This window comes from Herpailurus yagouaroundi, unplaced genomic scaffold, assembly GCF_014898765.1.
Source record: "Herpailurus yagouaroundi ecotype Mexico unplaced genomic scaffold, PumYag 162, whole genome shotgun sequence".
In the NCBI taxonomy this organism is placed as follows: domain Eukaryota; kingdom Metazoa; phylum Chordata; class Mammalia; order Carnivora; family Felidae; genus Herpailurus; species Herpailurus yagouaroundi.
The window spans coordinates 66,257,373-66,316,376 of NW_024412403.1; the positions used below are offsets into that span (position 1 = coordinate 66,257,373).

Consider the following 59,004-nt stretch of genomic DNA (forward strand, 5'->3'; position numbering starts at 1 on the left):
CTCCGGGCCCCAGGCAGAGAGAAGCCCCGAGCAGGGAGGCCAAGGGGCTAATTCAGAGCCTCTCAGAGGCAGCAGGGTTTGGGGCAAGGAGGAAAATGGGTGAACTTTAAAAGAGGGCTGATGGGGCGCCTGGGTGGCGCAGTCGGTTAAGCGTCCGACTTCAGCCAGGTCACGATCTCGCGGTCCGGGAGTTCGAGCCCCGCGTCAGGCTCTGGGCGGATGGCTCGGAGCCTGGAGCCTGTTTCCGATTCTGTGTCTCCCTCTCTCTCTGCCCCTCCCCCGTTCATGCTCTGTCTCTCTCTGTCCCAAAAAAATAAATAAAAAAAACGTTGAAAAAAGAAAAAAAAAAATTAAAAAAAAAAAAAGAAAAAAAAATAAAAAAATAAAAAATAAAAAAATAAAAGAGGGCTGAAACAGCTCAGTCTGAGTTGGGGCCAACACTGAGTGCTTCTTCCAGACCATCTCCCGAGTCTTTCCTGCTGCTGAGCCCTGGTTTATCCTGAAGAACAACAGCAACAAGGGTTATTGTTTGTCGAGCATTGACTGTGTTCTGGGTTAGTACAACCTGATTATTTAAATGCACGGCTCATGCATTTCTCATGACAACTCTATTTTTCCTCATTTTACATGTGAGGAAACTGAAGTTTAGAGAAAAGGCCAGCCACATATCTGAGTTCACATGGCCCAAAGTGGCAGAGTTGGGATTCAAAGCCAGATCTGTCTGAACCCAGAGTTACCTTACAGCCACAAGTCCTGGGGCTCCCACTCAGCTCCCAGAATGCCCTCTTTCCCCTCCTACAAAGCCTGCTGGGAGGAGCTATCTTTCAGCCAATTCAGCTCCCTGAGGTGACATTTTGAAGTGCCTAATCCTGTCCCTGGAATAAGTGTTTACTTCTTTAAGCTACACTCTTCCCCAAATCTGTGTAGGTGGCTTACAAAGATGCACAGAGGACACCAGGCACATAGTAAGTGCTCAGAAAAGGTTGGTTTGGTCTGGGTCTGCTCCAGGGTGAGGTTGGTGGGTGAGATCATTTGGAGAAGCAACCAGTCTGCAGAGGGCAGGAGCAGACCTGCATTGGGGAGAAACGGGACTTCAGTCCCTTGGGCCCTCTCACTTGCTGCACCCAATTCCTGGGTGCTATCAGGTGTGGCTGCAGCCAAGAATCCTGCTCTCCCACCTGCTACATAGAAGGGGCGGCCAGGAGCCCCATGGATTCTATGCCATGGATGAATCTTGGTATCATAAAATTGGGTTCAAGGCTCCTCATTTGCTAACAGCTATTTGACAAAATTGTAATTTACCTGTGCTTGTAAAATGTTAATAAAATGTTGATCTATGAATGCCCTGTTTTTATAAGCTCAGTCCAATCATGAAAGTAGGAGCATCTAGGGTGGAATGAGGAATGTTTTCTAAAGGGGAGAATTATAAGTACTTGGAAAAACTTTCCTGAAGAAAGTTCTCTCGTGTATGTACAGCCTGACCTATTGTTCTGAATGTCTCCCCTCAATATGCATTCATCAGGGATATTTTTTCTTTTGTCTTTAGTGGAAAAGGCTACTATCCGACCAGCTAAAAGCATGGACTCATTGTGCTCAGTGCCTGTGGAAGGTGAGATCTCACAACTACCTTTGGAACTGGGGATTACTACTGGGAGACAGGAGCTCCCACACCAGACTTGCTTTCATGAGCTACCTGCCTGCTCATCTCATCGCAATCATGCACATCCCCTAGTCCCAAATTTGCCCTGAACCCTGAACCCAAGGGGTTCACACAGCCGCTGCATTAATCCCTGCCATTACACTACAGGTCTTGGCCTAAAGGGCCATCCGGTTCCTCCAGCCTTCCTCTAACCATAGCTGGAGATGGCAGCCATTTTACACTCAAATCTCAACCAGGTAGAAGGGCAACTCCTGAGAATCAAGACAGACGAGTCTTCCCCCTTGGGCATAAAGAAGAGCCGAACACTGGTTTTTACCTCATGGTTTAGTTCCTGTGTACTTATGTGTCTTGAATTTATGTGCTCCCATAGGCTGTCAGGTCATGATTTTGAGTTGGTAGATTCATTCATTCACTTATCAGTAAACAGTGATGGGCACCAGCCTGGCACGTAGCTGGTCATCCTTTGGTGGAGTAGATGTGTGGAGGGTTGCATGCAAGGTGACACCCCACCAAAGTGGCATCTCACCACATTGGGCTTAAGGGGCTGACCTCCCTGCACCTCTTGCTCCTGTTTTGTTTTTTTTTCTTAAGCAGCCAACAACCCCTGCTACAAGTTGCGAGGCACAGGGCTTCCCCCGTTTATCCCATGACTTTCCAATTCCTTTAATACAAAACATTTTGCTCTTTGATAAATGAAACAATGCAGAAAGTCTTTAGAACAACCTTTTAAAAATAACTGTAAACGTGTAAAATAGTGAACTTTTTTTTATGTTTATTTTTGAGAGAGATAGAGGACAAGCAGGGGAAAAGCAGAGAGAGAGAGAGGGGGAGACACAGACTCTGAAGCAGTCTCCAGGCTCTGAGCTGTAAGCACAGAGCCCAGAGTGGGGCTTGAACCCACAAACTGGGAGATTATGACCTGAGCCAAAGTCAGATGCTTAACCGACTGAGCCACCCAGGCGCCCCGACAGTGAACTCTTTTTAAGCTGACGCGATCCTTTTAGCATTGTCTCACCTTTCTAGTCATCCGTTTGCTTTGGTTTGGAAAACTTTTGAGGCAGTTCTTGCCCTGTGCCACAGAATTTAATATTTCAAAATGTAGGTCCTCATTTGGATGGGCATTGGGCAGGTATCTGCCCCTCTGAGTCTCGCTTTCCTCATGTGTTAAAGGAGGTCATTACACGTCCCGTACAGAACAGTCAAACCTCACGTTACATAAGATGTCCAGCACAGCCCTTAGCCTGCTGGGAATCATTTTATCTTGCGGTTTATTTCCCATACAGATTTTTCTCTTCTTTACTTTCACTTTTAAGTCGGTTGGGAACTTGCTCCTCACAACTGGGCTTTCTAACTTTTCATTAATTTACATTTCTAGTTTCTCATCCCCTGAATCAGCAGGAGGAAGCCTGGGAAAAGGGAGAAAGGTCTAGCTGAGAACAACAGCATTTGTCTCCTTGCTGGGAAATCAAACCCCTGTTTGGGTCCATCTGCCAGAGGAGGCTTAAAACAATACATTTTCGAGTTTTAAAATAAAACAAAATTCTGTTGGTTTGCCCTTTTTGTCTTCTCCTTCCTTTTGAGAAAACATCATTCTGCCATCTCCCATCTGTCTTTTTTCTTTTTCAAGATCTACATTTACTGCTTGGTGGATGACTGTTCTGTTTAGCAACCTTAGCAGTGGCCGTCTTGGAGAAACTGCTCTACCTGCAAAGTTTAAAACAGATGCATCTGATGACAGCAAATGTCCTGTCAGGGCATCGTGCCAACATTCTGTGCACATGAGAGGAAGCTTACTCTCTTGTCAACCAAATGTATCCACCTGTCTTTATTAGGAGGGCTAGGCCCTTACTAGAAGACGATGCCTTTCCAATATTCAGGTGTTGTATACCTTCCCTTACTGGAAGGCTGTGTAGTCGTATGTCTGCCCCAGCTGCTGACCGTGTGTCTGTTTGCTTTTTCACCAGGGAAAGAAACCAAAGGAAATTTTAATCGAACAGTCACCACTGGTGGATTTTTCATTCCAGCGGCAAAATTGCATTCGACCAGCCCTGGCAGCTCCTGTGACCTCAGCAAGCAGGAGGGCGAGTGGGGCCAGGAGGGGATGCCGGCAGGGGCAGAGGGGGGCTTTGACGTGAGCAGTGACCGAAGCCAACTCGAGAGTGCTCAGGCCCGGCCCCCACCTGAGCAGCTGAAGGTGTTCCGGCCCATCGAGGATCCCGAGAGCGAGCAAACAGCCCCGAAGATGCTGGGTATGTTCTACACATCAAACGACAACCCCAGCAAATCTGTCTTCACCAGCAGTCTCTTCCAGATGGAGCCCTCACCCCGTCACCAGCGCAAGGCCCTGAACATCTCTGAGCCCTTCGCCGTGTCCGTGCCGCTCCGTGTGTCGGCTGTCATCAGCACTAACAGCACCCCGTGCAGAACACCCCCAAAAGAGCTCCAGTCACTTTCCAGCCTGGAAGAGTTTTCTTTCCAGGGCTCAGAGAGTGGAGGTTGGCCTGAAGACGACAAGCCACTGGGCGCTGAGACTTCTACAGGTAAAGCAGGGGAGAAAGGGTTTCTTTTCATTGCAAGAGGTAAAAAGCCAGTCTTAATCTTGCTTGAACAGAGTTTGCAAGACAATATGGTGAAGTGGTTAAGACCATGGGCTGTGGAGCCAGATTGCCCAAGTGCAAGTCCAGAATCAGCCATTTCACTGTATGGTCTTTAGCAGCTCAGCTGTATGCCTCAACTTCTTGATCTGTAAAAAGGGAATGATGTTCATAATCCTATCTTCTTCATACATTTGCTGTGAATATTAAGTTAGTTAATACATGTAAGGCTCTCAGAACAGTGTCTAATACATAGTAAATACTCAGTAAATAATGCCTATTATTTTATTCACTCACATAGTGAGAAGGTAGGGGGAGAAGCTCAAAGAATGGAATTCTAGCTCAAAAGCTAGAATTAGGGATTCAATTCTTCTCATCCCTCATTTCTACCTCATATCTGCAGAGAACATGGCTAGCAATCCTAGCGATGAGAAAGAACATCTTGCTCCCAATTTCCATATGTCAAATGTGGGGAAGACTCTGATTGGTCCTGCTTGGGTCACATGCTCAACCGTGGACCAGTTATGGTTGCCAAGCAATTAGGGTCCTGTAATTGGCTAAGGGTGAGTCTCTGAACCATATTTGGAGTGAGGACGGGGTTCTATGATGAACAGCTAACTGTGAGCCACATAAAATGGAAGTAGGGAGAACCTCAAAGGAGAGGATGACTGACAGACAAACCAACCAATGCTCCTTGTGGATTAAGAATGTTTTTATTATTGAGGTGCCTGGATAGCTCAGTAGGTTGATTGTCCAACTCTTGATTTCAGCTCGGGTTATGATCCCAGGGTCATGGGATTGAGCCCCACATCAGGCTCTGAGTTGGCAGCACAGAACCTGCTTGGGATTCTCTTTCTCCCCCTCTCTCTGCCCCTTCCCCACTTGTTCTCTCTCTCTCTCTCTCAAAATAAATAAATCAACATCTTTAAAAAGAATATTTTCATTATTAATATTAGCTAACCTTTTTTGAACAACTGTTATGGTATCAGGCACTGTCCTAAGTGTTCTACATGCATTATCTTCATTCTCCTCACAACAACTCTGTGAGGTAGAGGTAGTTACTATTATCCCCATTTGCTTAGAGAGGAATCAGTTAACTTGCCAAATGAGCCATAGCACGGAAACGGAAAAACCAGGATTTTAATCCAGGTTTTAAAACACTCCACCATGCTCCTTCACATGTTTATAATGGACTGTGGAGTTACAAAAATTGTTAAAACATGTTCCCTTGACCCAGCAGGCTCATGAACTAGGGAGAGAAATTAAACTGTACCGAAATGCCGCACAGGTCAGCCTGTAGAAGTAGCAGGAGACCCTCCTTGGGCTTTTTGAATGAGGGAGGGCTTAGGTCCCTGAAACGTAATGAAAGATGTGTTCAGGAAGGATTTCAAGGGCATCAGGAAGAGACAGTCCACTCAAGAGAATTCCAGGAAGGCTTCCCAGAAGAGGTGACATTTGGGCTGGGTCTTCTAACCTAACCTAAATGGTTAGGCTTTCTCCACCCAGAAAAGATGGGGAGGATATTCTGGGCTGAGAGGCAGCTGAATATTGTGGGAAGTGTGTAGGTTTTGGACTTCAACTGGGCCAATTCGCATCCTAGCTTCAGCACTTTTTGGCAGTGTGACAGTGGACAATGGTTGATATCTCTGAGCCAGGGGTGATTGGTATCTCAAGGGCTGGGGTGAAGTCTCAATGGGAGAATGTTCATAGAATGCTTATTCACAGTCTGGCTCACAGAAGATCTTCAGTAAATTCGTCCTTTTCTCCTCCCATTCCCTTCAGGACATGGGGCACGAGATGAGCGGAAGCTCAGGTGCATCAAGTGATGCCTTGTTTGGGGAATGCTCCGGGTGGTGGGTTCGTGTGGATGGAGCAGGGTGAGGGTTAGAAGAGGAAGTGAAGCCTTTGAAGAGAAAGTGTTTCCAAAGGCTTTTGTGTGATTGGTTACTGTCCTGGGTATTTAGTCTTTATCCTGCACTGTGAAAACAGCCTTATACAATGAGATAGGACCTTCTTCATGCAAGTAGCAGAGGTCAGACTTGGGGTCTGCCTCCCTCTCCACTCCCTCTGGTCTGTTTAAGACCAGGGCTTAGGGGCACCTGGGTGGCTCAGTCGGTTAAGCGTCCGACTTCGGCTCAGGTCGTGATCTCGCAGTCCGTGGGTTCGAGCCCCGCGTCGGGCTCTGTGCTGACTGCTCAGAGCCTGGAGCCTGTTTCGGATTCTGTGTCTCCCTCTCTCTCTGACCCTCCCCCGTTCATGCTCTGTCTCTCTCTGTCTCAAAGATAAATAAACGTCAAAAAAAAAAAAATTAAAAAAAAAAAAAAAAAGACCAGGGCTTAACCATTTCATTTTAGATATATCCAGATTGATGTGCGGAAAACCCCTGGGAAGGGTCACACAGGAAGCTGTCAATCATAATCATAATACATCTTTGTAGCTTTGTGTAAATAATAGATTTCTATGCCCCGGGCAACTGCTTGACTTGTCAGGGTCCGAATTTATTTATCTGTGAAGTGAAAGCTTAGATTAGAACAGGGTTTCTCAACCTTGGCATTATTGACATTGTGGGCTGGGCAATTCTTTGTTGGGGGTGGGGCTGTTTCATGCTTTGTAGGATACTTAGTATCCTTGGCTTCTACTCACGAGATGCCAGTAGCCACCTCCTCCCCACCTACTTGTGGCAACTAGAACTGTCCACAGACGCTGCCAAATGTCTCCTGGGGAGGGGAAGAGCAAATGGTTCCTAGTCGCGAGCCCCTGGACTAGATGATCTCCAAGGCCCCTCCCATCTCTGACAGTCTGTGACTTTGGGAACTGAAGGCAGGACGTGGCTAGAAGGAAAGGGTAAAGAATGTGAGGGGCAGCAGGCTGGGAGAATTTTCTCCATACTTGGGAAGGAGGACTAGCCCAGGACGGTGACTGTGCTGGGAACAGCCTCTTTTCAAATGAACTCTTCAACAGGTAACTCTCATCCTCATTGCAGCTTCTGTACCTAAGAAGGCGGCTCTCGAGGATGCCAAGCCAGGACCGGAAGCAGTGAGGACAGAGGAATGCAGCAAAGGCCTCTCCCTGGAGCCAGGCTCCCAACTGGAGGAAAAGAAGGCTCCAGAAATCTCCCTGGGTTCTCAACATCCAAGTGAATTAGAGAAGAGGCTAGATCCAGAGAAGGTGGTGGAGGAGGGTCGTGAGGCTGACCAGGGGAAGCCCAGCACTCTGCAGGAGAGCCCCCGGGCCAGAGCCGAAGCCATGTTTCTCCACGAGATGGTAAGGTGGACTCACTGCCTGATCCGGCCAGTAAGAGTCCTCTTTATCCCAAGGGTTCTCGGACTAGCTGAAAGCAGTTTGTTTTTATTTTTTTAGAACCAGTTTCTGGCAAAGGGACTTTAGGAGACAGTCTTCTAATCAGGTCTGGGAGTCTTTTTCAGTGGACTTTTCAGAAGGCCTGTGATGATGGGAAGGAACCATCCAGCTCAGATTCCCTAGGACAGGCTCAACTCTAAATATTTCTGATCTGAGGTCACCGTAAACCAGTGACACGTCCTTGGAATATAATGACATTCGATCCCAGAAGCAGCACAAAATCAGTCCCAAATATGATGACCATTATGGGGTCCAGCTTTCCTTCCAGACATCCTGGATGGACGGTTGCCTGTGCACGTTTGTAAAGTCTTCTGAAAGATTTCCAGGATTCGCTCCTTTCCCCCATGGCTTCTCGAGAAGTTAGAACATGATGCCAGGGCTTATTACACCTCATGTACTTTTTAGAGGTGAAATTTTTCCAAGGTTTTATGGGATGTCCTTTTATAAAATGAAGGTGTGAGGAGGTTTTCCAGGGCATCCAGGGAGGAGTCCTGCACTGAGGAGGCAGCTCTGTGACCTGGACGTGTATGTCAAAGGAGAAAGGAAGTTCTTTGCCTTTTAACTTGTTTCCGGGGATTTGGTTTCCAGGACATGCACAAAAGGACGATGTGCTGGGAGTTAGGGCAGTGCAGGAGTGCTATAGTGGCCTCAAGAGGGCTGAGAAAAGGTTCCTGATGGATGTGTTTGCCACTGTAGAAGGAGAAGGATATGGACATTCTTACAGGGATTGAATTCTGGGAATAGCACTGCTTTCAGAAGCAGATAAAATTAGTTCTGGAAGGGGAACCAGGCTGGATTCAGGGGAACAGGTAAAGGCATCAGTCCATTCCTCAGTTTAAAAATGTATTTAAGGGGCGCCTGGGTGGCTTAATCGGTTAAGTGTCCAACTTCAGCTCAGGTCATGATCTCTCGGCTTAGCTCGTGAGTTCGAGACCCACATCGTGCTCTCCACTGTCAGCGCAGACCCTTTTGGATCCTCAGTCTCCCTCTCTCTCTGCCCCTCCCCCACTAGCTTGTGTGTGTTCGCTCCCCTCTCTCTCTCTTCCTCTCTCTCTCAAAAATAAACATTAAAGAAAAACAATAATAGGGGTGCCTGGGTGGCTCAGTCGGTTAAGCATGATCATGAGGTCATGATCTCAAGGTTGTGAGTTTGAGCCCCGTGTCTGGCTCTTGGTTAACAGCATGGAGCCTGGAGCCTGCTTCAGATTCTGTGTCTCCCTCTCTCTCTGCCCCTCTGCTCACACTCTGTCTCTCTCTCTCAAAAATAAATAAACGTGAAAACAAATTTTAAACAAACCAATAAATAAATAAAGTGTATGTAAACACCTACTTTGGGCCAGGCACTCCTCTGAGCATGGAGATGACTGCAGTGTGCAAGACAGTCACAGTCCCTGCCTTCTTCGAGCTGACAGCTTAGTGGGTGAAAGGTCATTAAACGCATGCTTTCTAGGATGATGTGGAATTACAGCATGCTGTGAGAGTGTATAACAGGAGGACCTAACCTAGTCAGAGGGAGGAGGGGAGTCACAATGGTCAGGGAAGACTTCTCTGAAAAATAGACATTTAGACTGAGAACTTAGCTAGACTAAAGGGGCAGGGTACAGAATAGTAAGGGAGAGCTTTCTAGGCAGAAAGAGTAAGATGTGCCATGAATCTCAGGTGGGAAAGAGCATGAAACATTCAAGAAACAGGAACAAGACCAGAGAACAGGATTGGGGCCAGAGAAAGAGGCCCAGAGGGAAGCAGGGGCCAGTCAGACAGGGCTGCTTGGAAGGGATTTGGAGATTAAGGAGCAGTGGGAAATCTGATCTGTGCAGAATTTTATACTTTAAAGGTCCCTCTATTTTGTGAGGAGAATGGCTTGGACGAGGCCGGAGAGGAGGCAGGGATGCCAGTTAGAAGGCTAGTATGTGACAGACCAGGTGAGAAAAGATGGGGGCTTAGACAAGGTTGGGGGCAACAGAGATAGAAATGGAAGGCTTCAAGAGTTATTTAGAAGCTAGAGTGGCACTCACTTCAGCAGCAAACATACTAAAATTGGAGTGGTACAGAGACGATTAGCATGGTCTCTGTGAAGGATGATATGCAAGTTCATGAAGCTTCCATATTTGGGGGGGGGGGGGGCGGTTCCTGGCTGGCTCAGTCAGTAAGGCCTGCAACTCTTAATCTCAGTGTCATGAGTTCATGCTCTGCATTGGGCATGGAGCCTACTTAAAATAAACTAGAATAAAATAAAGTAAAATAAAACAAAATAGCAACATCTAAAATAATATTTTTATTTTAATAATTTTAACTATCACACAATTTTAATAATTTTAATTATCACATAAAGAAAGACGCTAAAATGAACAGGACTTGGTGAGGGATTGGGTAAGAGTGAGGAAGAAGGAAGAATCAAGACACCTCATAGATTTCTGATCTGAGCAGAAAGATGCACCATGGTCCACTTACTGATGTGGTAGAGAGGGGTGGAGGGGAGTTTACATGCTCATTTATTTATCTAAATTTATTGATTTCTTAGTAAGAGATCAATAAATGGAGGTGCTGAGAAGAGTAAAGAGAGGCTGCCCCTGCCCTGAAGGTGAAATAGAAATAGATACAAATGAATGCAATACAGTAGAATCAGATCCTAAAAATATCCCTGCCTTTTGACCAAGTAATCCTATTTCTGGAGAATTCTCTGAAGGAAATAACTCAGATAGAAATAACTCAAAAGAAAACCTCTTATTGAGCAACTACTCACAGTATACCAGACTCTGGCCTTGAGGAATCAAAGACGAATGGACACAATTCTTGACCTCCAAGAGCTCATAGTCCATTCATTGGGAAAGATAAGATAAGCATCAAATTAATTGTAACATGAAACACATGATCAGAGCCGGATGAGAAGTGATGTCAGGTTGGCAGGAGGTCAGGTTTCTCATAAAGGCCTGAACCCCCACAGGATGGATATGCCTTCTAGAACTGCTTCTCCCTGGGACAGAATTAGACCTTGAGAGAAGAACTGAAGGCCACTGAAATTTGTTTCCCAGGCCCCGACCAGGCCTCCCTTCATCCCTTTCCTGTCTACAGTTTGGGGCTTTGTGTAGGGTAAGGGAGGAGTCAGACAAAGAGAAACTAGACTTGAGGGGAGACAAGGGCAGCAAACAAGATGGAGGAGAAGGCACCCCTTCAGATCAACAGTGGTTATCTGTGGGTAGTAGGAATATAAGATTCTGCTGTTTTTGTATTCTCCTTTATTTTAATATGTGTTAAAAAATTTTTTTCCACGTGAAATACATATTTCTTTGGTAATAAAATAAAATCTGTATTTATTTATTTGGAAAGCAGATGTCAGGGCAAGACTTAACATTTACATTCCACTGGGAGAATCTGTTTCTTGTGTGCCATCTGGTAAACCTGAGGTTAAATGAGACCAGGGGTTGGTTTGTTTTATAAGTCAACAGTGCACAGGGATTAAGTGTTTCTGTTCTGGTGTAGACACAGCTGGATTTTAGTCCCAGGCTGCTGCTCTGTGATTTCGGTAAATTGTTTAATCTGTTTGAACATAGGTCTCCTCACCTCTACAATGGGAGTAGTTATAGTAGTGTTTACCTCTTAGAGTTGTTGGGACAATTAAACAAGAAAATGCAGTTAAAATGTGTTACCGCACATCATAAGCACTGAGTAAACATCCATGGTTATTAATGCAGTGTCCTTTACTTGCTGGGATAGTGCAGCCTGGCACCTCGCCAATCCCTTTACTCTCCCTGAGAAACAGTTGCAGTTGTCGGTGCCGAGAGTCCTTGGCTCTAAAATAATCCGTTTCTTGGTGTTTTTCAGGATGAAGATGATCTGGCCAACACCCTGATCTGGCCCGAGATTCAACAGGAGCTGAAAATCATTGAATCTGAGGAGGAGCTCTCACTGCCACCACCTGCTCCAAAGATCTGCCCGGTTCAGCCAATCCTGGAGTCCAGTCCAGGGCCTCTCGCTTCCCCAGAGCCTCCTGGGAGCTTGTCCTGTGGCCCAACTGCTGTCTCCACCCCTGTGGAGGAGCGGACTAGGGATCCAACCAATCAGAGCACACAGGGGACTTCCACGGCAGCCAATAGAGAAAAGCCAGAGACTATGAACAGCCTCCACCCATCTGAGCCAGAGAAGGGCCAGCGCCCAGATCCCACCAGCCTGGCTCCTCTGGAAATCGCACCGTTTGAGGCGGCTTCTCCACAAGCAAGGGTGGACCAGGGAGGCCCAGGGAATCTGTCTCCTCTGCTCCCGCCTGCCGCGCCCCCTCCAACTCCTCTGGAAGAGGCGCCTCGAGATCAGCTATCAAAGGGCAGCCCTGAGAGAGAAGACTCGTCTAGGAATTTGCAGACAAATCCATATATAGACCAGCTGAAGTCCAAAGGCAGCCCTGGGACCCCCAGACTTTGTCAGGGGGAGGAGGTCTCTCTAGGGGAAAGAGAACATCAAAATTCAGAGAATGCTGCTCCTGAGGGAAAAGGCTCTGGTCTTCGAAGCCCAACAAGAGAGGTTGAGATCTCCCCACAAGGAGAGGGGGATGTAGCCCATTCGGTGCAGGAGCCCTCAGACTGTGATGAAGACGAAACTGTGACAGACATTGCCCAGCATGGCCTGGAGATGGTGGAACCCTGGGAGGAGCCCCAGTGGGTAACGAGTCCCCTTCACTCTCCCACCCTGAAAGATGTGCAAGAGGCCCAGGTGCAGGGCGCCCAGGGCCACCGATTGGAGAAGAGGCTTCCCCACAGGCCCAGCCTTCGCCAGAGCCATTCTCTGGATAGCAAAACCACCTCTGTCAAGAGCCAGTGGACTCTTGAGACTCCCTCCTCCAGCAGCTGTGCTAACCTTGAGGCAGAGAGGAATTCCGACCCTCTGCAATCCCTGGCATCCAGGAGAGAGATTACTGAATGGGATGAGAAAACCCTAAGGTCCTTCAGAGAGTTCTCTGGCCCAAAAGGGACAGAGGCTGTTCCCAGCCAAAAGGGACCAAGTGGTTTGCAGCCCAAACCAGCAGAAATCAGCCCTGTCAGCCTGGCAGAGGGAAAGGAACTGGGGGCACACCAAGGGCACAACAACCCTCAGATTGAGCAAGGTAGTGTTCCTGGGCCAGACAATAGCAAGGAAAATTCACCTAGTGTGCAGGACAGTACCTTGCCTGGAGAGCATCCCCCAAAGTTACAGCTGAGAGGCACTGACTGTGGACCCCCCAAAGGGAAACACAGGCCTTCTTCCCTCAATTTGGACTCTGCCATTCCCATCACTGACCTCTTCCGGTTTGAGAATGTGGCCTCATTTGGTTCACCTGGAATGCAGCAATCTGATCCAGCAGACAGGAAAGTCACATGGATGTCATCATCTCACTGTAAAGTAGACCCATGGAGCATTTACTCCCAGGACCCTCAGGACTTGGACATTGTTGCTCAGGCCCTGACAGGCCGCCGTAACTCGGCTCCTGTGAGTGTGTCAGCTGTGAGAACCTCCTTCATGGTCAAAATGTGCCAGGCCAGGGCAGTCCCAGTCATCCCACCCAAGATTCAGTATACACAGATCCCACAGCCCCTGCCCTCTCAGAGCTCAGGCGACAGTGGGGCTCAGCCTCTGGAAAGGGGCCAAGAGGAACCCAGCTCAACTGCTGAGACCAATCAGAAATCTGCCAAAGATGATTCTGTCTCTTCCTCAGAAAGCCCAAAAGAAGAGAAATCAAAGCAAGATACAGGAACCACTGCATCCTTGCCAATGGATACCACTACATCCCACATGTGTGAGGGACCCATCCTTCCTCCAGAGCCAGTCTTGGCTAACCTGCTCTCCACCCAGGATGCAACAGTGCAATGCAGAAAACGCACATCAGAGACAGAGCCATCTGGAGACAACCTTCTTTCTTCAAAAATAGAGCGACCATCAGGGGGTTCTAAGCCTTTCCACAGGTCAAGACCGGGAAGACCTCAGAGCCTAATCTTATTCAGTCCCCCTTTCCCCATTATGGACCACCCTCCCCCTTCATCCACAGTGACAGATTCCAAGGTTCTTCTGTCCCCCATCAGAAGTCCCACCCAGACAGTTTCCCCTGGCCTTCTTTGTGGGGATTTGGCAGAAAACACGTGGGTCACACCAGAAGGGGTTACACTTAGGAATAAAATGACCATCCCTAAGAATGGCCAAAGACTAGAGACCTCAACCAGCTGTTTTTACCAGCCCCAGCGGAGATCAGTGATTCTGGATGGAAGAAATGGGAGGCAAATAGAATGACATCAGTTCACTGGTGTCTGAAAAAAATGTCATGATTCATCATCTGGAAGTTATTACAGGGCCAACTTGCCATTATTCCAGGCGTAGGTTGTCCAAATTTGGGCTTATTTTGGCCTCTTCTCTTTCTTCAGACTTTTGACCATTTATCAATTAGTTCGTTTGCCAGAAAAGAGGTCAAGGGAAGGACCAAGAGATGAAATTTAGATAAATCCATAACGGCAGGTGGGAAAAGATCAGGTAACAGAACAGGGTGAAATCCTTGCCTCCAATGAGATTTCGGTTTGTTTGTGAGTTGCATTTCTCCCACATTGTCATTATCTATTACCGTTGAGAGTTGGCTAAAATAACGTCTTTTGAAAGAAAGAGAAATCCTTTGCCTGTGTTGGAAAATGTTGCTGTTGAGGTTTGAAGGCCTCCTTTTTACATCATGCTCTTTAGTGCTCTTTAAAGCATGTGTTCTTTTAGACCAGCTTTCTGATAAGCTTTGTAAAAGTGTACACTCCAGAATGGAAGAAGATTTGGAAGTGCAAACTAACACCTAAAGATCCAACTGGGTGACTTTCCCTGGAATCTCTGCAGACCTGTCCAAGATGGCTCCATATATCAGCGTTGAAAATCAGAATCTATACACAAGAGCAAATTCTGAGACTGGAAAAATCTAAGAAAACTTATTGGCTGTGGCTTTTGCTAACTTGGGACTCTACCATTATCCTGACCTCTGATTTACAAATCCAGTAGCTGGGCAAGGTGGGGGCTGAGCTGAGCTGAGGGTTACCTCAATGAAATGTGCTGAATCTTCACTTGAGTATGCAATAGTGAAGTGATCTGTTTTCTTTCCAAATCAGAGTCCAAGAACAGGATATCATCATAGAGAAAAACCTCACGCATGGGCAGAACCATACTCTAAACTTAATATGTTTAAATTGGTTGGGCATTAGAGAAAACACCTCTAGCTCAGCTTCCCTCTCCCCCACACTAGGCTGGGAGTACAGGAAAGGATAAGTGGGGAACCCTGGCAGGGTGACCATCACTACCACTTGGTGAGAGCTGCCCTTCTGAATATGCATATTTCATTTTAGCCAGTGGGTGCCTCCCCCTCTCCCTCTCCTTCCATTACTCAGAGCATATTTGAGTATCTTTCTCCTTTCCATAATCCGCCTCATCCATCACCCACCCCAGCACTCCAGCTTGCCCTTCTTCTGTCTATATGCAGGCAGAAGCAATAAACCAATCTGATCTTATTTCAGTTTTTTAGAACTTCCAATGGTTCTTTCCTTTTTGATTGGTGAGAGGAAGGAGAACTAATATAACCTGCTGGCAGATTTTTGGTGCTTCCCCCAAAAAGGGCTTCACAGGAGCCCTTCTCAAGGCAAAAGCCATTGGAGTATCAGCAGTTTCAAACCTAAGACAACGATCTTATTTGAGAAACAAATTAAAATAGACCTGTTTCTAGCCCTATCCACGACTTCTCAGGGTCAAGTCTGGCTGAACTCTGTCCACAAGCTCAGTCATTGCAGAACTTTCTCTAGGGGCTAGCCAGTACCTCTGGGCAGGCCTCACAACCCTTGCTGCTGCTGGGGTAGGTAGGGGCTGAATTAAAGTTACCTCGTCCAGTGAGAAATTGGAAGCTGATGCCCTGCAACAGATACATATTCCCCTCTCCTTTCTTCCCTGATAAACCTTACAGTTTTAAAATCTTGTCCTATACCTCTTAAGCCAGTGTCTGTAGTGGGGTAACTGGCAGGCCAGCTGATGAGTTCTACTTTCAGAGGGCGCTGAGGTGAGTGAGGAGGGGAGCAGTTAATAGGCGTTTCGGGGTCTTGCATTCTCATTAGGTGAGCAAGACACTGGACCAACAGCTGAGGAGATGTCAACCCATTAAAAAAACAAAGTCCTAGGGTATAGCATTTTTCCTCCTTGGCAAGCAAGGTGAAGAAATATAGTGGTGACAGATGAGAAAGGCCATGTTCAGGAGAGTTGAAAAGTACATTCCTGCCTTATCAGAAAATGTGGGCAGATAGGCTTTATCCCAATCGCAGTGCACTATGTTTTGATAAAGACCATGTTCCAGTTACAATGTGAGAGAGGAAGGGAACTGGACTTTGCCTCACCATCAGAACTCTGAGCCAAGTAATGAAATATTTAAACTGTTTTACGATTATTTTGAATTTTTGTTTGTAACACTTAGAGGATATATTTTTATTTGGGAATAGACTCAGAAGCCACTAAGTACATATTAATGAGTGGGTTCTGCTCGGGGCACCTAGGCACATTTCTTAAATGGCTGCCATGCTCCTTAGACAGACTCTGACACCTTTTGTCTGTAGCATCATCTTCAGGAGTTTGGATATGTGGATGCCACCATGAGACACGATGACAACTGTCCGGAGATATTCTGTATTCTCAGCTTCCCTAGCCAGTGAATCCAGAAGGCTGTGGAAGCTGACTCACCCTCTCAATCAGTGTCCCGCTGCGAAAATGTGGACTTCTTCTTCACTATAGCCCAGCCTGTCAGCTGTCACAAACGCGTCCATAAACTTCCCGGGGACTAGGGCTAGCCTGGCGCTGAGGAAATTCCATTTCATGGCAGAGAACTCAGATTTTCCCCCCTGAAATTGTTCCCCCAAATGCCCTGAGATGACCTATTTGGTCATTTGTTTGGGACTGGAAAATGACCCCCTTGAGAATGGCCGGCTGGAAATCAAATTGCCCACTTCCGCCCAGGGGAGGGACAGAACAAGGGCTTGTGCTTTCGGGAGGATCTACAGGGTGCTCTGCAAAGGGCTGAAAAATCAAATCGGCAAAGTGCTCCTTCAAATCAACTACCAGTCCTCAAAATGGGGGTGGCTGGATTTAAATGTTGAAATGAAATGCACGCATCTCCTAATGTTTTCTTTCAGTGTTAGCAGTTGCTTGAGAGGATAATCTGTATTGATTGGCAAAATGGCCCTCTCAGGCCAGCTATTTTTTTCTTTTCTTTTTTGCCAAAATGGACCAGACAGAGGGAAATTTGATTTTTATTCTTTGCTTTAGATGGAATGTGAGGAGACCTGACCAAGAACTCCATTAAAGACAGCTTAATCTAAGCCATAAAATTCAAAATATTGACCGACTCAAAATGCGGGATTCTGGGGAATTTAAAAACGTAATAAACGTCATCATCCTCAACAGTATTTATCAAGAGCTTAGTAATATTGCACTGGGTGCCTTAGAACTTAAATCCTTGAAGAGTCTACTGAAAAAGGGGAGAGGCATGGTAGCAAATGAAATAGTCCATAAACAAATAGGCACAAGATTTAGAACCATTAAGTTATCAAATGACAGCTGAAAGGGAAACATGTAGCAACTAGCATCCTTTAATAGGATTGTTAATAGTGTTCGAGTTACCTACTGACTTTAATCAAACACAATTGCAAATCCAGCAGAAGGTACTAGGGAGACAGGCGTTGAGAATTTTGCTTTGTTTAAAAAATGAGACAGCGGTAATCAAGAACAAATAGTTCTGAAGTTGTGTGTAGTCTTAATTGGTTTGGTTGTGAAGGCCTGCTGGATCTCTGCTAATGAGCCAGGTAATAGCATGCCATGCTCCTGAGAGGGGGCTTTAGAGACTTCCATCACCACAAAATGTATTAACTCCTGTTGATGATGAAGTCATAGGTCCAAGATAAGCTGCTCCTTTCATGCCTAATGTTCAGCGCATGATAATCACATTTGACTAAAATTGGGTGGTTTATTTATCTACACGGGTCTTGAAGGGGCAGTAGGGAGCATAAGATTCATTTGTCTGGAATTGGAGTGGGAGAGGTTCGGGACAGGACCACATTCTACCACCGGCTTGTCCTATCTGATGACAAAATTAATCTTGGGGTTAAGTGTTGTCAGGAGTATGATTTTAGGCACTTCCAGCAGGAAGGTCAGCTGAAAATATGGAATGACAAAGAACGTGTCCTCCTTTGTCATCACCTTCCAAGCATGGAGAGGCATAGGAGATAGAAAAAGGGTGATTGCCTGAGATCAGTGTCAGTCTAGATAGTGTAAAACTGGGGGCCACCACAGACGAACTGGCACACAGATCATTTAGCAGCCTTGAGGTTCATGAGCAATGCAAAATCACTTCTCTGTGAGGTTGAAGGAGGATGTAGCTAAATATAAGAAACCCACGAAGTAGGTAGCTGTGTGTTTTACTGGATGGATCACAATGCTTTGCAATAACAATGCCATAGTAATTCCTGGCTTATAATTCTGCAAGATAAAGCACTTTTTCAAAGGCATCTGTTAGAAATCTACATGGATTCAGCTGTTTGTTGAGCTCGACAAGTGTTTCCAAAGATATAGTCAAATTGTTTCTATTGATTAAAAAAGTATAAATATTAAACCTATCCATAGAGACATTTAAGTGTAATTAAAACAGATGTTATGCTTTAAAAATGTATTCTAATAAATGATATAAAGGATAATGCTTATGATGGCACTGTGAACTAGAGAAAGACCTGGGCTCATCAAAATCAATAATAGGAAAAGTAGATTATATGCATCAGGCTCATTGTTCTGGTTCGATGTTGGCTTTCTTTCTTCAAGGTTTGGTTTCACAGCTGGAGTCCTGATGATTTGCTTGAGTAAATTTTTCTTGTTTTTGTTATTTTACCTCTTAATATTGTCAAATATTTGCAACTTCTCTCTCTTACTGTTGTAATCATACATGTTACCAAAGATACCCATTATAAATCAATGGATATTGTCATGAAAATTAAGAAGAAAAAAAGCTATTGCTTCTCAAAAGTCCACAGCTTACCAAGTTATGTGAATCCGTCTGCACAGATGTGAACTCAATTTTTCTATTACTTGAATCAGTCAATTGGAGGGGACTGCTCTTTCATTTGAATGATTATGTTAATGGTGCTCTTAGGGAAAGAAGCAAAATCCTGGCATATATTATCACAACAAAGGGGGAGAAAGGCACTCAGTGGGTCTAAATCACAGGCCCTTAGGAAAAAAAAAAAAATCACACAACTAAGGCTTACAATTTGGCAATGAAAAACACCACTGCCAAGGGGACAAAAATACTAGCCTTCTAAATAAAAATATTTAGCACTTCACACTACTCAGGTCTGCTCCTGTCATCCCTCATTACTACCCTAAATGCCTTTTCATCTTCCCTATTCCCAGATCCACACTTGCTCTGTTTCTCTTTCCTGGATCCGTGCCCACTGCCCCCCAAATGGCAGCACACAGTTGCCCTCACTCTTAATCTTTCCTCCAGCCTCTGGAGTCTTCTCTCATCACAGCCCTGGTATCTTCCCTCAATGTTGCCTCCACTTCCTGGATTTCAATAAAACTTGACTCTCCTCTGAGGACGCTCCTGTCCCTGAACAGTTAAGGCTACACATTTCTCCCTTGTTACACAAACTAGGTGTTCTCTAGTTTCCCACTTCTGCTTTTGCACCATTGCTCCTGCCCATCTTCTACAAAAATCTATTACCAAAATTCATGGAATCCAGCTATTTTAACTTTTATCATACTTTGTGGCTACAATGTAGTCAATGTCCCAGATCTCCCAGCCTTTGGCACCGAGCTCCCTCTTTCCACCATTGTTCTGGATGATTTCAGTGTTCCTGAGGAAAACCCGCCCCGCACTCTTGGCACAGTTGCTCACAGCTTTTACTTCTCTTTAGTTTGGGCCATTTGCCTCCAGGGTTTCACATTATGCTGTTTCACAACCCACAACTCTGTGATCCTAAACTCTCATATTCCATTCTCAGAATTTCTCCTATCCTTGCTCCTTTATCCCTTCTACTTGCTCAAGATTACTAACGCCTGGCTTACGCCTACTCTGAGAGACAGTACTCCCAACCAGACTTCATTCTTCCTTCCCTAGCCTTTCCAGACCTCAAGGAATAGCATCTCAACTACTCCCGCCAGCACTACTAACTCCCTTGACCACTAGTACTTCAGCCATACCTGCTTTGCAAACCTCCAAACTAGGACCAGGACTCTTACCACCCATCTTCTCCACTCTTTTACTTATTGTTGAATTAGACCAGAGAAAAATTTAAAACCGTGGCAGGAGAGCCTTTGAAAATGTATGGTTTACCACCTCATCAGTACCCTCATTCCAGAAACTCACAAAAGATATTTCACTATTCTAAGCCCCCTCCTAGGTTGATCCACCCCCCACCCCCCCAATTTGCCCCTTACTTCACAAGTTTATGCTGTCAGATGTTTCTTCAATACCCCTGCCCCCCACCAGCACCTTCTCATCCATATATGTATGTACCTGAACTTCCTTCCAGCTCACAGGAATTGCTATTCCTCTTCCCAAGGGCTCCCAAGAACACCTTCTAATTCACAACTTCTTCATTCCAATTCACTGCTCTGGACCAACTGCAACCTGACCTCCACCCCCATTGCTCCATTAAAATTTCTCTCGGCTAAAGTCACCAATGAACCAATAATCACATCAACAGTCAATTCTGTCTCTTGACTTCCTTCTTCTCTCATATTTGATACTGTTGATCATTTCTTCCTTGAAACACTAGTTCACCTTGTCTCTTAGACCTCCATTTCCTTAGTCTGGTTCACTTGAAAGCTTCCTCTTCCTCTCTGCTCTAAAATGTTTTTATTCACCAGAATTGTCCTTCCCTTTCACCCCACTGTTTCTATCACCCACACAACTTTGACACCTCACCCCACCCCCTCTCACCTTCTCTTACATGAACTTTTTAAATGGTTGGCTAACTGATCTCCCCACTTTGTCTCACTGACATCTGTCCATTCTCCAGATTGTACATACTGCTGCCAAAGTTGTCTAAGGATGGTGGATCTCATCGAAATCACCTTGAGTGTGTTAAAACAGATTTCTGGGCTCTATCCAGAGTTTCTGACTTAGTAGGTTTTGGGTAGGGCTCAGAATTTTCCATTTCTAAGCAGTTCCTAGTTAGGTGATGCTGCTGCTGCAGACCCAGAGATTACATTTTGAGAACTCTCTGGGTCCTAACTCCTAAGTTTAAAATCTTCCATTAGCTGCTTTCAGTTCCTAGACTTCTAAGAATTACTTCAAGTGCTTGTGAAAGGGGCACATTTTTGGGCTTCACTCTTGATTCCGACTTAGATCTGATGTAGTATCCAAGGATCACACCTTTGAGAACCTGTGACCTATGTGGAATTCAAGTCTTTCTATAATCTATCCTTTGCCTATCTCGCTAGCATTATTGAACTGGTTATTTAAAAACTAGTCCAAGTCCATGGCATGCTGGGTGGCTCAGTTGGTTAAGCTTCCAACTTTGGCTCGGGTCATGATCTCACGGTTCGTGAGTTCGAGCCCCGCATTGGGCTCTGTACTGACAGTGCGGAGCCTGCTTGGGATCTCTCCTTCTCTCTCTCTCTCTTCCTCTCTGCCCCTCCGACTCATGCTTTCTCTCTTTCAAAATACATAAAAACTTTTTTAAAAACCCACTAAACTAGCCCAAGTCCGTGCCTTGGATTTTTGTATGTCCTGTTCGTACCACATGAACCTTCTTTCCCTCATCTAAGTGGTCAACTCCCAGTCCTTTAAAATGCTCCTTATGTGTTACTGTTGCAGTGAAGTCTTCATGACACTGCAGCTTTCAAGCAAAGTTGATAAATCTCTTTTCTGCATCACCTCTGTACCTTTCTGAACACCTTTGTGTTATAATTACTTATCTGTCTTCTATTAATGAACGCTCAACATCACTATCTCTGGCACCCAGCAGTGTCTGATATGTAATAATTGTTCAGTAAATAGAAATGGGGGAGGGTTGGTGGTGATGACTGATAGGGAGGGGAAAGAAGCTTAAGGAATATAACACGGAATCAGAGTAAATAGGATATTGAGGAATATTCCCATCATGCTCATGCCTATGAACTGCTTTCCTCTACTTACCCACCTTAAACCACCCAAACTGGCCAAGCATCTTTCTCCTTTTCCTGTATCCAAAGTTCACCCAACTGATCTTTTGCTATGCCATTTTTTTCCACTTAATTTCCCAGTATATAAACAGTCACCAAAAGGCAATTCTTTACGGAGTATGCATCTCCTAATCACCAAGCAAAGATGATGTACTTTCTTTCACATGACACATAAGTAAAGGGATACACAGGGAACTACATCTGAATGTGGCACCTACAAAGGACAGCTGAAATATGTAGGAGCATGTTGCACTGGAGGCTTTTATCTCCCTGATGCTGTCATATCTGCAAGGGGGAGGGGGGCACTTTGAAATTTCATTAGCCCAAACTTAATTTTTTTTCTAATTCTTTTTTTTGAATGTTTGTTTATTTTTGACAGAGACAGAGAGACAGAGACAGAGCATGAGCGGAGGAGGGGCAGAGAGAGGGTGAGACAGAATCCGAAGCAGGCTACAGGCTCCAAGCTGTCAGCACAGAGCCCTATGCGGGGCTCGAACTCACGAGCTGTGAGATCATGACCTGAGCCGAAGTCAGACACTCAACCGACTGAGCCACCCTGGCGCCCCAGCCCAAACTAATTTTTATTTCTTACATTCACTCATTTGTTTAGCCAGCCTGGCATCTGGTCCTCCTGATTTAGGACTCATTTAGGATATGGCCAAGACAGGTCAAACCAGAAGGGGCAGGCAGGAGTGTAGGGGATCAGCTTAGGAGAGCCAGTCTGTTCTCTTTAATCAGATCTAATCTATCTGAGCTGATAGAACCAAGTTGGAGCCATTTTGATGTGCCAAGACCACCCATTTTGCTCTGAGCTGTCAAGTAATCTCTTCAAAATGTTTATGGGTCAAAAGAAACCCTATCTAAGGAAAGAATATTGAGATGGCCTCCCTCCACTCCAAGAACCACCTTATTTAGGTTGAGCCACTTTACAAAAGCAGCCAATACATTGTGGTTACCTGCTATTTTTCCAATATACCAAAATTGTTCCCACCTCAGGCCACTGTCTTTGGTATTACTGAAGGCTCCCCAAATTATTTAGATGGCTCAGTCTTGCTTCTTTGCTCTGCTCTTTGCTCAGAAATCATCTTCTCAAAGACGTCTTCTAGCAATGCCACTCCTGGCACTATTTCTTTGCCCTGATTTATTTTCTCTTTACCTATTACTACCAGGAGACAATACACATGAATTTATTTACGGCACATTTTGCACCTCCATATTGTAAGTTCTATGAGGGTAGGAACTTTGCATTTCTTTTTCACTGTTATTTTCCCAGTGCCTAATATTGTGCCTGGTGGTCAATATGTATTTGTTGAATAGCTGCATGGACTTAGACTGCCAAATAATGTATCTTAAAAACAACAAAAAGTATACATGTCAAAATATTTAAGGGGAAAATGGTTAAACTTAGCAGTCACCTTGGATAGCTGTATATAGACACGTACTCCTCATAATGCTGCCTTTGCTGAAAACCTGTTGGGAACTCTTCTGCAAGAATTGTTTTCAGAGCCAGTTTATGAATTACATGATTGGTCTTTTTACTTCATAGGTCATATTGTGTTTCACCAAAAACTTCACAGTGTAAAAAAGCCAAAGCACAGAAAACATATGAGAATACATTTCAGGCTCTCAAGACAAGGCCTCAGAAGTTTAGATGACTAGTGACATCAATTGACTAAGTAGTTCACCTCTTGAGAATATGGACATGGACCAAAAAAGGTTAATGCTCACAAACATAGAGGTTCTGGAATTTGAAATTAAAAACACATTTTAGGCATAGATCAACTTATCTGAGGACAAAGAGGTAACTTCTTCTATTTCACTTCTGCTTATAACTCCAAACATGCTGTGGGCTGCTGTCCAGACTGCATCCAAGATTGTTTAGCTGAGAACTTGCCCATTCTTCCAGTTACTTGGTATCTCCAGCCTGCCTATATGCCAGCCCACATGGCTTTACACTCATCTTCTCCCACTGGTCCAGCCATACACCATCTCCTTCATGATATGGTCTTTCGTTCTAAAGACTGTCTTAAAAAATATTATTGCAAATAGCTAATAATAAAAGGAAAACCTAAGAGGCAAAAGAAGTGAAAGAACAGGGAAAATGACCGCAAAATCCTGAGTTTCAGGATAGTAGCTTATCTGTAAGTATTTTTAAATGTCATTGAACAGAACAAAATGCTGAGTTCCTATCTCAGAAATGCTTCCTCCCAGTAGGCAACAAAGAGAACCCCACCCAGGACTATAACCCAATCTTTATTCCATGTACTCCAATACAGTTAGCCAGCAAAGAGAAAGAGACTGGGTGCTGTCAGGAGACTCCACTGACTTCCCTTTCTGTAGCAGTCGGGCCAACCGAGGATTAAAGATAATTCGGACTGGAAGCAGCGTAGACACACCAAAGGTATGGTGTCAAGTGATATATGAGATGTGTTCATAAATGAATGAGTTATTCCAGAGCCACACAAACAAATCAATCTCTTTACTGCAGAGGCACACCTCTCGTCCTGTGTATTATTCAAATGTACTAACACATGAAAGATCACATCACCTTGTTTATGGATACATTTAATATCCCTTACCCTTCCCACCTTTCAAAACATAATAGTATACAAAATATAAAATATCTTAAATATTTATAAAAATCGCAAGAAAAAAATAGAACGTATGAAAATATTTTTATCTGAGTTCTCCCTCATTGTTGAGAGGCAGCTTAATTTGCCTTGAGTTCATAACTGTTGAGTGGGTAGGAGTATGCCCTGCCTAATACTATTCTGTCCCGGAGAAGCTTAAATAAAACATAGTAGTTGCAGAAGAGGATGAGAGCCATGGAAAGTGTGTGGTTCCACTTCTCTGACCGCAGCAAGGAATAGAGCTGGTAGAAGACGACACTGCCCTCAATAAGGATAAGCAGATTTAACAGCCTTAATGGACGATGAAATAGGAACTGTAAAGACATTAAAAAACAAAACGTTATTTCACAGAAAAATACTGTAGTCTTCTCACATTTTCTCCTAAGATAATTTCATATTTACAGGTTCCTATGTGCAATAATATATAGATCTGCTTACTGAACATCAACCAGGCTATTTCTTGCTGTAGAGACCCAAACCTTTCCCATTTTGCTCAAGGAATAATGAAATAAATTTTATTTCAATGCCATGAGACATGAAAAAGGATTATACCCAAAAGAACTCTGCCTCTAAACATTTTTCTTAAATTATATCTTGGGTATATATTCTATTTGAGATAATCCAAAGTATATTTATCTAAGACAGGGGCTGGATAAAGGACCGAATGGGAAATATTTTAGACTTTGCAAGTCAAGAGGCAAAAATCGAAGATATTATATCGGTGTTTACAACCGTTTAAGATGTAAACCATTTAAAAATGTAAAAATCATTGTTAGTTGTGGGCTGGTCTGAGACATAAACACCTACGCTAGACAAGTCTGGGGAGAGGGGAGGTCTTACAAGCTGAAATATCAATACAATAATTTCTTAATTTTCCCTTAAACTGTGTACCCACCATCATCACTGACTCAAATCCTCTACACCATATATTTCTGCTGGACTTTTTTTTCTGGATATTGAGAAATAGGGTGCACATACAGGACGATGAGGAAAGAAGGAAAATTCAGTCAGAATTAGAGTTTGGCTAAAAATAGGGCTGCTGTATTCACTTCTACCAAATTTTTTATTTTTTTTTTTATTTTTTTATTTTAATTTTTTTTAACGTTTATTTACTTTGAGACAGAGAGAGACAGAGCATGAACGGGGGAGGGTCAGAGAGAGAGGGAGACACAGAATCCGAAACAGGCTCCAGGCTCTGAGCAGTCAGCACAGAACCCAACGCAGGGCTCGAACTCACAGACCGCGAGATCGTGACCTGAGCCGAAGTTGGACGCCTAACCGACTGAGCCACCCAGGCGCCCCTCTACGAAATTTTTTAAGTGGCTAAATCCTGGTTTACTAATAAAAATGCATTATGAATAGAAAGATAGAGGTCATAGGGTGCAAACTGTAGCAATGGTGGTATATCATATCTAAATAAACTAATTTGGACCTCAAGGCACAAATCTGAGAATAAAGCCTAATTATCATGAAAGGTAGCCAGGTTCTTAGGGTCCTTCTTTGGGAGAAAGAAACTGTTTACCCTGGGTTCTAGTATATGATATTTAGTAATAGAATGTACAAAAATGGCTCTAAAAGGACCCAGGCAATTGGAGTTTCTGTGGCAATTCTAGCAATTAAAATTAAATGTGCCACTAAGCTATAAACTGAATGAGTAGAATGGTGAGGAAAGGCTTTAAATTCTAACAGTTACAGGTAGTAGGCATATTTTAAATGAGCGTTCTCAAACTTCAGTGTTCCTAAGAATCATTTCGAAATCTGTAAATGCTGCAAACTCCTGGAATCCTTCAGAGACTCTGATTCAGAAGTCTGGGGTAGGGGTCCTGAATCACTTTAAGGAGTGGGCCAGGTGATTTACATGCAAGTGGCTCAAGGACCGCTTTGAGAAGTACTGATTTACCAGTTTGGTCATGCAAAGTCAGGTAATAAGTTAACTTCCCTAATCCTTATTCTTTGGATTTTGCCCAATTCTTCAGCTGTTCAACACACTAGCAAGGAAAACACTTATTTTTCAAGCAGAAAACTCCAGTAGAATACCTGGTCATTATAGGTTTCAAGGGGACTGCCCAGGCCAACAGAAGTCATTAATGGCCTGTGGAAGTCAGCTGACTGAATTAAATATTCTGTGTAGAAACCAAATGATTATGCAGCTGTGACTTAAGTCTACTCTTCCATCTTAAGGCAACCCCACAGGAGTCTAGAAGGAGTTGCTGGTAGTTTCCTCATTCAAGGGCCTTTCACCTTCTCCGTGCTCCTCCCAGCCCCCACCCAGCCCCACCTTCCACAATGGTATTTACAAGCATCCAGCCCTGATATAGAGTTCCCAGTATTTAATTGAAAGGCCTTAGTAGCGAACGCCTACTGAACCAGAAAGCCCATGTACACTCCCACGGAACTGGGAGGGAGGAAGAGATTCAAGTATCCCCCAAAAAGGCCTCCAATTCTTTCTTAGAATATAATCTTCATTCAAAGGCAATGCCCTGCACTATGAACAGTCCTCTGTATGAAACAGTCCTCTGTATGCACTTTCTTTTTCCCACTGCCACTGATCAGCTGGCTTTTCTCTTATAAGTTATTACTGTTGCCTCCTAGAGTCAGAATTTCGTGGACACTGAAAAGATCAAATAGAACATAATCCAAGGTATAAATTCAAATGGGACAGAAGCTGAGATGTCTAGTGGATGTCTACTGCTTCTTCCTTTTTAACTTATAAACCTTTTCCCCTTTTATTTTATTTTTTTAAAATTTTTTTTTAATGTTTATTTATTTTTGAGACAGAGAGAGACAGAGCATGAATGGGGGAGGGTCAGAGAGAGCGGGAGACACAGGATCGGAAGCAGGCTCCAGGCTCTGAGCTGTCAGCACAGAGCCCGACGCGGGGCTCGAACTCACGGACCGCGAGATCGTGACCTGAGCCGAAGTCGGAAGCTCAACCGACTGAGCCACCCAGGCGCCCCCCTTTTCCCCTTTTAATCCAGAAAAAGTAAAAGGCCAGAGATCATTGCATTTATCTTACTTTGATAAGGGAAGTCAAGGTACTTTAAGGAGGTGATATGTATGACAAATACAAAAAACAAAACAAAAACATTACATTACTACATCAAATGTCACTTAAGGATACACAATACAATATAATAAAGATACCACTAAACCAAACTATTACAAATAAATATTGTAAGATGAAACAAGGAAGTCTTAAATAATTGCCTACTTGTTTCAAGTAATACTAGACTCAACAAATTCCAGTGTAACTTCAAGCTGCTGAAGCTGGGATAATGGTATTTGACCTTAAAACTGCCTTTCAGAATACACTTCCAAAAGACAGGGACTATTATACTAGTAGTGATAATTACCATGTATTAACTTCCGTATGTGCTACACACTGTGCTAGGTGCTTACGCACAGAGAGGCCTCCTAATGCTTACCACTAAGTTTACGTTTGAAAAGAAATAAGTGGTACTTGCATAAAAGCGGGCATGGGATACGTCTGAAGGCACTGCCACGTTGTAAGGCCCCATGGCTCTATATAAACATCTGCTGTGTCGCACCAGCACCCCTTGAGGCCATATTGTATTTTCTGACCAACTAAGGGAGAAAGAAATGCAATGTTAGCATATTGGCAATAACAGCTAAGACAGTGTCTGGCAAGGGCAACTACGTTTCTATGGAAGGGATTAAGTATTCAAGGCTTCATCTGCCTGAATTCTGAGAATACAGTAATTGCACAAACTGGAAAGAGTAGAAAGTATTTGTTATCATAACTTCACTGCTATAGAGTAGAGATGTTACCAAGTGATACAGTTAACTCAGTGTCAAGGGACTTAAGAGGCTTAGGAGAATGAGCCAAAATAAATGTGTAAGGCATCTGTGAGCCAGAAAATCGAATGTAAGCAGGTGGATGGTCATCTCAATCCCAAGTGAGCAAAATCTATGGATGGAAATGCTGGAGAGAACCAACAAGAAGAGAGAGTGGATGGTAGTAAGAGTAGTGGAAAATGAACATACTGTCGAATTAGCATGACATTTACTGCAGAATTACATCCCCAAAAGCTATAGAATATCAGTTTATTTGTCACATACTTCAAATGCCTCATATATGTGTGAAGCTATACAGAACACAGAGACACACAAGGTACTGACACACAGACTTTTCTTTTTACCACTTTCTTGGTTTATTTTTATAGAAGTTTCTCTAGGAAAAAGAAGTTATGGAAGAAGCTTCATTCTTTCCAGCACCAATGTAATGGAGTTGGGGTGGGGATGGGGATCTTCAGGTTAAGCTTTTTAAAAAATCTAAGTTAATTCATCTCTTGCTGATTTTGGAAATGTTAGTTTCCTAGGGTAAGAACTGGGACAGCATTTTAGATATGTTAAAAAACAAAAAAAAACATCTAGCACCCTGAAGCTTTCCCAGTTCAGAAAATGTTCCATCAGCCTTACTCACACTTACCAGCATTAAAGTGATGATACACCTCATGGCCATGTGCCATCAGGAGCCTGAAGATGTACAGTACTAGTACTGTGGATTGTATTTTCAATTTTTATTGAAATCTGTCCTTTGCCCACAGTCGGGTTTCTTTTCAGCCTGGCCCAATCTCTTTCAGTTCCTGGGCTTGAAGGCCTGTGCTAATCTGTATCAGACATCAAGGCAGATAATTGAAGGGAGGACTCTGAGGGGGAGAGGGGAAGGGAAGGTCCCCTCAATCTGTCCCACTTAATTAGGAAAGAATTTCTAGATGATGAAATTTGTGAAATGTTCCAATTATAAAAGGGAAGAAGATGAAGATGGTCCAGGTCTGAGAGGAAGGTATGGTGAGGGCTCAGAAGTGAGAGAACCAAAGGGTTCCAAAGTTAGGCATTTTGGATCACAGGGACCATGCAGATAAATGACCGATAAGGGAACACAAGGAGAGAAATGCTTACAGAGAACTCAAGTAGGGACAGTTTTCATTTAAATATGGGAAAAGCAGAGAGACATTCATTAGTGAGTTTAGGGGGAAAAAATAACAAAAAAAGGAAGCAAGGAAAATTACTAGAACAAATTTGCATTTATTAGGAAGAAAAGATGAGAGAAGCAAATTTTAGCTGCCGGTGTGTGAGATGATTAGCTAGCAGCTATTTAGCTGTGGCAATGAAGATGAGAAGATGAATCTTACAGTCTTCCAAAGAGAATTAAAAATATATCATGACTCTGTGAATTTGGGCAAAGGGTTAAGACTGAAAGAAAACTCCAATATTACAGCTTGGGAAACAAATTACAAACTCTAGAGTGACTGGGCAGTTGAAAGGTAGGAGGCATTTAAGGAGGGTCTGGGGGGGTGGTGGTGGGAATGAGTTAATGTCCCCTGTGTTCAGTTTAGAGTGATGACAAGCATCCATGTTGACAGACAAACAAACAAAAAAACCCTCAAATGTTCAAAGCCAAGAACAAGAATGACACACAAAGCAAGTAAACATGATCAGCAGCATGTAGAAAGGTGTGATATGGCTTTACCCTCAGGCTACTCACATGTGCTGTGGAGCATTACTGTAGGACCCATGTTCGAGCTTCTGCCACTTGCCCAGGTGAGCAGCTGATTTATGTAGCAAATCACAGTATTTGGATGGCAGAAGTTGTGTGGTGAGCATGACAAAAGCATTGATCCACACCATAATGAGGTGCTCACATGACCAGCGCATGTCATAGTACTGGGTACTCTGGAAGAGATCAGAAGAGGGAGAAATGATCCATGCACTGGTAAGCAAGAAGGTAAGGATGGGTGCGTGTACATACGCCCTGCAGACAAATGCCACACTGAGTCACACATGCATTGGTTGTCCTGCTGTCCGTGCAGAAAGTTCAAGAGCAGAGTCCTCCAAAATCCTTCAACCTGACTTTCTGGCTGTATGAATTAGGGTTGGGAGGGAGAGGCAATTATATTTTAAGTGCTTTCTTTCTAGAAGAGGTGAGTGCTCTCTGTGAATGACCATCCGGCTGCAGATGTGCTTCTCAAAGGGTAAAGAAAGGGCACTAAAATGTCCCAAAAGATTTTGGGCCCAAGTGACATCCAGACCATTTTTCTTTTCTACTGAAGTAAATTGAAGTTTAGATAAAGGTTAGATTAAGTTCAAGGAAACTCCTGATTAACCACGTTAAGATCAACTACAATAGGCTGAAACCTCAGTCCTCTTAAACTACTACATACTGATTCTATTATAAACACAAGTTTTATTCTCCCCAGGAACTGAAAAAAAAAAAAAAAAAAAAAAAAAAAAAAACCACTTTAAAAAAGAAAGAAAAAAAGAGGGGACCACCACGGGTGCATCACATATATGGAAATACCTATCCGCCAACCAGGAGCGGTATTAGTGCACTCCAGATGCAGCCGAACTCCACCAATCCAGGCTGCCAAAGGGGAGACAGAGAAAAGGGGGATTAAATAAGAAATACCCAGTTTATGTCATTCACACACAAATCCAGGAGGCATACAAAAGTAACCACTTACCTTCACAAAACACAGGGGTAGAAATGCGACATAGTAGGCACTGAAGAGGGAGTTGAAGAGAACTTCCTTGATTCTGTGGTTGAAATCGGCTTTCAGACACTCTACTTCATTGCGAATGAGGTCTGGAGATAGGGGGCAGCTGTGGGTGGGGATGGGCGTGGCATTATTAAACTGTTCTTTTAGAGACTCCAGCAATAAGGAGAGAAAGTCTTTGGATTTGGCCAAGCCACCCACAGTTGAGGCACTCTCTTCTACCGCCTGGTGCTGAACCATGTAGTTATAGTCTGTGAGAAGAAGATGAGCTCTACTATCTTGGTGGAAACAGCAGAGAGGAACATAAACACCAAACCTGTAGAAAAAGGTAAATATGAAAAAAGGACCACAGATGCCCCTAAGATCAAATCTGATAACTATGTTAGTAAAATAGTCATGATTCACCAGTGTGAATGTAACAGGGACTTTGCTGTGGTAAATTCATTACTGGGGAAGTCCTTTAATTTCTTTCCATAAAGGCAATATACATTCATTGTAGAATAACAGAAGACTACAGAAAATCACGACAAAATACAAAACACCTAACAAATAATCGGTTTTATAATTTTTACAACTGGGTGCACAGACTTCATGCTTGCTTTTTTTATATGTTAAGCCTCATACAGCAAAAACTTTTGTATATATATTTTTTTAAGTTTATTTATTTATTAGCATGTGAGCAGGGGAGGGGCAGAGAGAGAAAGGGCGAGAGAAAGAATCCCAAGCAGGCTCCACGCCAATGCAGGGCTTGAACACATGAACCATGAAAAGAAATTACCTGAGCCGAAATCAGATTTAGTGATTTAGTGACTTAGCCACCTAGATGCCCCTGTATCTTGTTTTAACTGAGTGGGTGATTATGTGTGAGTGTATATTTTGAGCATTTTTCCATGTAATTAATATTTTTTCTACAACAATTTTTAAAGATAACTATAGTGTTCTCATACAGATGTACCATAATTTACCTATTTCTTGTTGGAAACTTAGGCTGTTTCTTATTTTGCATTACCATAAATATCAATATATGGATAAGCACTTTCCTACATGATCTTTGTGTACCTCTGGTAATTTTTTTTTCTTTTTTTAATGTTTATTTATTTTTGAGAGAGAGCGAGCGAGCACGAGAGCGGGAGAGGGGCAGAGAGAGAGGGAGACACAGAAACTGAAGCACACTCCAAGCTCTGAGCTATCAGCACAGAGCCTGATGTGGGGCTCGAACTCAAAAACCATGAGATCATGACCTGAGCTGAAGTCAGATGCTCAACCGACTGAGCCACCCAGGTACCAGATTGCAGACTGTTCACTTCAAACTACCCCTGCTTTTTTTAAATGTTTATTTATTTTTGAGAGAGAGAGAGAGAGAGTGGGAGAGAGAGAGAGAGAGAGACAGACAGAGTGTGAGCAGAAGAGGGGCAGAGAGAGAGAGGCAGACAGAATTTCAAGCAGACTCCAGGCTCTGAGCTGTCAGCACAGAGCCCGATGTGGGGCTCGAACTCATGAACCATGAGATCATGACCTGAGCCAAAGTCAGACACTTAACTGACTGAGCCACCCAGGCACCCCTCAAACTTCCCCTTCTTAGTGAGGGGCTCCCTGCCTCCTGACTATATCACCCATCCTGATCCTACAGGCACTCCTAGGTCCCCTTGCCTGGTTATTTTTCTTCACAGATCTTTCTACTCCATCTATTTTACATGTGTATTAGGTTTTTTATTTGTTATTTTTTCTCTTGGTCTATCTCCCTCACTACAATATAAGTTCCGTGAACCGGCGATTTTGGTCTGCTTAATTCACTACTATATCCTTGATGTGTAGAAAAGTGACTGAAATATACTAGGAACTCAGTAAGTATCTAATGGATTAATGAAAAAAAATTCTATAAACACAATAAATAAATCTCCACAAGTAGAGTAACTTGATTAAAGGCCTGAATATTTTGAGACTTTTCATAACTTCTTATAGTTATTTCACCCTTGGCTCTTTAAAACTTAAAAAAATTCTTTCCCCAGTCTTTATTAAGTAACGTCCACATTGTGACTTATGCATTGTAAATAAAATACTCAATTTGCTGGCATAAGTTCAGATATGGAAAATAGCAAATAAAAAGATATCCTATTTAGTTATGTATTTTATAAAAAATTAACAAATTCACCTGTTCATAGTTTTCTACAGTGGGAAAAAAAAAACGCAGAAGTAACAGAACTCACACGTGCAAAACTGTGAAGGCCAGAGAAGCCTGTAAGTTCAATACTGCCGAAACAAACTGCACATGTAAAGATGGGATAAGAGGCTACGGTGCAAGGCAGACTGCAGTGATGGCCCCATTTCTTAACCCTTCTTTGTAGTCTCACCACATAGCCCTCTGTGTGTGAAGTGATCCTGCCCTATACCCACAATGGGCTCTACAATGTGATCTGTTCTGGCCCAAGGAATGTCAGTAGACATGCTGTGATCAGAAGCTTGAAATGGATCTGATCAATTTCATGTGTCCATGTCTAGCCTGCCAGAGCATGAGAGACCCATGGAGCAAAACTGAGTTGTCCTAGTTACTTAAACTGACAGCCAGTCAATCCAACAAATGTGACTAAACATAGCTAAGATCAGGACAGCTTCCAGATTTCCGGATGACCCCAACGCATGCACGATCAATATATACTGTGGTATGCTACCATGGTTTTGCAGTTGTTTGTTACAGCGTTATATGGCAATAGATAACTGATCCAGGGTAGAATGAGAGAAACTCATAGGATGAGAGAAAGGTAACATCAAAAGCTTAGACTATGGAGGGCTCTCTGTAAGGTAAAGGGGGTAAAGGAAATGATTTATTAAAGAATTTTAAAGAATGTTAGTAACATGATTCAACTTTCATTTTGAAAATCATTATAGCTACAGTGAAAAATGGAAAGGAGGAGGGCAAGAATGGATTACCAGAAGACCAGATGGAGGTTTAGAATATAATAGCAGAGGTTACAGGGAGCAGTGGACAGATTCTTTTTTTTTTAATTTTTAATTTTTTTAAAATTTTATTATTATTTTTCAAATATAATTTATTGTCAACTTGGCTAACATACAGTGTGCTCTTCGTTTTAGGGGTAGATTCCTGTGATTCATTGCTTACATACAACACCCAGTGCTCATCCCAACAAGTGCCCTCCTCAGTGCCTATCATCCATTTTCCCCTCTCCCCCATCCCCCTGGATAGATAGATAGATTTATTTATTTATTTATTTATTTATTTATTTATTTATTTATTATTATTTTTTTTAGCAAGTGTTCTTTAACTTTGTTATTTTTTTTATTTATATATGAAATTTATTGTCAAATTGGTTTCCATACAACACCCAGTGCTCATCCCAAAAGGTGCCCTCCTCAATACCCATCACCCACCCTCTCCTCCCTCCCACCCCCCATCAACCCTCAGTTTGCTCTCAGTTCTCAACAGTCTCTTATGCTTTGGCTCTCTCCCACTCTAACCTCTTTTTTTTTTCCCCCTGGATAGATTTAAAATAAATGTAAGAGCTACAACTGTTAGTCATTGGACTAACTTACCCTAAACTGAGAAACTAGCTGAGAATCATATTAAAAAAAAAAAAAAAAAAAAAAAAAAAAAAAAAGGCAGAAAAGAGTCCCTTTCTTTTTTAATCTATGAATAAACAAGAAAATAAAGATGTGATTATTGCCATTATCTAGTATTTTATATTTTGCATACTTAATTTTTAAATTGAAGTTAAATAAAAGACTATACAACTTTTAAAAATTGAAGAAAGTAAATATATTTAAATATAAACTGTTTAAATTACACGCTTATTTCACTCTGTTGCAGGAGTGTGGAGAGCCTTCAAAAATTAATAAGCTTCTTTCTATTCCTAAAAAGTTTGCTAGCCATTTTGATATGGTAATCCTTTTAAACTTAGCCAAAATATTCCTTGATATATCCATAATTAGCCTTTCAAATCAAATAGGGTTGGGGCACCTGGGTGGCGCAGTCGGTTAAGCGTCCGACTTCAGCCAGGTCACCATCTTGCGGTCCGTGAGTTCGAGCCCCGCGTCAGGCTCTGGGCTGATGGCTCAGAGACTGGAGCCTGTTTCTGATTCTGTGTCTCCCTCTCTCTCTGCCCTTCCCCCGTTCATGCTCTGTCTCTCTCTGTTCCAAAAATAAATAAACGCTGAAAAAAAAAATTAAAAAAAAAAAATAGGGTTAACCTTCTAATGGATTCAGGGGTACCTGGGTGACTCAGTTGGTTAAGCATCTGACTTCGGCTTAGGTCATGATCTCACAGTTTGTGGGTTCGAGCCCATCTGGCTCTGTGCTGACAGCTCAGAGCCTGGAGCATGCTTCGGATTCTGTGTCTTCCTCTCTCTCTGCCCCTCCCCACTTGTGCTCTCTCTGTCTCTCTCTCAAAAATAAACAAACATTAAAAAAAAAAAAACAATGGGGCACCTGAGTGGCTCAGTCGGTTGGCCATCCGACTTTGGCTCAGGTCATGATCTCCTGGTTTTTGGGTCTGAGCCCCGTGTCAGGCTCTGTGCTGACAGCTCAGAGCCTGCAGCCTACTTCAGATTCTGTGTCTCCTTCTCTCTCTCTGTCCCTCCCCTGCTCATGCTCTGTCTCAAAAATAAACTTTAAAAAAAAAATTAAAAAAACCAAAAAACCTTCTAATGGATTCAACCAGCTGTTGTTGACAAATAGAATAACGAAATCATTTCAGTTGAAGCAACTGAAATATTAATCTAGAACTAAAGAAACAATTGATGTAAAATATTATACCTTATAAGAAATATGAATCATGCAAAATGTTTGTAACATAGAAAATTCATTTTACAGGCAAAAAGGTTAATACTAATAAACTGAGTTGATGACTGCCTTAATTAAACAGTATAATCAGGCCTACCATAGTATACCAATAGACTTCCTATCATCCCTGCTCATACAATCTTTGATTATATCTTGATTTTATGCTATGTAACTGTTAAATTCATGCTTACACTTCAGTACCATAAATGGTTATATAAAACAATGATTCTCAAACTTGAGCAAGCATCAGAATCATCTGGAGGGCTTGTTAAAAGACAAATTGCTGGGTCCTACTTTCCGAAGTTTCTGTTTCAGTAGATTTGGGGCAGATTTTGAGAATTTCTATTTCTAAAAACTTTCCAGCTGATGCTAATGCTGCTGTTCTGGAAACCACACTTTGAGAACTACTGATTACAGAGTAATGGTGCAGACAAGGGCTCTGAAATCAAAAAGGCCAGAGTCTTTCTCACTAACTGTCTGACCACGGGTAAGTTTATTTTAGACTCAATCTGCCTTTACCTGTGGCAAACCCTGCTGTCTACCAACAGCCACTGTGCTCCTGTTCTTCCACTGCAATAGAATTTTTAGATCAGATACAGCTGCAAATTTCCAAAGTCCTTTACAATCTATCCTGCTAGGGAGTGTGGAGTAAAAAAGATAGCAGGAGCTTAGGTCCCAACACCATGGAGCTAGCTGCCACAGCTATCCAATATGATTTACACACATACTGTACAGAAATAAACTTCTAACTTTTTAAAGCCCCGAATACTTTGCATCCGTTATGGCGGACTAAATACACTGCCTCCTGAATTATGGTATGATTTCATGAGGTGATGTTTATAAACACCTAGCCTAGCACTTAGCACAGAACAGCTCAAAGAATGACAGCTATCCATTAACATCCAATGAAGAAAGTATTGACCCAAGGCATAAAAGTTAAACTATGCAAAACAGTTTAAAAAGCCAACATGTACAATAAGTTGCAACTATATATTGATCAGAATGGCTAAAATTTTAAAAACACCAGGGATGCCTGGGTGGCTTAGTTGGTCGGGTGTACAACTCTTGACTTTGACTCAGGTCATGATCTCACGGTTACTGGGATCAAGCCCTGCATCTAGCTCCATGCTGACAGCATGAAGCCTGCTTGGGATTCTCTCTCTTCCTCTCTGCCCCTCCCCTGCTCACGCACACATGAATGCGCTCTCTCTCTCACTCAAAATAAAGAAATAAACTTTAAAAATAAAAACCAGAAAACATCAAATGCTGACAAACGTGTGGCGCAACTAGAATTCTTATAGAATTGGTGGGGGGTAAAAGGATACAACATCTTTGCGAAGAGGTCTGGTAGATTCTTATAAAACTAAACATACTCCTACCTTATGGCCTAGCAAGGCCTCTCTTAGATATTTCTCTCAAGAGAATGAAAACATTTCTTCACAAAAAAGGCTTGTGTAAGAATGTACCTAACAGTTTTATTCTTAGTAATATCCCCAAACTGGAAACAATCCAAATATTCAATAGTAGGAGAATAAACAAACTGTAGTATATTCATACAATGAAGTGTTACTGATATATGTAACCACATGGATAAATCTCAAAAACAGTATGTTGAGAGAAGCTTTACACAAAAGTGTATATCCAGTATAATTCCATTTATACGAAATTCTAGAACAGGCAAACTAATCTATGGTGGAAAAAAAATTAAAACAGTGATTACCTCTGGGAAGTGGTTGGTGGTGTTTGGAAAGAGGCATGAAGGAACCTCTAGAATAATGGTCATGTACTATATTGGGACACAGATTTGACTTGTAAGTGTATGCATTTATCAAAACTCAGCAAATGTACACAAGATTTGTGAATTTTATGTATTAATTTTACCTCAAAAGAAAAACTGTAAACAAATATCAAACTCTAGTGATTGATATGCATAGGCTGACATATTTTGGAAGAAGTGAACTGAGGTCTGCAACTTAACTTTGAAATGCATCAAAAATAAGGTGGACTGATAGATGGACAGAGGAATGGTTGGACAGTTATGTGTTACGCAATGATAGTAAAACATTAATGGGTGAAATTTAGATGCAGTTGCACAGGTGTTTGCTGAAAAATTCTTTCAATCTCACGTGTTTAAAATTTCCACGGGGCACCTGGGTGGTTCAGTTAGTTAAGTGTCCGACTTCAGCTCAGGTCATGATCTCGCAGTTCGTGAGTTTGAGCCCCACATCTGGCTCTGTGCTGACAGCTCAGAGCCTGGAGCCTACTTTGGATTCTGTGTCTCCCTCTCTCTCTGCCCCTCCCCAGCTCATGCTCTGTCTCTCTCTCAAAAATAAACAAACATTAAAAAAAAATTTAAGTTTCCATAATAAAATGCTGGTCAAAAAAGGTAAGTCTATAGGGCATGAGTACAGCATATTTGTTACATGAAGCCAAATATCAAAGTACTTTGACCAAAAGAGTAAGACCGGTTGAGCCAGTCCATTCAACTAACACTACCCATCATTTGTGTCAATACAGGCTGTACCAGGTCCCTTTATTTGGTGAAGAGAGCCAATTAAAATATTCTCCACTGGTAGAATAGCATACCTCTCAAGTCTCTTGGAACAGTCCTGGTTTAAGCCTATTGTTCCAATTGTGTCCTAGTGTAGAAAATAAATTAGATCGTCACCCTATCCACTCATCTTTCCAATTTTCTAAACTTTTGGTTTATATTTGAAGAATTTCCTTTTCCTCACTTTTATACTACTGTTTGCTTGATCCAAATTATTTCTTTAAAAACTTACTAATACAATGGTAAAATTGGAGTACTCACGGGTAGCCAAGGAAAAGGAGATTGAGCACTGAATGGCTTCGGAAGAGATTGACGAGTGTCCAACAAAGTACCCATCCACATAAAGTAAGTAGCACCAAACGAGCTGATATCAGAACCATGTAGTGAATCATAGATGCCGCACCCGCCTTAGTGGCCTGGAAGTTTGGAACCACCAAAAGGAACATTTTATAAATGGCCTTATTCAAAAGCAATATGACTCAAGTAAGGAAATTAGTAGATTTAGTGGAAATCTGTGACCAAAAAAAGGGGGGGGGGTGGTGGCGGGAGAAAAACTGTCTCATCCCACTTACCTTCCTCATTTTTAAAGATTCAGACCTCTCCAGGAAATTTCTTGGTTCTTTAAGTTCTTATGACATTGTCTAATTTGTTTACATTAGGGCTTCTCAAAGTATGAGAGCCACATTCATCAGAGTTACTTGGGCTACTTACTGAACTTGCAAATTCCTACTGCCTTTCCTTACAGATAGAGAACAAAGCTGTAAGTGAAGGAACCTGTATTTTAATAATCTACCAGGTGATTTTTATGTACATAAAGATATTGAACCATTAATTTATCTGACTTCAGATTAAACTGTGATGACCTCAACAGGAGTAACAACACTTCCATTTTTCTTGCAATCTTCCCCCCAATCTATTTAATGAATTAATGTGTAATAAATTACTGAAGATTCAGAAAATAATCAGACCTTCTCTGACAAATCCCTATGTAAATAAAACTTTCTTTTTTGACTTTTGCAAACATGGAAATAATGTACAATCACTTCCACTTCTTTATATCACAGCTATTCAAATATTTGTTCTTAATCTCACATTTTAAAAACTGATTAAATACAGTAAGAAGCATACTTATCTAAACATGAAGTTTTACAATGTTATTTTCTTTTACAATGAACTAGTAAGAAGAGAATGAGCAAAATGCAGGGGAAAATGGTAGATTCCTACAACCTCAAAACAGCAGTGTCAGAATACAGAAAGAAGAAAAAAATTATGTGGGGTCAATAGCAATGGGAGGGAATAAAGAGACTTTCAGGTCCTTCATATATCCGTTTCTTAGTTTACCCAACATACTACATAGCATATATAATATACATGCAATATATAATATTTATATAGTTACTTATAAATGCAAAGAAGCAGGTGAATTAATACCCTAAGCCTCAAACTATGGAGAAGGTTCAAACTGTTCTCAGTCACAGCAGGGCAAATAATTGTGTATTACTACCCTGATATATACCTCATGCCAATGTACCTCACGTATCAAAGCTGCTGGAATTATGCCATTGCCTCCATTTTCAAAATTTAAAGGCTGTTTCTGAGCAATGTCACCAGAGTAGCAGAGCTTGGATGTATTTATCATTTTTGCCTTATTCCAAAGTCCAAGCTCTTAACCACTATGTTATGTATGACAGATACTGTATCAGGCCCTAGGGACACAGTAATAACCAAGACAAATAAGACTTCTGTCTTTATGAGGCTGCCGAAATAAAAAAGACAATTAATATTTACACAAAATAATTATTTTTATAATTGTGGTATAAGTGCTACAGGAAGAGTAGGCTGTTAAGGAGAGCAAATAACAAGAGACCCCTAATCATTGGGAAAGCTTTCTGAGGAAGTGATATTTCAGCTGAGATCTAAAGAATAAGCAAAAACAAGCCAGGTAAAGAGTAGAAAAATATTCCTAATATTATGTTAATTGAGAAGTACAGTATATATACAAATAAAGATTAGGAAATATACGAAAATATGGTCTTCTCAATAATGAGGTTGTAAGTTACCATTTTTTCCTGCTTTATATTTTAGTGTTTTCCAATTTTTTTCAGTAAAATATGCTACTTTCCTATTTAGAAAAATAATTTTTTAAAAAGGGAGTTGCCTCAGGTTGGTAGAAGAATAGCTGAATAACTTTTGGTCTTGTGGAGCAAATAGAGAAGTAGAATTGGCCTGGAGGTGAATGAACAGTCTTATCTAGTGGGGAGGTATTCCTCCGAGAATAGTATTTAGCTTTCTGAATTAATTACCTCCAGCCTCTCCTTAAAAATGGTCTTTCTCAAGGTAGGGATACTTTCTGATTTAAGCAAAAAAAAAGAAAAGAAAAAAGAATGTAAACATTTTAATGGAAGGAAGGAGAGATGATGATGGTTCTTATCTAATTTAGCTTTTTTTAAGGAAAAGAATCACTATACAGCTCTTATTTCTCTTATTTTTAATTTCTGAATAGGGAATATAGTCAGTGCTCAAAATACAAAATGTGTAATAGTGTTTATAGTGAAATTTCCCTCCTAATGGTCTTGTTCCCAGACGTAACTAGGCAGTCCATTATTAGTTTGTATGTCCTTCTACAGATAATTTATTCATATATAAGCAGGTGTATTTTGTTCCTTCCACCTGCCTTATTTTAAACACTGTTCTGTACTTTGTTTTTTTCACTTAATATCTTAGTGGTCAGTACATTTTCATCTTTTTAATGGCTGTGTGCTATTCCATTATGTACATATCCCACAACTATTTAAACATTCTTTAATTCTTTCTCATGGACTTTAACTTACAGATTTAAGTCTTTGACCAGAAATCTTTTTAAATTTAAGTATTTTGATCTCTGTAAGAATTGCAGGTTTCTTTAGAAAACAGCTAAATACTTTCCAACTAAGATCATGCAAAAATTGTTAAGCTACTGTTAAGCCATTAGCAAAAGAAACAACAGAGTAGGTCAAGTTATAGCCCTTGGAGCTCCAAGGTAGAAACCTCAGTCATGAAGGAATTTACACATTAGCTGGACATACTAATTTGGCATAAACAAGTACCATTTCTAAGTAATTGAAGAGATGAAACAAAATCCTGCCCATTTTCACAGATAAAAGCATAAAACTCCACTGAGTTCCTCTAAAGAAAGAACAGATTTTAATATATCCAAAGGCAAGCATCTATTTTCATAATCTAAATAACGAACCTGGGAGAAAAGGTTTTAGACAGGCTTTCCCGCTGTGAAAAAACAGGGAATCCTACTTTTGGTTAATTTCAAATGCCTTTCAGGTTATGACTTAACATCTGCACTTACTCTGTGCTCACAAGAAATAAGGTTCCTGAAAATTAGAGCTTATAGACACAAAGACAAAACATGCATGTTTTGGAAGGAAAAAAGATGACTCTCAGTTATCTGTAATTATAGTAACTATTTACTTAAAACTATACATTAAATTATAAACTCCAAAATTAAAATTCTTAGCCACTTCAGCTAAGATTTTTTGTTTTTGTTTTCATAATCATTTATAGGGCATAAGATAACAAAATCTTAAGAGAACACATTTTACCTCCTTCACTGGAGTTTACAAATATATTAAAGAATAATTACCAATGGCCATTTATATCAACAACATGTAATTTAAAAAAGACATTAACATCCCAAGTCTTTCTTCTATTGTCCATTAAGATTCTAATCTTTAATATTAGTCTTATGCAAATTGGGATGTTGTCATTTTAAAATTCCAAGTTTTAATAAACTCAAACAAGTATCTCTTGCTAGCAACTCCACAAATGGTATATAACTTCAAGTAAATGTTACCTAAAACAAAGTTTTAGATGCAACTGTTCATTTATATATAACTCTTCATATCAATAGTTATTTAAAATTCATCCTATTTTTACTATAACTACTAAAATAAGAAAGGTTATATCGAAGAAGTTGGAAACTATAAATAAGCTCCTATCAAACAAATGAGATTTATAACCGTTCTCTTGAACACAGGACACTGAATTTTAAACATATTGTAGGAAAACCTTCTAAAAATAACTAGCACAACTCATGTGGAAGTAAAGAAATTAATTTGTAATTGTAGTCAATTATATTTGGACATGTCACATATTCAGCTTGAATCCATCTTAATAACTAATCTAGCTCCAAGTGATAAAATACAGTGTTATAGAGCTGTTACCTCTGAGATGAGGGCCCATACAAGCCTCCTTGCAAGCATCACTGTAATGAATGCTGCCAGGTGGTAATCAATGAGATGAAAATTCTGTTAAGAGAAACAAATCACTGCATCAGAAAGAAATATGTGTATCTGGCTGCAAATATTACACCAAAATGTTTGCCCCCTCAAAAGATCTTCCTTACATCACCTTACATATACAGACCACAAGAATTGAAAAGCTCTTGAAGAGACTACCTACCTTCTATTTCTCCTTTCATGAAAAACTGCTTTAACTTTACAAACACTATTTTAAACTATCTGGAATGTATTCCTCTCCTTTCTTTGAAAGTTTACTGTGTTGAAAGGAAAAGACTATAGCTTTGAGTTAAAAAGTGATAACTTGCAGAATTATAGCAAGAATAACTTATTTAAAATGCCATATTTATAGTAAGTGTCAAATGTAATGGATGAGACGGAACTCTTAGCGTTCAGGAGTTAACATTTTTGGTCTCTCTATGCAAGCTTATGTTAATCTAATTGGGCATCTACTAACCTAAACTCCCTCCTGGCTGATATATCAATTATATTCACTTTGGTCTTTCTCTTTAACTTGATTTTAACAACGTGTCCTCTATTTGATCTCTTCTTCCTAAGAAATGACAGCATTATCTAGATGTTGCATATGGTTCCTTCTAATTCTAAGCCTATATAAATAATAAGCAAAATGAAAAATCATTAGCAACAAACAAAACTGGGATGTATTTTCATCTTGATGGTCAAAAGGTCAATAGCTTTCCACAGTCCTTCTTCAAAAGCTGAATTTCTTAATTCAGTCAGTAAATATGTTCTGGGCACCCACAATGTGCTCCAAGTACTCTTCTTGATACTGACGATACACTGCTGAAGAATGACAGACAAGGTTCCTGCTCTCCTGGATCTTACTTTTTATTGTGCTGTGAGAGGCAAAGGGGATAGCAGAGATTACTAGTTGTCTCTTCTGCCATCATAGTCAAATTTAAGTGGGCACTGACTCCTAGCTAACTACAGGTTTATTTCCATGCCTCCCTTGCAAAAACTACTTATAGCTAAGGGATGTGAACGAAGTGATATATATAACTTCCAAGCCATGCCCTTAAAGGAAAGAGCTGTCTTTCTCCTTTCCTCCTTCCTGCTGGCCATATGTGCTGACAGGAGTCAGAGTAGCTATCTTGGACTATGATTTGGAAGAAGCATGTTGGAGCTGGCAGAGCAATAGAAACAAAGAGGTGCCACACTGGCATATCACCTACTTAATTTTTTTTTTTTTTTTTTTTTTTTTGAGAAAGAGAGCATGAGAGATCACAAGCAGGGGAGGGGCAGAGAGAGAGAGAGAATCCCAAGTAGGCTCTGCTCTGTCAGTGCAGAGCCCAATGTGGGGCTTGATCCCACAAACTGTGAGATTGTAACCTGAGCCAAAACCAAGAGCTGACGCTCTACTGACTGAACCACCCAGATGCCCCTCACCTGCTTAATTCTTATTTCATAAGGAAATAAAGTTCTATTCTGCTTTAGCCACCCTGTTACAGCAGCTAAAGCCGTATCTTTCATAAATTTGTTTAAGTGTAAGGGCAATGACAAGCTAACAAGCAAAAGCATTTTAGACAGTTATAACTGCTCCCAAGAAATAAGACCGTGATAAATAATAACTGGGATGAGAGGTGCAGAGTCAACTTAAATTGTTGGTTAGGGAGGACATCTCTGAGACTGTGGCATTTGGATTGGGAGCTGAATGACAAAAAAGCATCACCCATGACAAGAGCTGAGGGCAGAGAGCACCAGGAAGAGGGAAAAGCAATCACAGAAGCCCTAAGACAGGAATATATATGCCTGATGGGTCTGAAAATCAGCAAGAGGGCTGGAATGAGGTAATGAGCAAAAGATTGAGTTTACATATATTATTTAAAAAAATTTTTTTAATGTTTGTTTTTTTTGAGGGACAGAGAGACAGAGTGTGAGCAGGCAAGGGGCAGAGAGAGAGAGGGAGACACAGAATCTGAAGCAGGCTCTAGGCTCTGCACTGTCAGCATAGAGCCTGATGCTGGGCTTGAACTCACAGTTGGAACTCACGAACTGTGAGATCATGACTCGAGCTGAAGTCGGACGCTCAACCGACTGAGCCACCCAGGTCCCCCATATTTAAAAATTTTTTAATGTTTGAGAGAGAGAGACAGAATGTGAGTGGGAGAGGGGCAGAGAGAGATGGAAACTCAAAATCTGAAGCAGGATCCAGGCTCTGAGCCATCAGCACAGAGCGCGACACAGGGCCCGAACCTACAAGTCATATGATCATGACCTGAGCCGAAGCTGGATGTCCAGCCAACTGGGCCACCCAGGCGCCCCTTAGCTTTTTTTTTTTTTTTAACATTTATTTATTTTTGAGAGAGAAAGCACACACACAGGCAGAGAGAGAGGGAGAGAGAATCCCAAGCAGGCTCTGCACTGTAAGCGCAGAGCCGGACACAGGGCTTGATCCCATGAACCTTGAGATTACAACCTGAGCCAAAATCAGAGTTGGACATCTAACCAACTGAGCCACCCAGGTACCCCTATACCCTCTTAGCTTTGAGATTCCTTCTTGCTCACCCCACTCCTCCAAAACAATGCAAACAAATTTACTACACCCCCTACCTAATGTTTGAGGGTCTTATTTATGGTCTTATTTATGGACTATCACCAGTCCATCTAAGACATTTTTGTATCAAAAGATTTAAGTGCCTAATGTATCATATTGTTAAGCAAATTTTGTTATATTCTGAATCACCAAAAACTGGTAATTCTATAAACCAGAATATCTGATTAATCACCCTTCACTCCTGACTATTCTGAATAGTTTACTATGCTACTTCTAGCTTTTATGTTTCTTAGGGTTAAAATTTACTCAGCTAATGTCTTGATAGCTAGAACAATACTTTACTTATTCAGGGGGTCTACATTTTCTTTTAGATAATTATTAAGATTTTGAAATAGAAAAAGAAAAACCTAATATATAAGTCTGACAAATTTCTGAGTCAGACACACATAATAAAAAAAGACCACTAGTTAAGATCTAAGTCCCTTCTAGAGCATCCCAGTCACATAGCCATCTGCTATGTTTGAATACCTTCAGTCACAGGAAGTAACTAGGTCTCTGGAGCCCATTCATCTTTGAACAGCTCACTGAATCAGGCCCCTCTCAGATGGATGGGCTAAAATCTTACTTGCTGTTCCACAGATGTTATTCTTTGCTTCACAAGTGAACTTTAAATTTTGTGTGAGCTAGGACCATATATGGCAGATAAGTGAGCCAATCCACAGAATAACCTGTTTTAAGTGTGCTTTCCTCTACTGCACAGACCAGAAAGCTAAAAACTACATTTCCAGACTTTCTTACAACTGAAGTTCTAGATTTGACTTAGTTTCTGCCAACCATAAGCATTACATAAAATCTGAATTCAGAACTGAGTGAAATGGGGCAGGGTAAAAGGCACTCATTTTTGTTGTTAGGAGTCAGAGCAAAAGAAGCATAATTCTGGACTCAGCAGCTATAGTAGTAGCTTCCTGATTATGACAGGAGCACTGGCTCCCTTTGTTGCAAGGCAACATTTGTAGGGGACTTTTAAAAGAACTCTTGCCAGAAACATTTGACTGAGAGAAGAGTTCTTTGATCAGCTTACGAATTTAACAACTGAGAAGTTTCCATGGAATGGCAAAGTGAAAACTGAATAATGAACTACCCAGCAAGTACTTATGGAGTAAATACAGAATAAATATAAAAAGTAAAGCATAGCATTGAGTGAGCACTCACTCTGTCACTACTGTGATTTTGAGCCAGCTTTGCAATCTTTAGATCTCATATTTCTCATTTATAAAATGGGAACCAGAAAGTAGTACCTGTTTTTAGAAGGAGTAAATAAGATAATACTTGCAAAGAATAGTAAGCAATGAATGTTTGTCAATGTCATCGTTAAGATAGTGAGGAATTTACTTAAAGAGCTACATAGCTGGAAGAAGCCTTAAAGATCATCTAATCCAACCTCTTCATTTTACAACAACATGGCCAAAGAAGGGTAAAGTACAGTTCCTACTCTCAATAAATTCATAATCCAGGAGAAAAGGCTATTAAAAAAAAAAAAAGCACACAATTTGGCACTGAATCATTACAAGTTTTTTTTTGTTTGTTTTGTTTTGTTTTTTGGAATAACACAAGCAGGAAAGTTTATTAAACCACAAAGTACACTCTTGATATGTAAGAGCAAGTGAGCTCACGAGAGCTGTGCCAAATCGTTACAATTCTTAAATAAACCAAAATTCTCTTACTTGGTATTAAGTAGGTGTATCATCAATATGCAAAGAAATTTTTTTTAATATTTATTTATTTTTGAGAGAGAGAGAGAGACACACACAGACAGACAGACAGGAGACAAGAGAGGAGACATAGAATCCAAAGCAGGATCCAGGCTCTGAGCTATCAGCGAAGAGCCCAACATAGGGCTTAAACCCATGAACCGGGAGATAATGACCTGAGTCGAACTTGGATGGTTAACCAACCGAGCTACCCAGGTGACCCGAAAATTCTTTTTTTTAAAGTTTACTTATTTTGAGAGACAGCGAGGATGAGTGGGGAAGGAGTAAAGAGAGAAAGATGGGGGCGGGGGGGAGAGGAAGAGGGAGAGGGAGAGAGACAGAGAGAGAGAGAGAATCCCAAGCAGGGCTTCAGTGTGGAGCCTCATGCAGGGCTCAAATTCACAAACCATGAGATTATGACCTAAGCTGAAACCAAGAGTCAGTCACTTAACCAACTGAGCCACCCAGAGTCCCCAGAAAGAAAATTCTTAATAGTTAATTCCAGGAACAACCAAATGATACAAGTTTTGTTTTGTTTAATGTTTATTCCCTTCCCATATCATTTTGAAGATTTTGGTCCACATTTGAGTCCTATGTTTACCAGGCCAAGGAAGTTTTCTAATCTTGATAAGTCCCAGATACATAAACTACCCAGCACAATAGTCTTCTTCCTCCTAGAGTGTATCTCCACTACCCACCCAAATCTGCCACTGCCAACCACTTACCCATCAAGTAACCTGAGCACCCTTACTTGTTACTTTATATACCCATCTATGCAGAACCTTCTCTGCACTGAGATTGTCCCAGCTCTCCTAAAGAAATGGAAAGATCACAGAAGAAACCTACAATATATTCTGACATACTTCAGCAAAGATAGTCTTTGTCTCCATTTTATTTTTGTAACAGCGCCCAATTTTATTCATCATAACAATAAAACCTATGAAAGGATTATAATTTCTAGCCTCCTTACAGTTAGGAGTGGAAGCATGTGACAATGATGTGAGCCTGGCCCACAAGACACTCTCCTTCATACTTCCCTATGCTCTTTCCCCTTTCTGGCTTTCTGGCTGACGGAGATGGACCACAGCCACCTTGGAAGCCACATACTGGAAGACAGAAGAGTCTCCATCCGGGTCCCCTGACTGACCACATGGAAGCATGCTAATCCTGTGAACCAAAACAACTGCCTCAGATACTACGTGTTTGAAGCATTATACAATTTTAGGTTTATCTGTTATAGAAGCAGCCATTATCCTAAAATAGCCATTAAAAAGATAAATTTCCTAGAATTTAATCATATTGGCACCTTAAATATCCAACAAATTTAAGACAGTGTAAAGAAAGCTAAGTATCAAAACTCTTTCTTGATATTATTGTAACAAATTATTTAAATGTTTTTTGTATTTTCATTTATATTTCATTTATATTTTTACTTTGTCTGGTCAAGGACCAAAGACAGATATTTATATTTTAACAATCTTATGAGATTAGTTTTTAAAGTAATCTGTGGTTTAACAGAAAAACATTTTATTGAAAGAAAAATTATGAAGACAAGTAATTTGTACACATAGGCTTTCCACTAGTTTCTTGGTTAAGTCACATAAAGGCCTATTAAGACTTACCAGTGAAGTACAAGAAGCAGGATGATTGTAAGGATACCACCACACTGTTTTATAGATATTGATATATTGGATGAACAGAGCAACCAGTAGGTAGATGAAAAAGAGAAATTCAAAGAGCAGGCTCCCATCCACAGGCAAATCAGGAATTTGGCAATGACGAACAGGACCTGGGGTGATTAAGGCTGTGATAGGTGGGACCGGAAGGCCAATAGCACTACCATTCCTGAAAAAGAAAACTACGGTTAACTCAAATGGTGACAGCTTTCAGAGTTATAGAGCATAAAAGGACCCTGCTTCCTTCCCCATTAACCTTTTAGATGTTGGCCTTCCCCCAAACTCTCTCCTAGGATGTCCTACTTGTCTCTCCCTCTATGCACACTCTCTCAGTGATCTAACATGTGGCCACAGCTTCCATGATCTCCAATGTGCTGAAAACTAAAATTTTTCTCCATAGAGCTCACCGCTGAGTTTCAAACCCACGTTATCATGCTATCTACTGGACATTGCTGTGTTCTTCCTCCTATAGTCTTGATCCTAGTTCATGGCCCACTCAGTAGCTGCCAAAATCAGAAACTTGGGAGTCATATTAGAACTTTCCTCTGCCCCGGGGCGCCTGGGTGGCGCAGTCGGTTAAGCGTCCGACTTCAGCCAGGTCATGATCTCGCGGTCTGTGAGTTCGAGCCCCGCGTCGGGCTCTGGGCTGATGGCTCAGAGCCTGGAGCCTGTTTCCGATTCTGTGTCTCCCTCTCTCTCTGCCCCTCCCCTGTTCATGCTCTGTCTCTCTCTGTCCCAAAAATAAATAAACGTTGAAAAAAAAAAAATTAAAAAAAAAAAAAAAAAAAAGAACTTTCCTCTGCCTCTCCATACCTAATCACTCTCTAAATCTTATATATTCCACTTTGTAAAACTTTTTCTACACTGTACCCTCCTCTCTAAACCCAATGCCTTAGTTCAAGCAGTTACCATTTTTTACCTAAAACTATTGAAGTAATCTCCTTAAAATTAACTCTATTAAATTCTCCAACCTGCCTTCAGAGATCTTTCTAAAGTGAAATTGATAGTGTTACTGTCTTGTCTAAAACTCTTTAATGGCTCTCTACTGCCAACAGGATAATATCCAGAAATTTTCAGTATGTCCTATGAGGCTCTCTACTTAACAGATTAGCCTCATCTCTTATCATGCCTCCATATGCAACCTATAGAATACCCATGCTATTTGTTGTCTGTGAACATACATGCTATTCTTTTGTACATGCTATTCCTTTCACCAGCAAAACCATTCAAAACCACCTTCCTTAACCTCTCACTTACACATTTACTGACAAAATGCTTCAAGACTTTTTTTTTAAATTTTTTTAAATGTTTATTTATTTTTGAGACAGAGAGAGACAAAGCATGAACAGGGGAGGGGCAGAGAGGGAGACACAGAATCTGAAGCAGGCTCCAGGCTCTGAGCTGTCAACACAGAGCCTGACATGGGGCTAAAACCCACAAACCATGAGATCATGACACGGGGCTCGAACTCGTCAACTGCGAGATCATGACCTAAGCTGAAGTCAGAGGTCAACCGACTGAGCTACCCAGGCGCCCCCTTCAGGACTTTCTTTAAATGATCAAGCATATCCTCCATGCAGCTTACTATGAGTCACTCAGTCAAAACTACTTCACCTCACCTCTGTGCCACCATTATACCTAAATTATGCCTTTATTATTGTACTTTCCATTACTGTTACGTTATTTTTGTATACATCTATGCTTTGTCTATTAAATCATAATCTTAAGAACAGAGACTGTACTTTTCCTAGTTCACTGCACATATATACCTTTATGTTGAGAAGACAGCAGACTGATATATAGTCACAAAAGAGGTATCTTTTAAAACACGAATTAAAATATGGAGATTTTAATCCCCATCTTCTTGCTGTTCTTTCCTCCCGGATTTTTTATAGGTCAGAAATAGCTGGGCTATCTAAAATGATAAGATGGGGCCGAGGGGGGGGGGTAAGGAATAAACTTTTCAATTGTTTATATGCCTGGGAATAGTTACAGAGATTTAAGGTCTACTTTTGTTTACACACCAAGGAAAAGAGGCTCGGTTCAGATATTTCCAAAGAATATTCTAGAGAGGGAACAATATCAGCATTGCCGTTCTACTCTAAGATTCCCAAATATAGAATTGTAGCATTAGTATATGACATTTACAGTACTTTAAGTGACTCATGGGAATATGAACTCTGCTCATTCTCAACAGTTAAGAATACCATGGCAGAATCTCAGAAAAGCCAGAAGGGAAGAACAGGAATGGGGGGAGGGTAGGTAAAAACTGTAAAAGTTTCTTCCTCTCATTCCCAGAGCATACTCCAATAGAACAAGCTTACCAATGAGTAGGTTGTGAATTACCAGTAGGTCTCATAACCTTACCTGCTCAATCATAAACCCATAATTATCATACCATAGCCCTCCAGTGTGTTATGGGACATGCGCCACCGCACAATTCCAAGAGGTGCACTCACACAGAATAAAATGTGAAAGGTGTGCAGTTGTACAAGTTGGTGGACTTCAATGAAGGGGATTAATGCCAACAGCCAAGCCATTCCCTCTCCCCAGTTAATAATCAATGAGATAAGGAAATAAATTCTGATGAGAAGTTACAAGGTTAAGAACCTCTACTCTAGAACATGCTGAAAATTCTTATTCTTCTTCAGTCAAAAATATATGAAAGGAGAAAGCATGCTAAATTATTTGCTATTATTTAAAGGTTAAAAAGGTTCTGACAGTTTTTCCCAAGTAAAGAAGACAAATGTGCTTCTGCAGTTAACAAATTCAATAAAATGCTGGGCTTCAAGAAATATTCAAAACAAAGTGTGCAGAAGATCTACACTTGTGATATTCTATACAGCCTTGGCTATTATACTTCAAAAAACAAAGAGACAAAGGTCAAATAAAGTGATGTAGAGCATCTGAGGGGAAAAAGAGTTTTATTCTAATTTGAAAACTTAAGAGGAGGTAAGATCAAAGTTCTTAAAAAAAAGGCAGCTAAAATAAACAGACTTTGTCTATACATCTCAAAAAATTAGTCAGAGTAATAAAATAATATTATTAAATAATAGTATTATAAATAGTATTATTAAATAATAATAACAGTATTATTTTTCTAACAGGATATAAAAATAGATGCGAAAAAAGCAAAATAACACAAATGTCTGAGATACAATGTGGGTAGTCCTAGTCTAAACAGACCAGCTGTAGTCTTTGAGAAAGTAACTTTATATTCTTGAGCCTCAGTTTCTTCACCTGTAATACAAGAGTTAGAATAGATTCTCTTTAAAGAATTATTTTCAATGTTAACATAGAATATTCTCTTTCAAATTATGCTACAGGTCCCTAAATCATGCCCAGGCTTGAGGTTCACTAGGAAAATTCAAAGGGCTTGGCATATAGTTATGTTCACAGCTAAGATTTATTACAACAAAAGGATACAAATCAAAATCAGCAGAGGGAATAGGTACATGGGGTAAAGTTTGGAGGAAACAAGGTGCAAACTTCCAAGAGTCCTTTTCAGTGGAGTCATTTAGGACCCACTTAAATCCTTGAGCAGCTACCTGTGACAACACATGTGAAATGCTGTCTATCAGGTAGGCTCATTAGAGACTTAACACCCAAGGTTTTTACCAAGGTTTTAGCTAAGCATATCAATACAGCAAGAAAGATTCCAAGGAATAAAGAAGAATTAGGAGGGATGGAGAAAGCAGTGATCATTTGGACATAACAAAGTATAAGCAACGATAAAACAAAGAAAAAAATCACTCTTAGTCTTTCTCAAATAAGATTCTCCTTCAACTAAAAGCTCTCCAGGAAACTCAGGAATTCACAGCATATTCTTCTTCTTTAGAAGGCAATCATTGAAGCACTTTTCCTATGAACAAATTCCTGCTCCCCATAAGAAAAAAGGAGGACAGGGAACTACAGAATTCAACCTTTACTTTTTTTTAACGTTCATTTTTGAGAGAGAGAGAGAGAGAGAAAGCGCACGTGCACAAGTAGGGCAGGGGCAGACAGAGAGAGGGATGGAGACACAGTAGGGCTCTGCGCTATTGCAGAGCCTGATGTGGGGCTCGAACTCATGAACCATGAGACCATGGGATCATGATCTGAGCTGAAATCTAATGCTTAACCAACTGAGCTACCCAAGCGCCCCTGGATTTCAATCTTGATTGTGTCACTCAACTAGCTCTTTGACATTCTCAAGTTAACTTCACCAATCAGGCCACAAACACCTACCAAATACAGGCAAATGTTCTCTTCTCCAGCTGACCTGTATCTTGCAGAATCAAATATATCATCCAAAATTATATCACACTTAAGCAATTATCTATTAGTACTCTACAGACACTCCAGAAGTGAGTTCTCTAGTCTGGATTCTGTCTTACTTTGTACACATTCTTCCTAAAACTATTTTCTAGGCCACCTACCACTGCTATTATCCATATTTCTTATAATCCTTTCTAGGTGGTATGTAATAACCTATTCTAGGCTGCTTCTTTCCCATCAAGAAACAAATACAGAACCACCTTCCAAAATAACCTCTGTAGGTAAAAGTGTCACAACATAATTCAATAATAGTTTTAGTGACTTTTCAAGCCATAAAAAGTGCCAGGAAGAGAGAAGTGCACAAAAAACATGAGGAAGGCTGAAAAGGCAACAAGAGTCCAGATTGCTAGTAATACTGAAAACTAGAATCCAAGCAAGAGAAAACTCTATTTAGAAAGGAAGCAGAAATTACGTGACAAAAGTTATCTTGATCAAACACTTGATAAAGTAAAAGCCATCTCTTTCCACTGCTATATGACTGAAACTCCTCATGAAGTGAGTTACCCTGGATAGGAGTAGAAATAATCCATCCTAACTTCTGAAAATTAGGAACAAAGATAAATTTCCATTAAAAAGGCCAAATTCTTTACTCTCATACAACATGAGATAAGTCTTACAATGTTTGGGTTACAACTGATAGTTTATTCATTTCAAACAATTTTTTGAAGAAAATAATTTGTAAGATCCTTGATAGAATATGACTTACAGTTTTAGAATTTCACATTAACTGTCAGTTTTAATTTGTCCTCCCCTGTCCAAAAAAAGAATGTTAGTAAGTAGTTAAACAACCACATTTGTCTTATACTTTAAATTCACTTCTCCCTTCTTTTAATGGCTAAAAAAGGTGATGACTAGAATTTGAATTATCAGCTGTAAGAACAGGACTACTTTCACTTTGTGGGCCCCATATCACAACTTTCCACTCCAAAGTACTCTGAAATACTGAGCTTTCAATCTTCAAGGGCAGGATTGCTACAAATAATCTTGATAAGCAAATTATCATAATAGCATGATGACTGCTGTCATACTGATCATAGGATATTACAAATTATGCATAGTCTTATTTCTTCTTTACCTGTTCCTCAGGCCTGTTCCATTGCCACAGCCCCCACCAACCAAAGTCTGTAAAGAAGGTAAAGCTGTACGGCTTAGCTGCTGCCGACTAGGGCCCCTCCTTCCACCGGGCATGTCCGGGAACCAATCTGCTTCCAGTGCCACCTGTAGTTGCAATCCAGATTAATGGCTGTCAACCTGTTTCAACTCTGAACAAAAGAAAAGACATTTAAACATCAGTTTACTATTTTTAAACTAGTCAAGGTAACAAAACAACCAGAAAAACTGAATGAGTAGGCCTTGTAAAACTAGATTTTCAAATAAATGCTCCCCCAGGGTCTATTACCTACTTTACTTTGATGAAAGGACTACGCAAACTCTAATGGGTCAGAAGCCTAAGTTGTGATCTAAGCTCTGGTCAGCATTAGGTAAGTCACAATTTGTGTCTTTTGTCAGCTGACTTGTGTCATATGAAAAATATTACAATCAGGTAGAAGTTAACAAGAAACACCTAACAAACACACTTCCAATTCAATATTACAGATATTTCACAGTGAACTACCTGAAATACAGGAGAATCACCACTGTCCAAAATGTTGTGCTTTGTTATCAAGGGATCTGGGTTCTGAGATCAGATGTGCCACATATTATCTGACTGTAACTGAGTCACTTTACCTCTGAGTTTGTTTCTTCAAAAGTGTTCCTTGTCCTACAGAGGTGATTGTCAGGACCGACAAAGATGGATGAAAGTACACCAGTTGGCCTTTTAAGTCTTTAAAAGAATTGTTCAAGTTGTAACTCCATATGTTAGAGTGTAAATATTAGAAAGAGCTATAGTGGATGGCCACTATACTGATGTGAAATCATTTAAAAATTACTGAAACTGCAGGATTAAAAGGCAAATAACAGATAAAGACCGCCCCCCCCCCATCGAAAAGAAACTGTATCTTGATCAATTTACGGCAAAAACATGGCTCTGCCAATACGTACACCAAAATCTACTTCCTAAATAATACAACTTAAAAACGACATCCTGGAAAAAACCCTTGTTTTCAAACGTTACTGCAGATTGATCTGATATTCCTTATTCCTAACAGCCTTCGGCGGTAGACTAAGAAACCCCAGGTAAGACAAAACATTCAAACCGCTAGATGGAGGGACTGCTGGTCCTTGCTCAGTTAACGAGGGAAAGTGTGAAGCAAAAAACTGGGATAGAATAGGCGAGGGGATGAGGTGAAGGAAGGCAAATGGCAAGAGACCACAAACTTCAACAGACTGGCCCCTAAGAGGGGACAAACGACAAAGAGGTTCCCGCGGCGCAACCCAGAGGACCGAAGCACGCCGGGCAGTCGGACAGCGCATACTGTACATGCGGGAATACTCACGCATGGAGGAGGCCCAGCCGGTGGGGCGGGATCCCTGGGAGGAGGCGGCGGCTTTACAGGCTGGACCCCAGGCAAGAGAATTCCCTCCCCGCGTTGAAGAGCTCCAAACGAGCTGCTTGTCCGCAGGCCGTCCCCGCCCGGAAAGTTGAGAAAAGGTGTCCAGGCTTCGGGCTGCCAGCCCCCGCCCCAGCCCCAGGTCAGTGCCAGAGTCAGAGCCAGAGCTAAAGCTAAAGGAAGCGCCCGGCCCCGTCAGCACTCAACCTCAGCCTCCATTACCGCGGAGCTGAGCAGACGTGGCAGCGCACGGCAATGACGTCAGCTCCGCGACCGCCCGCTGCCCCAGCGTCTAGCTGGCCCCCGGAACTGCTCTTGCAGTATGAAGAGCCAGCACCCCACCCACTCCTGCATGCACCTGCGCAGTGGGACTCTCCTTCTTCATTGGCTTGTGGTCCAACCTACCCAGCCAACGCTGGCCGAAGTATTTCCTTCCTGGATTTGTACGATGCGTTGGCACCATGCTAGGGGTCCTTATTGTGTCTCTTGGACTCTCCTTAACAGCTACGTACAAGTTATCGTCCCAATTTTACTGACGGAGGAGATTCGGAGCCGTCACCCACGGTCACGTCACCGCCAGATAAAGGAGTTCAAGTCGCGATGTCCTGCTTCATCATCCAGTCTGCGTCTATTGTATGTGAATTAAAGGACTGGATGGATGCTGGAGTTAATACTACAGATTGCTCAGTCTATTGAAAGAGGCGAGACACCAGGAAAACACAGTCATTACAATTACAGTAAATGCAACATTAAAAGTATGCCCAGGGGTGCCTGGGTGGCTCAGTTGGTTGAGCCTCCTAGTTCGGCTCAGATCATGATCTCGCGGTTTGTGGGTTCGAGCCTCCCTCCCTCCCCCTCCCCGTCAGGCTCTGTGTTGACATCTCAGAGCCTGGAGTCTGCTTCAGATTCTGTGTGTGTGTGTCTCTCTCTACCCCTCCCCCTCCTGCTCATGCTCTCTCTGTCGCTCTCAAAAATAAACGTTAAAAAAAAAAACATTTTTAAAAAGTATGCCCAAAGTCCAGATATTAGCATGCAATTCAGTGTAATAAATTCTGGGGGATGGTGTTGGCGCATTTACCAAGAAAGACACGGCAAGCTTGGGGTTTAAAGGGAAAACTGCAAGAATGAATAGGTTTTCATGAAAGGCTAGCTTTTAGTAAAGGAAGTGACATAAAAAAGTAAAATGGTGGGTAATATGATGAATCAGAAACTGCCAATAGTTTACTATTAGAAAAAGAGTAAAAGTGTCAAAAAGAGTAGGTATATGAGATCTCGCGCTCCAGAGATGTTAAGCACCTTAAGAGAAAGCCCTCTCTGTGGAGTACATGATTAGTTAACCTTTATTGAGAGTCGTTGCGGTGCCAGGCACTAGACTAGTGCCTTTACATATTTCATTTAAATCTCATATTGCTTTGATGCTATCATTGTTCCTATTTTACAGAGGAAACAAATTTTAAGAGAAGTTAAATAACTTGTTGAAAATAACCGCACTAATAAGTGGCAAAGCCAGAATTTAGAGCCAGAATGACCGATATCAAAACCATTAAAGTTAGTAATATTCCAAATATTCTTACTGTGCTAAGGTACTACAGAACTTTCATTCATGAATATGTAAAACTCAACATAGATTATTACATATTTTCATAATTTTGTACATTTATTTTATATTTGCTCTGTTAACTGCTTCCTGGCTTGCTACATTGAAATTCCTTTGCCACTTTTCTGTTGGCTCCCCAGCATCCTCCATTCATTCAGCAAGTATTTATTTAGTACCTACTGTGTACCAGGCATTGTCTTAGTGAACAAGACAGATATGTTCCTGACCTCCTGGACTTATATTCTAGTGCAGGAAGCATTTATTTTTTTTTATTTTTTTTAAATAAATAAAATACGTTATTAGTATTATGGAGACAAACAGGGGCTAAGGTAGAAAATAAGGAAGGTGCCATTTTGAGGGGATATGTGTTTGAGGGAATGGTATTTCAGTAGAAGCCTGAATGTTGGGAAGGAACCAGAGGCAAAGATGGGAGGGAAAAGCAGTCAAGATAGAAAACAAAACTTATGCAGAAATTCTAAGGTGTGTTAGAGCTTGGCATGTTTGAGAAACAACACAAAGATGTATAGCTAGGTCATGGTGAGCAAAGGAGAATGTGGCATGACTTGAATTTGAAGAGCAGGAAGAGCTTGAACATGGAGGGTCTTTCAAACCAAATTTTTTACATCTTAAATTAGTGGCGGGCACAGGACTCAGAAATCTGTGATTTTCATAGCTCTAGGATTCTGCTTATTTACATATGGGAACCACTGGAATAAACTATCTCATCTGTTAGGAAAATGAGACAATTATTTCTGGGGGTTCACATGCAGCCTATCTCCCAATCTCTTGATGCTCTTCCACATAAACATTGTAAAGTTGCAGAAAATATTGATTTATTCTCGTTTTAAAGACATTATAATAGAAGGTTATTTCCATTTTCGTCTGACAGAAAACTGAAATTATGGAAAATAAAAACTCTTATTAAAGTTTTAAAAATTATTCTCCACTATATTCATTTTAGACTACCTTTGAAGAGGTTACTGTGGTGTTTGTCTACATAACACATTGTTTTAGTTATGTGCTTTTTAAACATTTATTTATTTATTTTGAGAAAGAGAGAGAGAGAGAGAGCACAAGCAGGGGGAGGAGTAGAGAGAAGAGAGAGAGAATCCCAAGCAGGTTCTGCACCATCAGCAGAGAGCCTGATGTGGGGCTCAAGCCCATGAACTGTGAGATCATGACCTGAACTGAAATCAAGAGTCAGATGCTTAACCAACTGAGACACCCAGGTGCCCTAGTTATGTGCTTTTGATGAACCATTGATTTTGACGTACTACACGTCTTCCTAAAGTAGAAGCAACAAATTTCAAGGTTTCATTTGGATCCCTGAAGAAGTCTTGTATAATATAGTGTTGAGGATCCATTTTCTCTTCTTGCCTACTCACTCCCCCGAAGTGAGTGATATAACCCAGTCCTAACTAATTAACATTATTTTATCTTCCACGACTCCTCAATGTGCATCCTACTACCATCTCTACTACTATCAATCTAAGTTCTACCCTGACCTTCTGCAAATTATGGCTCCCCATTTTTAGTGTCTCCAGCACACTATTCCTTAACTGTAATATTTCCTTTTCATTTCAATATACCCCTGCCCTTTTCCAAATTTCCACCTCACATTGATCTTTCTTTCTCTCTACTGAAGCCAATAACAATTACATATTGCCTTACGTTATAAATAGTCTCTGGGGAAGTGTATTTGTCTTCCCACCAGTTCTAAACTCAAGGACACAGATCTCATCTCTCATACTTTCATGTATTTCCAGAGCCTGGAATGTTGCCTTGTACATTTTAGACAGTGAATAAATACTTGTATGATTATTATATATACCTATGTATAACTGTACACATATACTGTCCCGTATAATGTTACCCACAGATTTTTCCCATGTTTAAGTCACTTCAATTGTTATAAGATAAAAATTCCTATTACAAAGAGATTTGTTCTATACTATTTTCCAACCCTTGAGTTCTAAAAGTGCTGTACATATTCAGGTACTCAACAAATCTATACTATTTAATAAGAGGCAGTTTGAGGGGCACCTGGGTGGTCAGCCTCCAACTCAATTTCAGCTCAGGTC

General features: G+C 41.3%; 2 protein-coding genes and 1 pseudogene across 2 annotated transcripts in view; 2 read left to right on the forward strand and 1 right to left on the reverse strand.

Moving 5' to 3' along the window:
• The window catches only part of ARHGAP31 (Rho GTPase activating protein 31), a 57,553-nt gene extending 38,699 nt beyond the window's left edge, over positions 1-18,854 (forward strand). Inside the window, exons 11-14 of the mRNA XM_040485031.1 lie at positions 1,547-1,609; positions 3,625-4,200; positions 7,238-7,518; positions 11,437-18,854. Of these exons, the coding sequence (XP_040340965.1) occupies positions 1,547-1,609; positions 3,625-4,200; positions 7,238-7,518; positions 11,437-13,866 (3,350 nt within the window). The 3' untranslated portion in view covers positions 13,867-18,854. The remainder of the gene's footprint in view (positions 1-1,546; positions 1,610-3,624; positions 4,201-7,237; positions 7,519-11,436) is intronic.
• On the forward strand, positions 9,626-9,724 carry LOC121036613 (uncharacterized; annotated as a pseudogene).
• Positions 18,855-24,248: 5,394 nt separating the features above from the next.
• On the reverse strand, positions 24,249-55,583 carry TMEM39A (transmembrane protein 39A). Its single transcript, XM_040484580.1, has 9 exons — positions 55,273-55,583; positions 53,910-54,096; positions 48,464-48,686; positions 42,501-42,584; positions 38,548-38,702; positions 30,908-31,256; positions 29,932-30,119; positions 27,887-28,007; positions 24,249-24,736 (listed from the first exon to the last, which is right to left on the reverse strand). The coding sequence occupies exons 2-9, from the start codon at positions 54,020-54,022 to the stop codon at positions 24,503-24,505; spliced, it is 1,467 nt and encodes a 488-aa protein (XP_040340514.1). The 5' UTR covers positions 54,023-54,096; positions 55,273-55,583; the 3' UTR covers positions 24,249-24,502.
• Between the last annotated feature and the right edge of the window lie 3,421 nt (positions 55,584-59,004).

What these genes read in the sequence shown, in the direction of transcription:
- TMEM39A (XM_040484580.1), bottom strand. Translation starts at nt 54,022, where the DNA reads ATGCCCGGTGGAAGGAGGGGCCCTAGTCGGCAGCAGCTAAGCCGTACA. An exon ending in GGAACAGGCCTGAGGAACAG is followed by an intron (nt 48,687 to 53,909) that starts GTAAAGAAGAAA and finishes TTTCTTTTTCAG; the next exon opens with GAATGGTAGTGCTATTGGCC. An exon ending in TACCCCTGTGTTTTGTGAAG is followed by an intron (nt 30,120 to 30,907) that starts GTAAGTGGTTAC and finishes GATCTCTTCCAG; the next exon opens with AGTACCCAGTACTATGACAT.